Genomic DNA, 72089 nt, shown 5'->3' with positions numbered 1-72089 from the left:
ATTTATTAAGTGTGTGGGGGGATTTATTAAGTGTGGGGGGATTTATTCAGTGTGTGGGGGGATTTATTCACTATATGGGGGGGGGATTTATTCAGTGTGTGGGGGGATTTATTCAGTGTGTGGGGGGGATTTATTCAGTGTGTGGGGGGATTTATTTAGTGCGTGGGGGGGATTTATTCAGTGAGTGGGGGGATTTATTCAGTGTGTGGGGGGATTTATTCAGTGTGTGGGGGGATTTATTCAGTGTGTGGGGGGATTTATTCAGTGTGTGGGGGGATTTATTCAGTGAGTGGGGGGATTTATTCAGTGTGGGGGGGGATTTATTCAGTGTGTGTGGGGGATTTATTCAGTGTGTGGGGGGGATTTATTCAGTGTGTGGGGGGGATTTATTCAGTGTGTGGGATTTATTCAGTGTGTACGTGGGGGGGCTGGAATTTATTTAGCATGTGTGGGGCAGGGTGCATTTATTCTGTGTGGAAGGGGATGGATTTATTCTATCGGAAGGGGAGTGGATATATTCTGTGGGGGTGAGTGGGGAGATGGGGGTGGACACAGTAGCGAGGGGAAAAATGTGTGCTGACAGTACTGGGAGCAACGGTGATGGGATGTGTGAGAACAGTATGGGGAGTCGGGGGAATGTGTGAGGGGGGAATGTGTGAGGAGGAAATATGGAGAGAGCAAAGGGGTATGTTAGCAGGGGGGGGATGTACATGAGGAGGCTATTATAAATGTGTGCAGACAGTATGGGGGGATGAAAGTGTGAGTGGACACAGAATAGATACTGAGTAGTGTGAGGGTAACAGCCAGGAGGAGACAGTATGCCAAGTAGGAGGAGTGTAATGAAGGGGCACAGTAGAGAGACTGGGCTCTCTATGAGGGACACAGTATGAGAAGGCAGCGTGAAGTATGGAAAAGAGAGAGAGGGTAGTGTGGATGGCATGTACCATAAGAGGGACAGTGAGGGTCATATTATGTGCTGGGAATAAAGTGAGGTGCAATTATTTACTCAGGGGCTCAGCCTAGGGCAGATATTTTTATTCCGGAGCATTATAGTAACACTGCTGTCTTTAAGGGTGTTGTGTCGGGATGTGCTGCAGAAGACAGGAGAAGATGGAAGTCTGCAGAAACGAGCTCTGCCGGTGGATGAGAAGAGTCATCATGGCATCTGGACAAGGTGAAGATGAAAAGAAAGGGGCGACTCCACAAACAACGTCATCTATCAGGTACCTGGATGTAAATGTGTTTTTTTTGTGATACTTATTCTCATTTTTATTTGTTAGGAACATTAAAGGGGATGTCCAAGGTTGTGATGAGTCTGCAGTCATACTATGTGACTGCAGACTTCTGAATTCTCACAGTGCACACTGCTATCATAATTCTCTGATGTTGGTGATTTACATACATGCGGTCACGTGCTGACTAGACATGTGTGGCCTCATTCAATGAAAATGAATTGACTGAGGCCGGACACGTCTAGTTAGAATGTGGCCAGAAGTATCCAAATCACATACTTGTGCTGGCATGACCGTCCACTCTGGCCACCGGCAAGGGAGAATCCTAAAAGTGTGCAGTGCTTGCGCTGTGAGAATTCAGAAGCCTGCAGTCACATAGAATGACTGCAGACTTTCATCTCAAACCTGGACGCACCATTGAGTGCCATTTTGATTGGTGGTGTGCCTCGGGATGTTTTAAGTATAAAAAGTGTGCCGCGGCTCAAAAAAGGTTGAAAATCACTGGTCTAGACAGTATAGACCCCCCCACAAGTGACCCCATTTTGGAAGCTAGACCCCCCAAGGAATTTATCTAGATTTGTGGTGTGCTTCACAGAAATTTATAACATTAAGCGGTGAAAATAAAAACAATCACATTTTTTTTCAACAAAAATGATTTTTTTAGCCTCAAATTTTTTTTATTTTCACTAGGGTAACAGGAGAAAAAGGACATCATTTAGGCACATCTTTGTGGGAATGGAAGCAAAAGGCCCGGAAAAGCCATACAGCAAACAAATACTATTGAAAACTTTGCTATTAGAAGTGGAAAGGAGGAACAAAGACAAAAAAATCTGAATAATAAAATTATTGGAGAAAGAGAAACAGATTATAAACGAAGATGTTTCTGTACAAATGCACAGAATATCGGCAACAAACAAGGAGAAATGGAGCTACTAGTGCAGGGAAGGAAATATGATTTTACTGGCATCACTGAAACTTGGTGGAACGATGCACGTGATTGTTATACAAGTCTAGAAGGATACAACTTATTTGCAAGAAACAGACTTAATAAACGAGGATTAGGTGTCGCATTGAATGTTTGAAAAGAGTATATCTCCACAGAGATTGAAGCTTCAAAAACTGAGAGTTCTGTGGAAACTGGGTAAGAATGCTAGGAGAGAACAACGGAAAGGACACCATTGTAGGTGTTTACTACCTGGGCAACCTGAAGCTATGGATGAACTTTTTTTGCATCAGATGGCCTAGGTATAAAATAAAATATCACGTAGTGATGACGAGAGATTTGAACTATCCAGACATTTGTTCGGAATTTCTCAGGCAATTTCTTGCTGATAATTTTATCTTCCAAAAGGTAGAAGAGAGAACAAGGGAATCTGCTACCTTGGATCTAATCCTTATAAACAGGGATGAAATGGTTGAGAAGGTAAGAGTGGCTGGGACCCTAGGAGGTAGCGACCATGCTATTTTAGAATTTTGGATAACTAGAGGAGGAAGACCTGTGAAGAGTCAGACTTCAAGGTTAGATTTCAAAAAGGCAGCTTTTAAGATTCTCAGAAAGAGGATAGGAGGCATCCAATGGATGGATGACCTTATGGACATAAATGTCCAGGAAGGATGGGGAATTTTGAAAAATTAGATTCTCAAAGCACAGTCATTAGCAATCCCTAAAAGAGGGAAGAAGAGGAAGCATTTAAGAAAACCAGGATGGTTGAACCTAGAACTTAAACACATGTTAAAAAGGAAGAAAGAAATGTTTATTAAATGGAAAGAGGGAGTCATTTCTAAAGAAGAATATATCGCTGTCTGCAAGGCACACATCAGATTATCTAAAGTTGATAATGAATTAAGGTTTGCAAGAGACTTCCAAAGCCATAAGAGAGGATTTTTGGGGGTATGTCAAAAGTAAAAGAAAAGTCAAAAATGCTGTAGGATTTTTACAGGATGAAAATGGTGAAGTGGCAAAAAATGATGTTGAGAAAACCGAACTTTTAAATTCCTATTTTGCATCTGTTTTCTCTCAAAAAGTAAATATAACATCAACTGATCTTCACTGTACTATTGAAGGAAAAGAAGAATCCACACTATAAACAGAGATATAATGGGGAACACAACTAACATAACTGAATTCAAGTCTCCAGGTTCAGATGAATTACATCCTAGAGTACTGAAGGAGATAGCAGAGGAAATTATTGAACCACAGTTCATAATCTTTGAAACTCTTGGAGAACAGGAGAAGCCCCAGAAGACTAGAAAAGAGTGATTATTGTCCCTATCTTCAAAAGGGGAGGAAAGTGGACCAAGGGAGCTATAGGCCTGTGAGCCTAATTGCTATATCAGGAAAGATCTTTGAACAAATTATTAAACAACATGTATGCAAGTACCTGGATGAGAATGAAGGGATTAACCAGATCCAGCATGGGTTTGGAACTAATAAATCATCTCAGACTAGTTTAATTTCCTTCTATGACAGAATCACTGTCGCATCTCGGCTTCAGGAAAATGGCCGCCGCGATCTCCATCTGCGCACGTGCGGCATCCCGCGGCCATTTTCCTGAAGCCCCGGGCAGCAGAGGACTCCATATGCGCACGCGCGACCTCAGGAAGATGGCCGCCCCCACAGATCACCAGGGAAATAGCGCCGATCGCGCGTTTTTTCTTCTGCCCAGTGGATTCAGAAGATGGGCATGCACAAACCCCTACACCACCAACGGAAATATATGCAAGATCTGGGGGAAGAAACAGCGATGTCGCCACGCCCATCTGACCTGACCAGCCTGATTGACAGGCGAAAACGGCGATTTTGGTAAGTTATTTCGGCAGCATAGGTGGGGAATCAGGGTACACAAAATACACTATAGTAACGCACAGCTCAGGCCCTATTTAACAGTATTTTTATCTCGTACTGAAAAAACGGGGTGACAGGTTCCCTTTAAAGTGGTGTCAAATTTGATTCCTAGCTGTGCCCAGGAATCAGTGGCTCATAAAAGGGGCTGTGAGGTCCATACAGGATCAGTAATGGTGGGCGCTAGTTTATTTTCTGTGCTGGGGCATCTGCATGGCGGTTCAGTATCACTTGGGGAAGACGAGGAAAAATAAAGGAAGGTAGCATCCTCTTCTTCACTATCAGTGTCAGAGGCGTATGCCTCCTTCACTGAATACCGTGATTGGGACGAGTGGGGCATTTTTTCACGTTTGCGGTGTTTGTGTGTGTACCAAATTTTATTCAGGTGTGTGAGTGTTTGGTATAAACTTTTTTATTTAGAAGAGAGAAAAAAAAGAAGAAATTAATCTAGAAAGAATAAGATAAACAAAAAAATTATAAAAATTTGATAAAATAACAAACCTACTACACAAACGTCAGAAAAAAAAATTGCTGAATGCCCTCAACTATCTGACACTAAGACTGACTGTATTCAGTAAAAAAATACTATAGAAGACATTTTTACTGTCCCTAATCGAGTCCTATCAACTTATCTAAATATTTCATGTACTAGTTGGCCCGTGCCAAATTTTCACACATTGGTTGTCGGGGCGCAGGCAATTTCAGGAAAATCAAGCTGGTCAAATGTAAATGTATTTAATGAGATGATGAACACAGAGAGGAATGTGTCTCACTGATTATATCTATCAATCTATATGATCGTCTAAGGTCCACTTCCGTCTGTTTGTCTGTCTCTTTCTCTGTCACAGAAATCCTGCGTCGCTAATTGGTCGCGGCCGGCTGGGCGCGACCAATCAGCGACAGGCACAGTCCGGCCGTGAATTGGCCCCTCTCTACTCCCCTCCTGTCAGTGCCCCCTCCATACTCCTCCAGTCAGCGCCCACCGACCAACTTTTTACTTTTGATGCTGCCTATGCAGCATCAATAGTAAAAAGATATAATGTTAAAAATTATAATAAAAAACAAACATTATATTCTCACCTTCCGGTGTCCGCAGCAGCCTTTTCCGCTCCTCGTGACGCTCCGTTCCCAAGAATGCATTGCGGCAACGACCCGTGATGACGTAGTGGTCTCGCGAGATGATGACGTAGCGGTCTCGCGAGACCGCTACATCATCACGGGTTATTGCCGCAAGGCATTACTGGGAATGGAGCGTCGCGAGGAGCATCGCTAAAAGCCTGGGCTGGATTCGGGGGCCGCCGGAAGGTGAGTATATAACTATTTTTTATTTTATTTTTTTAACAGTGATATGGTGCTCACATTGCTATATACTACGTGGGCTTTGTCATATACTACGTGGGCTGTGTTACATACTGCGTGGGCTGTGCAGTATACTACGTGGCTGTGCTATATACTACGTGGCTGTGCAATATACTATGTGGCTGTGCTATATACTATGTGGCTCTGTTATATACTACGTGGGCTGTGTTATACACTGCGTGGGCTGTGCTATATACTACGTGGCTGTGCTATATACTACGTGGGCTGTGCTATATACTACGTGGGCTGTGCTATATACTACGTGGGCTGTGTTATATACTGCGTGGGCTGTGTTATATACTACGTGGGCTGTGCTACATACTGCGTGGGCTGTGCTACATACTGCGTGGGCTGTGCTACATACTGCGTGGGCTGTGCTATATACTGCGTGGGCTGTGCAATATACTACATGGCTCTGCAAATGGCCACTTATGGTATTTGTCCACATGGTACATAAATAACAGTCACAAATCAGTACCCATGATAGAGACTATAATACAACCCATCATCATATGCCAAACATATGCCCACAAGAAAAAGATGATACCGGGTGAGAGTATATGGTATAAAAATATCAATACTTTATTATTAAAACAATGACCATAGGTATATGGAGGTGAAACACAGAACGTGACTAAAACAGTGCTGAAAATACATAGCAGGAGGCAGGTCCGCAGGAGGTCAATAATTAAAGATTAATTAGAAATGCATAAGAAATTTGCAGTGATGATACTGCACTAGTTTGGGACCATAAAGAGAATACGGACAAAACAAGTCTCCAAAGGAAATTCCCAATAAGTCAGGGGTAAACCAACAGATAGTAAATTACCGCCAGCGAGGGCTATTGTTATGAATACTCCTTACTATGTGTAGTTGCTATAATGCTAAGAGGTAATCCTCCCAAAATGGAAAACACACAGAAAGCGGCAAATGTCAGCATGTACCCACCGCAGTTTAGGTGGACCTTCCCGCAAGCCGCCTCCGCGTGGGGTGCCTGGGTAGCATTATAGCAACTACACATAGTAAGGAGTATTCATAACGATAGCCCTCACTGGCGGTAATTTACTATCTGTTGGTTTACCCCTGACTTATTGGGAATTTCCTTTGGAGACTTGTTTTGTCCGTATTATCTTTATGGTCCCAAACTAGTGCAGTATCATCATTGCAAATTTCCTATGCATTTCTAATTAATCTTTAATTATTGACCTCCTGTGGACCTGCCTCCTGCTATGTATTTTCAGCACTGTTTTAGTCACGTTCTGTGTTTCACCTCCATATACCTATGGTCATTGTTTTAATAATAAAGTATTGATATTTTTATACCATATGCTCTCACCCGGTATCATCTTTTTCTTGTGGGCATACATGGCTCTGCAATATACTACATGGCTGTGTTATATACTACGTAGCTGTGCTATATACTATGTGCCTGTGCTATATATTACGTGGGCTGTGTTATATGCTACGTGAGCTGTGAGACTCTTTTGCCCGGGACCCTCAAAAACCTGCAGCTGGCCCTGGCTTCACTGATTCAGCGACAGGCGCAGTCCGACCTCGAATTGGCGCGGGATTTGAACCACGCTTCGCTAATTGGTCGCGCCCGGCCGGCTGAATCCTGTGTATTCATTGCATTATTCTGAAATCTTCATAAACTACATACATATTCTAGTATACCCGAGGCGTTAGAATCGGGCCACCATCTAGTATATATATGTATATAGACTGTATATATGTTTTCACAAATATTTGAGCCCATGGATCCATTATATGTCCATTTTGCAAGCCGGCGAGAAAATCTCGCCGTACGGGTGTCACACAGATGCTTACATGCGAGAGAATCGCATCCTCATATTGCACACAGATGACATACGGATCACTGTTCAGGGAACATTTCTGCGATTCTCGTCCGTGTAAAACTGACCGATTTTTTTAATACATTGTGTGTGACTCCAGCCTAAAGGAGATCCCAACATTAAACATAATGGTATTTTACTTACTGATCAGAAGAGGTCTGATTGTCAGGACCTTGCAAAAGAACAGGGGCAGCAGTATTTTTTCCCCTCCACAGCAGCACTGCCATCTATCTGCAGTGTAAGGAAGTGCAACACAGCCCTATGTATGTGAACAGAGCAGCTCCCTGTACAGCAGTGCCACTTTGACAGTAAAAATGATGAAGGAGAATTGACCCCATAACTGAGCGTATTTACACCATTGTATAACAATTGGTGATATCCCTTTAAAAAAAGTAATATCTGCAGATTATTTTACCTTTTTTCCCTAGGGTTGGATTTTTTTTTTTCAATTTTTGCAAGGTTGTTTCCATCAATCACTTTTAGGCTGCATTCATTTATATCATCAGTTTTAAAGCTGAATTCTTAAACAGGTAAAGTTTTACTTTTATTCTACTTCCACATATGTATCAAATATTTTATATGTACCAGCCTGAAATCGGCTGGGCAAGGAGTTCGGCAAGCTGGAAAGCCCCCAAGTCAAACGTTAGGATATGCTTCAGTCTTGTGGATTGTGCTTTGGTGTAGTGTGGTGATACCTGCAGTTCATTTTTCCTTACTGCAGTTTTATGAAAATTAATGTTTAAAATGTATTTTGTGATATCGTGGATGTGTGGTTTGTTTGGCATAGGGTGCACATGTAAATTTTTGGAAAATGTTTTATCATTGATTTTTTGGAGATGGTTTTCAAACTTTTGCATTTGAGTCTGCATGGGTAAAATATTCGCAAAGATATTCTTGTGATAAATAGGGTGGAAACCTGTACAATTATGACTGGACTGGTGTTTTTTTTTCTTCCCATTTTGCATTTTCTAACACTGTTACCGAAGAACAAAATCTCAAAAGAATTGAAAACGTAGGCCAGGGTCGCACTTTTGAGTTCAGTGCGAGAAACTTGTGCAAGTCTCTCTCATCAAGTCCCGGCACTGCCGCCGGGACTCGGGACCGGAGCGTGCGGCTGCAAGTATTTCACCCTCCGGTCCCGGCGGCAGTTTCGGGACTTGATGCGAGAGACTCGCACAAGTTTCTCGCACTGAACTCGCAAGTGTGACTTCAGCCTTAGAGGAAAATTGCATTGATTCACTTGAAATGGAGTGACCCCTCCAAGAATCGAAGCAATACAGAAGGACACCCAGTTTAAAAAAAATATTCAGTACATAACCCTTTATATTTGTCACAAAGTCTATAAATATTGGGTATTGGGTTGTTCAGAAAATATAAGTAACATGAAAACCATAAAATACAGTCAAAGGGTAAATTTATGATTAACCCAATAGAGCAGAATAAAGTATAATGGAGGTACCAACAATATAGAAGACCCATATAAAAAATAATGTAAAGTGCAAACAGTGCATACAATAATGCAGACAAAATAATGCGCACCCACCAAACACCCAACATGCGTTTCAACAATGCTTTGTCACCCACCATTTCTGGCTGTGTTTGTTATGTTGGATATTTATTCCCTCTGTGTTTAACTAATTATTTCAAAAACATTCTTTGGTTACTTCTTATTCATTTAGTCCTTGCACATTTTCTTCATTTGGTTTAGTAAACAAAAATAAATACACTAATGTATACCAGGCACTTTTTTTAGATATACCGATAGATGTGGAATAAATAGAATGGAATAGATAGATATGTACTGTATAGATAGAGAGATAGATATAATAGATAGATAGATAATATACACTGCTCAAAAAAATAAAGGGAACACTTAAACAACAAAATATAATTCCAAGTAAATCAAACTTCTGTTAAATCAAACTGTCCACTTAGGAAGCAACACTGTTTGACACTCAATTTCACATGCTGTTTTGCAAATGGAATAGACAACAGATGGAAATTATTGGCAATTATCAAGACATATTCAATAAAGGAGTGGTTCTGCAGGTGGGACCACAGACCACATCTCAGTACCAATGCTTTCTAGCTGATGTTCTGGTCACTTTTGAATGTTGGTTGTGCTTTCACACTCGTGGTAGCATGAGACGGACTCTACAACCCACACAAGTGGCTCAGGTAGTGCAGCTCAACCAGGATGGCACATGAATGCGAGCTGTGGCAAGAAGGTTTGCTGTGTCTGTCAGCGTAGTGTCCAGAGGCTGGAGGCGCTACCAGGAGACAGGCCAGTACACCAGGAGACGTGCAGAGGGCCGTAGGAGGGCAACAACCCAGCAGCAGGACCGCTACCTCAGCCTTTGTGCAAGGAGGAACAGGAGAAGCACTGCCAGAGCCCTACAAAATGACCTCCAGCAGGCCACAAATGTGCATGTGTCTGCTTAAATGGTTAGAAACTGACTCCATGAGGATGGTCTGAGTGCCCGACGTCCACAGATGGGGGTTGTCCTCACAGTCCAACACCGTGCAGGACGTTTGGCATTTGCCACAGAACACCAGGATTGGGAAATTCACCACTGGCGCCCTGTGCTCTTCACAGATGAAAGCAGGTTCACACTGAGCACATGTGACAGAGTCTAGAAACGCCACGGAGAGCGATCTGCACGGAGAGCGATCTGCCTGCAACATCCTTCAGCATGACCAGTTTGGCAGTGGGTCAGTAATGGTGTGTGGTGGCATTTCTTTGGTGGGCCACACAGCCCTCCATGTGCTCGCCAGAGGTAGCATGACTGCCATTAGGTACCAAGATGAGATCCTCAGACCCCTTATGAGACCATATGCTGGTGCCATTGGCCCTGGGTTCCTCCTAATGCAGGACAATGCCAGACCTCATGTGGCTGGAGTGTGTCAGCAGTTCCTGCAAGATGAAGGCATTGAAGCTATGGACTGGCCCGCCTGTTAGCCAGACCTGAATCTGATTGAGCACATCTGGGACATCATGTCTCGCACCATCCACCAACGTCACGTTGCACCACCGACTGTCCAGGAGTTGGTGGGTGCTTTAGTCCAGGTCTGAGAGGAGATCCCTCAAGAGTCCATCCGCCGTCACATCAGGAGCATGCTCAGGCGTTGTAGGGAGGTCATACAGGCACGTGGAGGCCACACACACTACTCAGCATCATTTCCTTGTCTTGAGACATTTCCACTGAAGTTGGATCAGCCTGTAATTTGATTTTCCACTTTGATTTTGAGTATCATTCCAAATCCAGACCTCCATGGGATATTAATTTTGATTTACATTGATCATTTTTATGTTTTATTGTTCTCAACACATTCCATTATCTACTATATAATTGTCTAAGGGTCACTTCTGTCTTTCTGTCTGTCCTTCTTTCTGTCACGGATATTCATTGGTCGCAGCCTCTGTCTGTCATGGAAATCCAAGTCGCTGATTGGTCGCGGCAAAACAGCCACGACCAATCAGCGACGGGCACAGTCCAGAAGAAAATGGCCGCTCCTTCCTCCCCGCAGTCAGTGCCCGCTCCATACTCCCCTCCAGTCAGCCCTCATACAGGGTTAATGGCAGCGCTAATGGACCGCATTATGCTTCGGTGTAACGCACTCCATTAACGCTGCTATTAACCCTGTGTGACCAACTTTTTTTTACTATTGATGCTGCCTATGCAGCCTCAATAGTAAAAAGATCTAATGTTAAAAATAATAAAAAAATAAAAAATCATCATATACTCACATTCCGGCGCCTTTCCCGCTCCTCGCGATGCTCCGGTGACCGCTCCATGCAAGCAGCAGGTTCCGGTGCGTTAGAATCGGGCCACCATCTAGTGTAATGAATAAAGATTTAAAACTGGAATATTTCAGTAATATCTAGGATGTGGGATTTTAGTGTTCCCTTTATTTTTTTGAGCAGTGTAGATAGATAGATAGATAGATAGATATTAGATAGATAATATCTGTTACATATGTAACATATGTAACATCTGTTACAGATAAGGTCTGTTACAAACCCCCAAATATAACAGAAAGCATGGAAAGTCTACTTCTAAAGCAGATAGATGAAGCTGCAACCCATAATGAGGTCCTGGTTATGGGGGACTTTAACTACCCGGATATTAACTGGGAAACAGAAACCTGTGAAACCCATAAAGGCAACAGGTTTCTGCTAATAACCAAGAAAAATTATCTTTCACAATTGGTGCAGAATCCAACCAGAGGAGCAGCACTTTTAGACCTAATACTATCTAATAGACCTGACAGAATAACAAATCTGCAGGTGGTTGGGCATTTAGGAAATAGCGACCACAATATTGTGCAGTTTCACCTGTCTTTCACTAGGGGGACTTGTCAGGGAGTCACAAAAACATTGAACTTTAGGAAGGCAAAGTTTGAACAGCTTAGAGATGCCCTTAATCTGGTAGACTGGGACAATATCCTCAGAAATGAGAATACAGATAATAAATGGGAAATGTTTAAGAACATCCTAAATAGGCAGTGTAAGCGGTTTATACCTTGTGGGAATAAAAGGACTAGAAATAGGAAAAACCCAATGTGGCTAAACAAAGAAGTAAGACAGGCAATTAACAGTAAAAAGAAAGCATTTGCACTACTAAAGCAGGATGGCACCATTGAAGCTCTAAAAAACTATAGGGAGAAAAATACTTTATCTAAAAAACTAATTAAAGCTGCCAAAAAGGAAACAGAGAAGCACATTGCTAAGGAGAGTAAAACTAATCCCAAACTGTTCTTCAACTATATCAATAGTAAAAGAATAAAAACTGAAAATGTAGGCCCCTTAAAAAATAGTGAGGAAAGAATGGTTGTAGATGACGAGGAAAAAGCTAACATATTAAACACCTTCTTCTCCACGGTATTCACGGTGGAAAATGAAATGCTAGGTGAAATCCCAAGAAACAATGAAAACCCTATATTAAGGGTCACCAATCTAACACAAGAAGAGGTGCGAAACCGGCTAAATAAGATTAAAATAGATAAATCTCCGGGTCCGGATGGCATACACCCACGAGTACTAAGAGAACTAAGTAATGTAATAGATAAACCATTATTTCTTATTTTTAGTGACTCTATAGCGACAGGGTCTGTTCCGCAGGACTGGCGCATAGCAAATGTGGTGCCAATATTCAAAAAGGGCTCTAAAAGTAAACCTGGAAATTATAGGCCAGTAAGTCTAACCTCTATTGTTGGTAAAATATTTGAAGGGTTTCTGAGGGATGTTATTCTGGATTATCTCAATGAGAATAACTGTTTAACTCCATATCAGCATGGGTTTATGAGAAATCGCTCCTGTCAAACCAATCTAATCAGTTTTTATGAAGAGGTAAGCTATAGACTGGACCACGGTGAGTCATTGGACGTGGTATATCTCGATTTTTCCAAAGCGTTTGATACCGTGCCGCACAAGAGGTTGGTACACAAAATGAGAATGCTTGGACTGGGGGAAAATGTGTGTAAATGGGTTAGTAACTGGCTTAGTGATAGAAAGCAGAGGGTGGTTATAAATGGTATAGTCTCTAACTGGGTCGCTGTGACCAGTGGGGTACCGCAGGGGTCAGTATTGGGACCTGTTCTCTTCAACATATTCATTAATGATCTGGTAGAAGGTTTACACAGTAAAATATCGATATTTGCAGATGATACAAAACTATGTAAAGCAGTTAATACAAGAGAAGATAGTATTCTGCTACAGATGGATCTGGATAAGTTGGAAACTTGGGCTGAAAGGTGGCAGATGAGGTTTAACAATGATAAATGTAAGGTTATACACATGGGAAGAGGGAATCAATATCACCATTACACACTGAACGGGAAACCACTGGGTAAATCTGACAGGGAGAAGGACTTGGGGATCCTAGTTAATGATAAACTTACCTGGAGCAGCCAGTGCCAGGCAGCAGCTGCCAAGGCAAACAGGATCATGGGGTGCATTAAAAGAGGTCTGGATACACATGATGAGAGCATTATACTGCCTCTGTACAAATCCCTAGTTAGACCGCACATGGAGTACTGTGTCCAGTTTTGGGCACCGGTGCTCAGGAAGGATATAATGGAACTAGAGAGAGTACAAAGGAGGGCAACAAAATTAATAAAGGGGATGGGAGAACTACAATACCCAGATAGATTAGCGAAATTAGGATTATTTAGTCTAGAAAAAAGACGACTGAGGGGCGATCTAATAACCATGTATAAGTATATAAGGGGACAATACAAATATCTCGCTGAGGATCTGTTTATACCAAGGAAGGTGACGGGCACAAGGGGGCATTCTTTGCGTCTGGAGGAGAGAAGGTTTTTCCACCAACATAGAAGAGGATTCTTTACTGTTAGGGCAGTGAGAATCTGGAATTGCTTGCCTGAGGAGGTGGTGATGGCGAACTCAGTCGAGGGGTTCAAGAGAGGCCTGGATGTCTTCCTGGAGCAGAACAATATTGTATCATACAATTATTAGGTTCTGTAGAAGGACGTAGATCTGGGTATTTATTATGATGGAATATAGGCTGAACTGGATGGACAAATGTCTTTTTTCGGCCTTACTAACTATGTTACTATGTTACTAATATAGTAGATAGATATGGCATAGATAGATAGATAGATAGCTCATATAGTAGATAGATATGGGATAGATAGATAATATAGTAGATAGACAGATAATATAGTAGATAGATAGATAGATAGCTCATATAGTAGATAGATATGGGATAGATATGGGATAGATAGATAATATAGTAGACAGATAATATAGTAGATAGATAGATAGATAGATAGATATGGAATAGATAATATAGTAGATAAATAGATATGGGATAGATATATTAGATAGACAGATTATGTAGGATCTCTTCACTTATTGCTTTGCCCTTTCCAGCTTTTGGTTACAGTGTTTGTGGCTCGGCGCCTTCATGTTGTTTTGCTGGGTTTTGGTAGGAACGTGCACTCGCATGGAACCTTTTAGCCGTTGCCAGTTTAGTGATCGGGACAACAATCTGTGCTGTACAGATTTGAAGGCCCCGGGCTGGCTTCCATTGTTGCCTGTTTTCAGACCTTATAGCTGCCCGTGCATTTGCCTGATTGAGCTCTTATGTTACCGTTCGGAGGCGGTTTACAGCAGCCCCTTTTCATATATATACATTTCGCCACTGACGTTCGGGAGGCGTCGGCCCCGTTTCCGGGGCGGCGGTGAAGCTTCGGAAGTTTAGGTGAAAACCGGAGCCATGAATTTAGAGTTACTGGGTAAGTGCAACAATGGGAGAGCAAAGGAGCGGGATGTATGAAAGATGAACGGGACGTGGGCGGCCGGCAGCTGACTGCCCGCGGTGTGATCATTCAGTGCCGGGTAATGTCAGGTGGTCGCACAGTTATTAGTCTCTGACATGGAGAGTAATGTCCGCAGTGATGGAGGCTTCTAGACAGCAGGTCAGTAATGACGGCACTAGCACACTATCCCATCACTCCATGGTCGGTGCGGTCTCACGGGCCGGAGCCGTGTGCTGAGCTCTCTAGATTCACTGTATCATACTTGTAATGCTAAATATATCAGTTATTGCTAATCTTGGGTATAACCAGCGCTACATATAGATGTTCCTTCACATGGGTCTCTGGGAATAGAAGAAAAAAAGTCATCATCAGTAAATTCCTGGATACTTTTAGCAAGTCCTACCTTTCTTGTTACACTGACAGAAATCTGTCTTAATATGTTAGTCGTGCAGTTGCCTGTGAGCACGTGCAGGAAGCTGTCTGCTTGTGGAGGAAGATGCATAACCTCCCTACTCTTCTGGATCCTGTGAGACAGTCTAGAATTTGAGGAACTACCCCGAAGGTCAGGGAACGTCCTGACTTAACTGTATGTGGGTGGGTGGGTAGCATCATGCTGTGTAAGGGTGGCTGTGGGGACATTATTATCTGTAGGGGGCATGCTGTGTAAAGGGTGGCTTGTGGGGGCATCATGCTGTGTAAAGGGTGGCTCCGTGGGGCCATCATGCTGTGTAAAGGGTGGCTCCGTGGGGCCATCATGCTGTGTAAAGGGTGGCTTGTGGGGGCATCATGCTGTGTAAAGGGTGGCTTGTGGGGGCATCATGCTGTGTCAAGGGTGGCTCTGTGGGGCCATCATGCTGTGTCAAGGGTGGCTCCGTGGGGCCATCATGCTGTGTCAAGGGTGGCTCTGTGGGGCCATCATGCTGTGTAAAGGGTGGCTCCGTGGGGCCATCATGCTGTGTAAAGGGTGGCTCCGTGGGGCCATCATGCTGTGTAAAGGGTGGCTTGTGGGGGCATCATGCTGTGTAAAGGGTGGCTCCGTGGGGCCATCATGCTGTGTCAAGGGTGGCTCTGTGGGGCCATCATGCTGTGTCAAGGGTGGCTCTGTGGGAGCAGTATTATCTGTATGGGGCAGTTTGGGAGCATGATGCTGTGTAAGGGTGGCTGTGGGAGTATTATCTGTAGAGGGGGCATCATTCTCTTTAGGGGCCATCTTTGTGTAAGGGTGATTGATGTCGCCTCATCCTCTGTTTGGGGCATCATACTGTGTAAAGGTGGCTGTGGGAGCATCATTCTCTTTATGGGGCACCTTGGGAGCATCATACTGTGTGTGGGGGAATATCCTGTGGAGCTGAGGTCACAATAACACTTGTGCACGTTCTCTAGATAACAGGCCTTTAAAAAAACGTCTCCTGCGTTGTTCTATACATGAGGCTTCTCCTGGTATTTCAATCAAGTTGTGATGCTCTGTAAATATTCATCCACATGAGGAAAGACATTCTTCTTCTGACTCAAACAAAAAAGGCAGCACTCTGTAGCGCCATAACATGCAAGCATGAAATATGAAAATTGAATTGCATTACTGCATTAGAAATATGAAAAATTAAGAAGGCTTAGCGCATAAATTGGCAAATTCATGTGTACCTGGAATCCACGATAAGGCGTTTCTCGTTTCCAGAACCTAGCAATGCCTTTCCTCTCTTAGAATAGTCTTCATCTGTATGGGAACATGAATCCTCTCTTAGGGCAGAGATGCACTGTCGTATTTCTCGTGCGAGATACTGGCTGTCGGCTCTCCTGACCTGAGCTTGACAGCTGCATAGTAATCCATCACACTGTCTTGGTCAGGAGAGGTGGCGGCCAGTCTGTGCAGTGCGATGCCATTATCACACGACAAATACGGCAGTCTGTCTCTGCCCTTAGACTAAAATCTCTCTCAGTCAGTTTTTTTTTTCAGTTCTTCTGACTGACCCACCTATGTAAAGCCAAAGGGCTGAAAACTACATGACCGTAATACATCATCTTCTGTGGCTTTACAGAGGACTGCAGGTAACCCTACTGCTGACCAACTGAAATGCAACATCATAGTGTGTCCGACATAGCAGAGTGGAGTTGATGCGTCCTTCCACCTACATCTGGGCACCCTGATTTTACATTCTGTTTTTTCTAGGACACACTTAACTCTGCTACATCTGTGCTCTTTGTACAGTAATGTCTGTAGTGTTACATAAGACTGAAGCCCAAACTCAACTCTGCATAAAAACACAGATCATATTGTAAAATAACTGATGCAGTAGTGTCAAATTTGTCAACTGTTTACACTGTATAAAGTTAGGATAAGGTAGTGACAATTTTCTGCAGAGATGTAACAGAACTGATTTGTTACAAAATGACTATACCATGTTTTCAGCGGTTGTCCATAATACTGCAGGTGATTATCATAAGGATGTAAGAATGCAGCCCCAGAACTACATGTTAGGCTGGCATCACACTAGCGAGTTTTACGGATGTATGAGAGGTGCAGAAAATACGCATTGCATACGGTACAATGATCCTCTATGGCCCTGCTCCTATCTACCGTATTTTACTGATCCGTATTATACGGTCTTCTACGGCCGTAGAAAATCGCAGCATGCTGCATTTGTCACCGTATTGCGCAAAAAAAAAATCGCCAATGAAAGTCTATGGGGACGAGAAAATTACGGATTACACTCGGAGCAACAGTGTGACTTGCAAGAAATACGCAGCGGTGTTCTATAGAAAAGCCGGCAATTCAGTGCGGTGTACAGTAAAATCACACTGACAGAACAGAATAGCTAAGAAATGTCTACACATAGTATAGGGGTATGTATATATGTCAGTGAGACACATATATGTATATATATTAATATTTCATACAGCGCTAGATAGGCGAAAAGCTGGTAATTCAATTGCCAGCTTCTCCGATCTCCTTCACAAACCCGACAGGATATGAGACATGGTTTACATACAGTAAATCTCATATCCCTTTTTTCTCTTCGCCACGACAGCACCCACTGAGAGAGGGGATCCGCCCCTAGGAACAGGAAACCCTACGGAGAGATAAAAGGGGCGGTCCCCCTCGCTCCCACAGTTTTGGTTTCCTGTTCCTAAGGGAACCCAATGGAGAAGAGGATACCTAGCCTGGATGCCGCCTGTGCAGTTTACCTGAGAGGACGGCAGGGGCTCCAGTGCTGGAAGCAGCGTCGGGGGTCCTGGCTTCAGTTTCCCCCCTCCGCTGGCAGGCTCCGTGAGGCCAGGGCTCCAGGTCGCATGGGTCACGGGCAGGAGGACGCATCGGGCAAGCCTGCGGCAGAAGATTATACCCGAACTGCGGCGCCGCTGCTGGCGGTAATTGCGGGGGTATTGCTGCCATTTTTTCGCTCCCCTGGACGCCGGATACATGCATCCAGTGTGGGAGCAGAGGAGAGATGACGTCGGGCAGTGCGGCACGAGATCCAAGATGGATGCGACCCGGAAGTGGTGAGTACTTCCGGGTTCAACAGGAAGAACATGGCGGCCCCCATGTAAAAAGGACGCCGGCGCTGCATTCCGGCGTCCAAGATGGATTCACCGAGAGAGCCTGCGGTACCTTCGCTAGAGGTTACCACTGTCGCCCCTCGTAGCCATGCCAGCAGCAGCAGCCGCTCTAGGCAGAGCGGATCGTCCAAAAGAAAGCCACCTGCACCTATGTCTCCTCCTCAGCCGGTACCTGATCGGTCAGCTTCTGGGTGAGTGTGCATCTACCCCACTAGCCTGATTATTGTCCCTCTCCCTTTATATAGGCAAAAAGGAAGGAAAAAGCGAAACACAAGCAGTGTGCGTTATGTATCCAGCCCCTTCCGGATAGTTACACTAAAAGGCTATGTGATTCATGTATAAAATCAACGTTACGTGAGGAAGCATCAGTTAAATCAGAGGATATAAGGGCCATGATTAGGGAAGAATTACGAGCCCTACAAAGCATTGACAGAGAGCCACGTATTAAGGAGAAAAGAGGATACGTTTCACCTGTAGCCAATCAGGCCTCTGAGTTAGAGGATACAAACTCAGATAGATCGCAGCAGGAGGTATCCTCAGATGAGGATCAGGATACGTGCTTCCCCACAGACAGCATTGACAATCTGGTGAGATCAGTTTGCAATACCATGGGCATAGAAGATCTTAAAGTCCCTAAATCACAGCAAGACATTATGTTTGCTGGCCTATCCGAAAAGAAGAGACCCTCTTTTCCGGTAATAACGGCAGTAAAAAGTTTGATCAAAAAAGAGTGGGAAAGCCAGGGGCAGAGGGGGTTACCACCATCCTCAAAGAGACGCTACCCCTTTAATGATGAAGAATTCACAACATGGTCAAAAGCCCCAAAAGTAGACGCAGCTGTGGCGTCTACATCAAAGAAATCCTTACTGCCTGTAGAGGATTCAGGCTCGTTACAAGATCCTCTAGATCGCAAAGCCGATTCGCTCCTTAAAAGAGCATGGGAGACTTCTGCAGGGGCCTTTAAACCGGCAATCTCAGCCACATGCACCGCAAGATCCATGCTTGTTTGGCTGAGTGACTTGGAAGAAGGGCTGAAAGGAGGTCTCTCTCTCTCGAGAGAAATTATTGTCCTCTATACCCCTGATTAGAGGTGCCACAGCCTTTCTAGCGGACTCATCTGCAGACTCTATACGCCTGGCAGCCAAGTCGGCAGGATTAACTAATGCAGCACGTAGGGCCCTATGGCTTAAGGGCTGGAAGGGTGACCCTCAGACCAAGTCTAAGTTATGCAGCCTCCCATGTCAGGGTGAGTACCTGTTTGGTACCAAACTGGATGAGATCTTAACTAAAGCAGGGGAAAGGAAGAAAGGCTTTCCAAATAGTAATAATTACGTTCCATTTTATAGGAGAGCGTTCCGAAAGGCCGCATTTAATAAAAGGAAGGAGTTTAAGAACCAGGATCGCTGGGCCACAAGAGACACAAAACAAAAGGGTGCGTTCTTTGGGAAGCGCCCTTTCAAGTTTGAAGAACAACCCCGTTAGGACAGATCTACCTGTGGGAGGCAGATTGTCCTCCTTTGCTAATGAATGGCGGGCCATAACAGCAAATATTTGGGCAAATAACCTTATTGCCTCTGGGTTACAATTAAAATTTTCCCGAGTCCCTCCGGACTCATTTCTATTGACTTCATTAAAATCTCAGTTACAACAAGAGGCATTGGAGCAGGAGGTAATAAATCTCCTAGCTAAGGGAGTCTTGGTGGAGGTTCCATTCCTACAGGAGGGAAAGGGATTCTATTCCCCGTTATTTTTGATTCCAAAACCAGATGGAACATTCAGAACTATTATTAATCTTAAAAAATTAAACATCTACCTAGAAAATCAAACCTTTAAGATGGAATCTATCCGGTCCACCATTAAACTCCTGTTTCCCTATTGCTTTATGACAGTTCTCGACCTTAAAGATGCGTATTACCATCTACCTATTTATGCAGAGCATCAACAATATCTACGGGTAGCGATTGTATTGAATGGGTGTGTCCGACACTTTCAGTATACTGCAATGCCTTTTGGGCTATCTATAGCCCCAAGAGTATTCACTAAACTAATGGCGGAGGTAATGTCATATCTAAGACTAAAAGACACTCTCGTAATTCCCTACTTAGATGACATCTTAGTAGTAGGAAATTCTCCTTCGCAATGTCAACAACGGTTGTGTGATATGATAGCATCTCTGCAAAGATTGGGTTGGATAATAAACTGGGAAAAATCTAGACTTATCCCAACAACTCGGCAAATTTTCCTAGGGATTATATTAGATTCTACAAGCCAGAAATGTTTCCTTCCGGAAAATAAACAGATAACTGTCAGGAATAAAGTTCAGTTGGTAATAGATAAACCCCTAATTTCTTTGAGAGAAGGCATGTCCCTTCTTGGCTCCTTCAAGTCATGTATCCCAGCGGTTCCATGGGCCCAATTTCACTCGAGGCATTTACAGTATGCAATTTTACATGAAGAAGAAAAATCTCATGGTCATTTAAATATTAAAATTTCCCTTTCTAATAATGTAATCCAATCTCTGATATGGTGGCTAGATCCAAAAAACCTGGTCAGTGGAGTTCCCTGGGTAGTTAAACCCTCAAATATAATATATACTGATGCCAGTCCTACTGGCTGGGGCGCACATTTAAAAGACCATTTAGTCCAAGGATTATGGTCAGTCACGGAGTCAGACGACTCTTCCAATATAAGAGAGCTAAAAGCTATCTATCATGCTCTATATGAATTCCTTCCGCAGCTACACGGGACACATACCAGAATTCTGTCCGACAACATGACATCAGTCGCCTATATCAATCATCAAGGAGGAACAAGATCAGGAACGCTCATGTCTATAACCGAAGACATTCTAACCATAGCCGAAGAACATCTTCTGTCCCTGTCAGCGCTACATGTCAGAGGAGTGGACAACTCAAGAGCAGACTTCCTCAGTCGTCATACCCTCCACCAAGGAGAGTGGGTCCTAAATCATCAAATTTTCAAAATGATAACCATGAAATGGGGTACACCCGAGATAGATCTCTTCGCCACAAGACAAAACCGACAACTAAAAAGATTCGCTTCAATGTTCCGGGCCGACAATCCCGACATTCTCGATGCCCTTCAGACTCCTTGGACATTTCAGAAAGCATACGCTTTTCCTCCTCTGATTCTTCTACCAACAGTAATCAGGAAGATAAGGGAGGACCGGGCAAATATAATCCTGATTGCCCCATTTTGGCCAAAAAGACCATGGTTTTCCCTGCTCAGAGCCATGTCCATCTCGGATCCGTGGATCCTCCCGGAGGATCAGGATCTTCTTTCCCAGGGGCCCTTCAACCACCCTCATGTGAAGGGACTAAGGTTGACAGCCTGGAATTTGAGAGGCAGCTGTTAAAACTAAGAGACTTCTCCGATAGTGTAATTAATACCTTGTTGACAAGTAGAAAAAGATCCACTACTGACATATATGTGAGAGTGTGGAGGAAATTTCTAGATCTCTATCCATCAGCGTTGTCTAGTGAAATTCCCGTCTCCACTATTCTAGAATTTCTTCAAAAAGGACGTGACCTAGGCCTTTCAGTTAATACTCTGAAGGTACAAGTTTCTGCTCTAGGGGCCTTGTATAGTCACAATGTTGCGGGTAATAGATGGATAGCTAGATTTATTTCAGCTTGCCAGAGATCAGAGCCAGTTCAGATTCCCCAGATGCCTCCTTGGGATATTAATTTGGTCCTGGAAGCCTTAACAGGTCATCCATTTGAGCCTCTAGACTCAGCTCACATTAAATATATTTCACTTAAGACTGTTCTTCTTGTCGCGCTAGTATCGGCAAGAAGGGTAAGTGACATACAGGCACTATCTGTAGATCCTCCCTTTATGTCAATCTTTCCAGATAGAATTGTCCTGAAGACAGACCCTTCCTACCTTCCTAAAATGTGTACAAAATTTCATAGATCTCAAGAGATCCTTCTTCCTTCTTTCTAATAATAATCCTACAAACCAGGAGGAAGAGAAATACCATACTTTAGATGTGAGAAGGGCTATAATAGCTTATCTGGATAGGACTAGCGCCTGGAGGAAGAGCAGGGCTCTCTTTGTTTCCTTCCAGGGTCAAAGGAAAGGATCGGGTATAACAAAAGGCACACTATCCCGATGGATTCGGGAGGCGATATACCTGGCCTATTCATCTAAAGGGGAGAATCCACCTGAGACTGTGAAGGCACATTCCACCCGGGCGATAGCATCATCCTGGGCTGAACGAGCAGAGGTTCCTATAGAACTCATATGTAAGGCCGCAACCTGGTCTTCTCCTTCTACCTTCTATAGTCACTATAGATTAGATTTATCTGCCTCCACTGACTTGTGTTTCGGTAGATCCGTTCTTAATACGATAATCCCCCCCAAATAACTATCTCTGAAAGTCTCTCAGTGGGTGCTGTCGTGGCGAAGAGAAAACACCGGATTACGTACCGGTAATGCTCTTTTATAGAGCCACGACAGCACCCCTTCACTTCCCTCCCATTTATATATATTAGTGTACATATGAGCACTGTTAAGGGTGGTGGATTCTTGTAGTTATACGTAATTATAATAAATGATGATAAAGAATTGTCTACTAAAACTGGTCAATCTCTGTAACCCAAACTGTGGGAACGAGGGGGACCGCCCCTTTTATCTCTCCGTAGGGTTTCCTGTTCCTAGGGGCGGATCCCCTCTCTCAGTGGGTGCTGTCGTGGCTCTATAAAAGAGCATTACCGGTACGTAATCCGGTGTTTTTTGCATATTCCACACTACTGTTAGTAGTGTGTATGTGCAAAATTTGGGCGCTCTAGCTATTAAATTAAAGGGTTAAATCGCTCCCTCGCAATTTTCTCCGCCAGAATGGTGAAGCCAGTGACAGAGGGCAGATATTAATAGCCTGGAGAGGGTCCATGGTTATTGCCCCACCCCACCCCCACCCCGGCTAAAAACATCTGCCCCCAGCCACCCCAGTAAAGGCACATCTCGAGCCTGGGAACTTTTCACAATATTTTCCCAGGCTGGGGGCAGATGTTTTTAGCCAGGGGGGAGAGGGGGTTGGGGGCAATAACCATGGACCTTCTCCAGGCTATTAATATCTGCCCTCTGTCACTGGCTTCACCATTCTGGCGGAGAAAATTGTGCAGGAGCCCACGCCAATGTTTTCCGCGATTTAACCCTTTAACTAGCTAGAGCACCCAAATTTTGCACATACACACTACTAACATTAGTAGTGTGGAATATTCCCCCCCCCCAAAAAAAGGGGATATGAGATGGTTTACTGTACGTAAACCATGTCTCATATCATGTTGGGTTTGAGAAGGAGATAGGAAAAGCCGGCAATTGAATTACCGGCTTTAAAGATAGATATATAGATAGATAGATAGATAGATAGATAGATAGATAGAGATATATATATATATATATATCACTATTTTGGGGACTTTTCTGCGTATTACGGCCGTAAATAACGGACCGTATTTTCATACGCTGAGTGTGACGCCGGCCTTAAGTTCAGCTCTGCTACATCAGTATATTCTCTCTGCAGTCTCCATGACTGGACCTTACTCTACTCGGATAGGGAGCACTTTTTGTGACTGCTGGGATCTGACCTCTGGGACGCCCAGATATACCGATATACCGAAATCAGGACGTTGGAGTCCTGAGAACAGGGCTCTGCAGCCTCGCCCTGAAAAGACTGAATGTGTGTCTTTGCGGTTCGCTGAGCCGATCTTCCCTGTGTTTGTGGAAGTTGGTAGAGAGAACCTTCAGCTGAATGATCATTCGGACTACAGCTATCTTTTGTATAGCCACTAGCCAGCTTCGTGTCTTAAAGGAACAACGCAGGAAAACTGTGTACTGAGCGTCAGAACAGCACATGCAGAGCGCGTGAAGCCAAACTCCCAAACCACCCCCCGCTTACTCCTCTGCTGTTGTATAATGTTACCATTGTACTGTGTGTGTATGGGGGGGGGGGGGGGGGAAGATCTTACTGTGTGTGGGGGGGAATGTACTGTAGGGGCATCATAGAGTGTGTGTGCATTTTCGGGTAAGAAAAGGATGTTCACACTTCTGTCTACTTAACCTGGAGATTCTAACTGCTGTGGTAAGAAGACGCTGCTCACACTGCTGTCCGCCCTGTCTTTCTGATCTAATACTGGAGCTACCAGGGGTGGGGTACTGAGGTAAGATTAGGCAGGTTACATTCATGTCGACCGTGTATTTTGAGTGTGAGGCTGGAGTCACACTTGCCGTATGAAAAATCGGTCTGAGTCTCCCTGCCGAGAGTCGCACAAATGTTCTCTGTATGGTCATCCGTGTGTAATCCGTTTGCTATGCCATGATGCGATTTTCCTCGCACCTATGTATCCATATGGCTTTACGTTTCTCACTGATTTTCACCATTGAATTTAATGGCTCAATGGGCTTAAATGAGGAAAATGTGTGCATGTTTCTCACAAGTCACATTGATGGTCTGTGTGGTGTCTGTTTTTTCTTTTTTTTCTCGCACCCATAGACTTACATTGGCGAGTCTAGGCCGATATACTGTGCAATTCACTCGCATGTATAATGCGGCCGAGGGGAAAAAAAAAATGGATGATGTGAGCTGCCTCATAGATTAACATTGGACCGAGTGTTATGCGATTATTTTTTTTCCTTTTTTTTTCTCTCGCAGAGAACTCGTCCATATTTGTCTCTAGTGTGACTTCGGCCTAACACTGGAGATATCAGGGTTGAGGAAGTAAGAAGACGCTGCTTACACTGCTGTCCTCATGATGTTTCTGAATGCTGGGTGGCTGCTGTGACCTGGAGATAAGCATTCTCCCAGTTATACCAGTGGAGCTGCCTACTGCACATACTCGCAGGCATCTGACCTGTTAACATTCTGGTTTCTATCCGTGTAACAAGACGGCAGCTGTTTCAGTGCTATACTGATTACCTCCATGGGCAAAATGATTTGCTCATTAAAAGGACTTAGGAATTTAGTTATGACCTTGTGATTCTTTTTTGTATTCCCAGAGATTCCTTTTAAAAGTTACCATGAATTTCTGTTTACTGCATATCCAGCTATTCGTACCCATGGCACTTCAGCGCTGCCTCTCTGCCGCTGCCCCTTCCAGTCTTTGTGGACAAGCTGCAAGGTTGATGCTACGACTACAGAGCGTGACCACTGAAGCCAATGCCAGTGATTGTCTGTAGCGGTGATATCTTGTCGTTGTACTGTCACCGCTGAAGCTTGTCACCAAAGACTGCAGGCCGTAGTGGGTGACTGAAGCTCATTTCTATTCTTGGCAGGTTTGTGCATAACAAAAGAAATGCTTGAAAAACTTGTTACAGTTTCCTATTGTCGCCTCTTTTCCCCAGATTTCAGTAGAACACGTGGATTCATGAATCTAATATATTTTATCAGCCTATAATCACTGTTCCCTCAAGGTTCTAGTTCTGCCTCCATTTACTCTCTAAATGTTTAGCAACTTTTTTTAGCTACAGGAAACCCCGTACTGTAACGCAGTAAATAGCGGAAGGTGGATGAAGCTGCAGATTATTTCTGTGTGAGACTGCATGCTGCTAGAAGGGAGGGCAAGCCTTAGGTCATCTTTAAGTCTATGATAATCTTAGAATTTTTTTTGTTTATCCCTCTAGAATCCTTTGGTCAAAATTACCCAGAGGTAAGTGTGTATTATGCCATGTGTGCAATTACTATGTGTAATCTACTGATTGTTTATACAGTTATTTCTATACGGGTTAAAGGGTTTTCTAGGTATGTATGTAACATTGATGACCTATGCTCTGTATAAGTCATCAATATCCAATCAGTAGAGGCTTGTAATGTTGAAACAGAACTTGTTCCAGCCTTATGTCCCTGGATGAAAAAAAAAATTCAGGGGTAGACCACCCTATTTAAACAAGTTTGGGGGGTTTATGACCAGTGCTTTTGGACATATTCTGTTACTTAGAATGACTTTGCCTTGCGTGTATACATGTAGTGATTGTGCTTTTGTGTTGTAGGAAGCAGATGGCACGTTGGATTGCATCAGTATGGCCCTCACCTGTACGTTTAACAGGTGGGGAACGCTGCTTGCTGTGGGCTGCAACGATGGACGTATTGTCATCTGGGACTTTCTAACAAGGGGCATTGCTAAGATTTTAAGTGCACATATTCATCCAGTGTGCTCTCTTTGGTGAGTGTGTGTTTTTTACAGAAAGGCAGAAGATATGATGGTGTAAATCATGGAAATTGTCTGTCATGTGATTTTCCTGTCTGTACCGACTGGGTGGGCACTAGTCTAGTATTGTCTAGTACTCTAGAAAAAGAGTCACAGAAACAAGTTGGCTCAGCTACCCTCAGCTGTTTCCGCAGCGCCTCCTCCAGCTATTGGGCTTTGGCTGGGTTTTCCCAGCTCTGTCACAGGTCGGGTATAGTAATAACTCTGAAAATGAAAATCCTAATGATAGGCCGTCAATAAGAAGTACTAGAAAACCCATTAAAATACACATCCATTGAAATGATTTTTCATATGCTGAAAGTATAGCTAGCCTTGTACGTGAAATGGGGATTTGTCAGAATGTGCAATGATGAATAACTGCCTGTAATATTGCAACCAGTAAGATTTCTTATTTTTAACTTTTTTTTTTTTTTTTTTTTTTTGACCCAAGCTGAGATTTTATCTAATCCCAGGAAACCTTTCTAATTAAAGGCCCCGTCACACATAGCGACGCTTGAGCGATTCCGACAACGATACGACCTGTCAGGGATCGCTCAAGCGTCGCTATGTGGTCGCTGGTGAGATGTCACACAGTGTGATCTCCCCAACGACGCAGCAGCGATGCGGCGAACTGTAGCGACCTGTAGAACGATGCTATTTCATGACGATTCAATGGGACGTCCTGTCAGCGAGGTCGTTGGTAAGGTGTCAAACACAGCGATGTGTGCTACCCAGCGGGACCTCAACGATCAAAAAATGGCCCAGGCCATTCCGGCACGACCAGCGATCTCACAGCAGGGGCCTGATCGCTGCTACGTGTCACACATAGCGAGATCGCTACTGAGATCGCTGTTGCGTCACAAAACTTGTGACTCAGCAGCGATCTCGCTAGCGATCTCGCTGTGTGTGACGGGGCAAAACAGGACGTTTTCTGCAAGAAATCCGCATGTGTTTTTACCGTGTTTGCGGTGCGTTTTTTTTTTTTTTTGCGGATTTTTCCGGAGTTTCACAATGCAATAATATAGAGGGAAGTATGCAAAATTAATGTAGATGCTGCGTTTTTTACCGCGATGCGTTTTTTTCACGGGAAAAAAAAACGCATCATGTGCACAAAAAATGCGGAATGCATTCTAAATGATGTCCACAGTCCAGAAATATTGCAATCGCACAACCGTTATACGTTAGACCCTTTCTGCTTCAGGGGTATTAAATGCCACACCGTATAAGCCTTTAGTCACAATAGAAAAAAAGTAATCGCTATACAAGCTCCACCTGGGTGCTGCTTCATGAAAAAAACAATTTGTATAAGGATATCCAGAGCAAGAAAAGTAACAGCGCACTCACCGGTGTTGAGCAAAAAGCGTTTTATTCACATGCAATCATGCGGTGCAGGGAGGGTGGTGAACACATGCGGATGTGTTCACCATCCTCCCTGCACCGCATGATTGCATGTGAATAAATCGCTTTTTGCTCAACACCGGTGAGTGCGCTGTTACTTTTCTTGCTCTGGATATCCATTCTAAATGATGGGATGCATAATGTATGAGTTTTTTTCCGCGTTTTTCTAGCACAAAAAAAAAAAAAAAAAAACAGCGAAAAATCTGCAATGTGTGAACACAGCCTAAGCGTCCATGTCTGCTTTCTCCCTTTAAGCTGGAGTAGAGATGGGCATAAGCTTGTGAGCGCTTCGACTGACAACATCGTATCCTTGTGGGACGTCCTCTCTGGAGACTGCGACCAACGGTTTAGATTCCCTTCCCCTATTCTCAAGGTTCAGTTTCACCCGCGGGATCAGTAAGTAACATGCTTTTCTTACAGGGAATCTCACCAGGTTTTTGCTATGTGATCCAGGGGCAGAGATGATCATTTCCAGCAATGTCACTTACTCTGCTGCTTGTTGTAATTTCAATAAAATCAACATTTTATCAGTAGGAGACATCACCAGGGGACTAGTTGTCATCATGTAGTTATCTTGCTCTGGGTAACCTCTTCCCCATCACTGATTAGCAGCTTTCTGTCAATGCACAGTGTAAACAGAAAGTTGCCAATCAGTGGTGTGAGGGGGGCAGGGTTATACAGAGCTCAGCATTTGATCACTGCTAGATCTGCAGCAATTATTCTATCAAAATGACAGCACATAGATAACTGATACACTGCTGGAATCAGGGTCTCAGCCCCTACATCGTGCTGTCCAGCCTCTGTTTGAAGACTTCCATTGATGGAGAACTCACCATCTCTCATGGCACCCTGTTCCACTCATTGATCACCATCACTGTCAAAATGTTTTTTTTTTCCAATAACTAATCTGTATCTTCTCCCTTTCAGTTTATTTCCATCGCTTCTAGTCTTTCCTTGTGCAAATGAGAATAAGGATGATCCTTCTACAATGTGACATCCCGTCAGATATTTGTAGACAGCTATTAAGTCTCCTCTTAACCTTCTTTTTTGCAAGCTAAATATTTCCAGAACCTTTGCCTGTTTCTTGGAGGACATACTCTGGAGTTCTGTCACCATCCTGGTCGCTCTTCTCTGAACTTGCTCCAGTTTTTCAATGTCTTTTAAAAATGTGGTGTCCAAAACTGGAAACAGTGTTCCAGGTGAGGCCTGACCAAGTAGAAGGGGATAATTATCTCACGTGATCTAGACTCTGCTTCTCCTAATACATATATATCCGATAGTTTTGGGCACAAAATACTAATTCTCCTAAATCGGTGATTAAATTATTCTATCAAAAAAGCTTGGAGAACTTCTTAATAAAATCAACAATTCTTTATTAAACACAATAATTAATAAAACACATAGATTGTAAGTAGTGCATGATTAGACAATACATGATACCTTCAAGTAAGAAGTGGTACAAATATTAGTTAGTTCTTTAAAAATACACGATTATTCTCACAAAAACACCATCCTCATTATATTAGACTGTGGCACTATATTCACCAAAACCTTCTCAAGAATTGCAGTCACAAATCTCCAATACAAAATCAATACAGAAATGTTATATACACTGCTCAAAATAAATAAAGGGAACATTAAAATCCCACATCCTAGATATCACTGAATGAAATATTCCAGTTGTAAATCTTTATTCATTATATAGTGGAATGTGTTGAGAACAGTAAAACCTAAAAATTATCAACGTAAATCACAACCAATATCCCACGGGGATCTGGAGTTGGAATGATGCTCAAAATCAAAGTGGAAAATGAAGTTACAGGCTGATCCAACTTCAGTGGAAATGCCTCAAGACAAGGAAATGATGCTCAGAGTGTGTGGCCTCCACGTGCCTGTATGACCTCCCTACAATGCCTGGGCATGCTCCTGATGAGGTGGCGGATTGTCTCCTGAGGGATCTCCTCCCAGACCTGGACTTAAACATCCGCCAACTCCTGGACAGCCTGTGGTGCAACGTGACGTTGGTGAATGGTGCGAGACATGATGTCCCAGATGTGTTCAATCGGATTCAGGTCTGGGGAACGGGCGGGCCAGTCCATAGCTTCAATGCCTTCATCTTGCAGGAACTGCTGACACACTCCAGCCACATGAGGTCTGGCATTGTCCTGCATTAGGAGGAACCCAGGGCCAACCGCACCAACATATGGTCTCATAAGGGTCTGAGGATCTCATCTCGGTACCTAATGGCAGTCAGGCTACCTCTGGCGAGCACATGGAGGGTTGTACGGCCCTCCAAAGAAATGCCACACCACACCATTACTGACCCACTGCCAAAAACCGGTCATGCTGAAGGATGTTGCAGGCAGATCGCTCTCCATGGCGTTTCCAGACTCTGTCATGTCTGCCACATGTGCTCAGTGTGAACCTGCTTTCATCTGTGAAGAACACAGGGTGCAAGTGGTGAATTTGCCAATCCTGATGTTCTGTGGCAAATGCCAAGTGTCCTGCACGGTGTTGGGCTGTGAGGACAACCCCCATCTGTGGACGTCGGGCACTCAGACCATCCTTATGGAGACGGTTTCTAACCGTTTGTGCAGACACATGAACATTTGTGGCCTGCTGGAGGTCATTTTGCAGGGCTCTGGCAGTGATCCTCCTGTTCCTCCTTGCACAAAGGTTGAGGTAGCCGTCCTGCTGCTGGGTTGTTGCCCTCCTACAGCCCCCTCCACATCTCCTGGTGTACTGGCCTGTCTCCTGGTAGCGCCTCCAGCCTCTGGACACTACGCTGACACTCAGCAAACCTTCTTGCCACAGTTCACATTGATGTGCCATCCTGGATGAGCTGCACTACCTGAGCCACTTGTGTGGGTTGTAGAGTCTGTCTCATGCTACCACGAGTGTGAAAGCACAACCAACATTCAAAAGTGACCAGAACATCAGCCAGAAAGCATTGGTACTGAGATGTGGTCTGTGGTCGCCACCTGCAGAACCACTCCTTTATTGAGTGTGTCTTGATAATTGCCAATAATTTCCATCTGTTGTCTATTCCATTTGCACAACCGCATGTGAAATTGATTGTCAAACAGTGTTGCTCCCTAAGTGGACAGTTTGATTTCACAGAAGTTTCATTTACTAGGAGTTATATTCTGCTGTTTAAGTGTTCCCTTTATTTATTTTGAGCAGTGTGTATATAGGATGATTTTTCATATTATTTTATTACACTGTCCTCTAGTGGGATAGAAAGAATTACATCCTATTGGTGATTTAAACCAAATATCCTGCTGCAATCATTTCTATAGTTCCTTACATGCCTTTTTGCAAATTATGCCAAGCATCTTCCAATACCCATATATATCTCCTTTAAATCTATATCATAATCACTGCGAAAGTGCATAAACAAAGAGGAAAGTTATTTAAAGTGCAATATAGTAGCATTATATTGGTGCAAGCAATCCACATAGCAAAAAGATGCATATAACCCTTAGGGTGACATACTGTACCACTGAGTCAAACTGAAGGACCACGTGTGCGAACCCCTTAACGCACATTTTGCATTCTTGCTTCTTCCGAAGGAAGAAATAGGATCATTTTCTCTTAATACATCCATCACACTGTTGACTCATATGTAGAATCTCTGTTAACCCCTTCATGACCCAGCCTATTTTGACCTTAAAGACCTTGCCGTTTTTTGCAATTCTGACCAGTGTCCCTTTATGAGGTAATAACTCAGGAACGCTTCAATGGATCCTAGCGGTTCTGAGATTGTATTTTCGTGACTTATTGGGCTTCGTGTTAGTGGTAAATTTAGGTCAATATATTCTGTGTTTATTTGTGATAAAAACGGAAATTTGGCGAAAATTTTGAAAATTTCGCAATTTTCACATTTTGAATTTTTATTCTGTTTAAACCAGAGAGTTATGTGACACAAAATAGTTCATAAATAACAACATTTCCCACACGTCTACTTTACATCAGCACAATTTTGGAAACAAATTTTTTTTTTGCTCGGAAGTTATATGGGTTAAAATTTGACCAGCGATTTCTCATTTTTACAACGAAATTTACAAAACCATTTTTTTTAGGGACCACCTCACATTTGAAGTCAGTTTGAGGGGTCTATATGGCTGAAAATACCCAAAAGTGACATCATTCTAAAAACTGCACCCCTCAAGGTGCACAAAACCACATTCCAGAAGTTTATTAACCCTTCAGGTGCTTCACAGCAGCAGAAGCAACATGGAAGGAAAAAATGAACATTTAACTTTTTAGTCACAAAAATGATTTTTCAGTAACAATTTTTTTAGTTTCCCAATGGTAAAAGGAGAAACTGAACAACGAAAGTTGTTGTCCAATTTGTCCTGAGTACGCTGATACGTCATATGTGGGGGTAAACCACTGTTTGAGCGCACGGCAGGGCTTGGAAGGGAAGGAGCACCATTTGACTTTTTGAATGAAAAATTGGCTGCACTCTTTAGCGGACACCATGTCACGTTTGGAGAGCACCCGTGTGCCTAAAAATTGGAGCTCCCCCACAAGTGACCCCATTTTGGAAACTAGACGCCCCAAGGAACTTATCTAGATGCATAGTGAGCCCTTTAAACCCCCAGGTGCTTCACAAATTGATCCGTAAAAATTAAAAAGTACTTTTTTTTCACACAAAAATTCTTTTAGCCTCAATTTTTTCATTTTCACATGGACAACAGGATAAAATGGATCCTAAAATTTGTTGGGCAATTCCTCCTGAGTACACCGATACCTCACATGTGGGGGTAAACCACTGTTTGGGCACATGGTAAGGCTCGGAAGGGAAGGAGCGCCATTTGACTTTTTGAATGAAAAATTATTTCCATCGTTAGCGGACACCATGTCGCGTTTGGAGAGACCCTGTGTGCCTAAACATTGGAGCTCCCCCACAAGTGACCCCATTTTGGAAACTAGACCCCCAAGGAACTTATCTAGATCCATTCTGAGCACTTTAAACCCCCAGGTGCTTCACAGAAGTTTATAATGCAAAGCCATGAAAATAAAAAATAATTTTTCTTTTCTCAAAAATGATTTTTTAGCCTGGAATCTCCTATTTTGCCAATGGTAAAATGAGAAATTGGACCACAAATGTTGTTGTCCAGTTTGTCCTGAGTACGCAGATACCCCATATGTGGGGGTAAACCACTGTTTGGGCGCACGGCAGGGCTCAGAAGGGAAGGCACGCCATTTGGCTTTTTAAATGGAAAATTAGCTCCAATCATTAGCGGACACCATGTCGCGTTTGGAGAGCCCCTGTGTGCCTAAACATTGGAGATCCCCCACAAATGACCCCATTTTGGAAACTAGACCCCCAAAGGAACTAATCTAGATGTGTGGTGAGCACTTTGAACCCTCAAGTGCTTCACAGAAGTTTATAACGCAGAGCCATGAAAATAAAAATAAAAAATTCTTTTCTCAAAAATGATTTTTTAGCCCGCAATTTTTTATTTTCCCAAGGGTAACAGGAGAAATTTGACCCCAATATTTGTTGTCCAGTTTCTCCTGAGTACGCTGATACCCCATATGTGGGGGTAAACCACTGTTTAGGCACATGCTGGGGCTCGGAAGTGAAGTAGTGACGTTTTGAAATGCAGACTTTGATGGAATGCTCTGCGGGCGTCACGTTGCGTTTGCAGAGCCCCTGATGTGGCTAAACAGTAGAAACCCCCCACAAGTGACCCCATTTTGGAAACTAGACCCCCAAAGGAACTTATCTAGATATGTGGTGAGCACTTTCAACCCCCAAGTGCTTCATAGAAGTTTATAATGCAGAGCCGTGAAAATAATAAATACGTTTTCTTTCCTCAAAAATAATTTTTTAGCCCAGAATTTTTTATTTTCCCAAGGGTTACAGGAGAAATTGGACCCCAAAAGTTGTTGTCCAGTTTCTCCTGAGTAAGCTGATACCCCATGTGTGGGGGTAAACCACTGTTTGGGCACACGTCGGGGCTCAGAAGGGAAGTAGTGACTTTTGAAATGCAGACTTTGATGGAATGGTCTGCGGGCGTCACGTTGCGTTTGCAGAGCCCCTGGTGTGCCTAAACAGTAGAAACCCCCCACAAGTGACCCCATTTTAGAAACTAGACCCCCCCAAGGAACTTATCTAGATATGTGGTGAGCACTTTGAACCCCCAAGTGCTTCACAAACGTTTACAACGCAGAGCCGTGAAAATAAAAAATCATTTTTCTTTCCTCAAAAATGATGTTTTAGCAAGCAATTTTTTATTTTCTCAAGGGTAACAGGAGAAATTGGACCCCAATAATTGTTGCGCAGTTTGTCCTGAGTATGCTGGTACCCCATATGTGGGGGTAAACCACTGTTTGGGCACACGTCAGGGCTCGGAAGTGAGGGAGCACCATTTGACTTTTTGAATACAAGATTGGCTGGAATCAATGGTGACGCCATGTTGCATTTGGAGACCCCTGATGTGCCTAAACAGTGGAAACCCCTCAATTCTAACTCCAACACACCCCTAACCCTTATCCCAACTGTAGCCGTAACCCTAACCACAACCCTAATTCCAACCTAACCCTAAGGCTATGTGCCAACGTTGCGGATTCGTATGAGATTTTTCAGCACCATTTTTGAAAAATCCGCGGGTAAACGGCACTGCGTTTTACCTGCGGATTTACCGCGGATTGCCAGTGTTTTTTGTGCGGATTTCACCTGTGGATTCCTATTGAGGAACAGGTGTAAAACGCTGCGGAATCCGCACAAAGAATTGACATGCTGCGGAAAATACAACGCAGCGTTTCCGCGCGGTATTTTCCGCACCATGGGCACAGCGGATTTGGTTTTCCATATGTTTACATGGTACTGTAAACCTGATGGAACACTGCTGCGGATCTGCAGCCAAGTCCGCACCGTGTGCACATAGCCTAATTCTAAAGGTATGTGCACATGCTGCGGAAAACGCTGCGGATCCGCAGCAGTTTCCCATGAGTTTACAGTTCAATGTAAACCTATGGGAAACAAAAATCGCTGTACACATGCTGCAGAAAAACTGTATGGAAACGCAGCGGTTTACATTCCGCAGCATGTCACTTCTTTCTGTGGATTCTGCAGCGGTTTTACAACTGCTCCAATAGAAAATCGCAGTTGTAAAACCGCAGTGAAATGCGCAGAAAAACCGCGGTAAATCCGCGATAAATCCACAGCGGTTTAGCCCTGCGGATTTATCAAATCCTCTGCGGAAAAATCCGCAGAGGACCAGAATACGTGTGCACATCCCTAACCCTACCCCTAACCCTAGTTCTTACCCCAACATTAGTGGAAAAAAAAAAATTCTTTTTTTTTTATTTTTTTTTTATTGTCCCTACCTATGGGGGTGACAAGGGGGGGGGGGGGGGAGTCATTTACTATTTTTTTTATTTTGAATACTGAGAGGTTATATCTCAGTGATCAAAACTCACTTTGGAACGAATCTGCCGGCCGGCAGATTCGGCGGGCGCACTGCACATGCGCCCGCCATTTTGGAAGATGGCGGCGCCCGGGAAAGAAGACGGACGGACCCCAGGAGGCTAGGTAAGTATAAGGGGGGGGGTGTCGGAGCATGGGGGGGTGGATCGGAACACGGGGGGTTGGATTGGAGCACGGGGTGGGGGATCGCTGTGCAGGGGGGTGGATCGGAGCACGGGGGGGGGGTGGATCGGAGTGCGGGGGGGGTTTGATTGGAGCACGGGGGGAGTGATTGGAGCACGGGGGAGCGAAGCACAGGACGGAGGGGAGCGGACCACGGCTGCGGGGGCGATGGGTGGGGTGGGTGCACATAAGTGTTTCCAGCCATGGCCGATGATATTGCAGCATCGGCCATGGCTGGATTGTAATATTTCACCAGTTTTTTAGGTGAAATATTACAAATCGCTCTGATTGGCAGTTTCACTTTCAACAGCCAATCAGAGCGATCGTAGCCACGGGGGGGGTGAAGCCACCCCCCCTGGGCTAAACTACCACTCCCCCTGTCCCTGCAGATCGGGTGAAATGGGAGTTAACCCTTTCACCCGATCTGCAAGGACGTGATCTTTCTGTGACACAGCATATGCGTCACAGGTCGGATTGGCACCGACTTTCATGACGCATACGCTGTGTCACAGGTCGGGAAGGGGTTAAATACCATTAGTCACTACCTATTGTTCAAGCTTATCTAGATCCTTCTGAATCCTTTGCCTTCTCTAGTGTAAAGGTACCGTTACACTAAACGACTTAACAACGATCACGACAAGCGATACGACCTGGCCGTGATCGTTGGTAAGTCGTTGCGTGGTCGCTGGGGAGCTGTCACACAGACAGCTCTCTCCAGCGACCAACGATCGGGGGAAAGACTTCGGCATCGTTGAAACTATCTTCAACGATGCCGAAGTCCCCGGGTAACCAGGGTAAACATCGGGTTACTAAGTGCAGGGCCGCGCTTAGTAACCCGATATTTACCCTGGTTACAAGTGAACACATCGCTGGATCGGTGTCACACACGCCGATCCAGCGATGACAGCGGGTGATCAGCGACCAAAAAAAGGTCCTGATCATTCCCCAGCGACCAACGATCTCCCAGCAGGGGCCTGATCATTGGTCGCTGTCACACATAACGAGATCGTTAGTGGGATCGTTGCTACGTCACAAAAAGCGTGACGTTGCAACGATATCGTTAACGAAATCGTTATGTGTGAAGGTACCTTTAGCTGTCCCTCAGTTCCCTCAGCAAGATCACTTATTAAAATGTTGAACAACACTGGGGCCAGGACAGAGCACTTGAAACACTATTCCAATTGGATGTGCAAGCATTTATTACCACTCTTTGACTACGATTACTGAGCCAGTTATGAATCCAGCTAACCGTAGCCTTGTCAATCCCACACGTGTTCATTTTTCCAATAAGGATAGTATGAGATACTGTATCGAATGCTTTGCTTAAGTCGAAATATTCTATATATACCGCACATCTCTGATCCATCCCAGTCCGTGATTACCACTAGAGAGGACTTGTGCTGCTATGTACAACTAGGACTTTATCCTGTGGAGTATGTACTATCTAACACACAGTTTGTTCTGTAGTATCCAAGCAAAAAGTTAAAATCTGATGTGAAGATGGATTTCTGGAACCTCGCCATCATACTAGACTTGTAATTGCAAGGGATTAAACAATGCATGCTAATTAGTGATAAGCGAATATACTCATTACTCGAGTTTTTCCGAGCATGCTCTGGTGTCCTCGAGTATTTTTTTTTTTTTTTTTAGTGCTCGGAGATTTAGTTTTTCTTGCCGCAGCTGAATGATTTACATCTGTTAGCCAGCATAAGTACATGTGGGGGTTGCCAGGTTGCTAGGGAATCCCCACATGTACTTACGTTGGCTAACACATGCAAATCATTCAGCTGCGGCGAAGAAAACTAAATCTCCAAGCACTAAAAAAATACTCAGAGGTCACCCGAGCATGCTTAGGAAATCTCGAGTAACGAGTATATTCGCTCATCACTAATGCTAATCCTATTAAAAGCACTACATGAATAGTTCTCTGCGGCTTTGGTATAGTCACAATCCTTCAACCTATGAAAGAAAAATATTAGTCTGTCACAGGAGGACTGAGATAGCAGTGAGAGGGGGGCCTTCTTCAGGCTCTGGCTGCAATGGTAAGTCATCAGAGCCTTGCGATTGCATAGTGGAGGAGGGTGGTGACTATCGGAGCCAGAGTATTGGCATCTGCGCCATTTAAACTCTGTCAGAGAATGATGGCTGCATACAAATGCCTGACAGCAGCGATTAGTGCTAGAGACATATGTCGGCTTTGTAACCTAGCCGGCATCTACCACATGTGGAGAGAGAGCAGCTCCTGAGCCGCCTCCGTCCACAGTCACTTCCGCAATGATGCATGTTGCTTTTAGGAGTTAAAGAGCACGCTCTTTGGATATGTTCTGCTACATCATAAATGATACGTGTAAATGGTAGATGAGTGCACAATGGATTTTAGATGTCTAATCCCACCTTGGACAACATCTGTAAGGAAGAAAAAAAGAGAAACTTCTTGAAAAAATTTCCCACTCAATTAAATATTAAAATCCAATAATTTTTTTTATTTAAACACCAATCAAGAACAATACACAAAAAAAGAAATTTAAAAACAAGAGGGGCAGGTCAATATATGATTTTTTTTTTTTTTTTTTGTACAACAAGTCTCAATATTAAAGTTTATAATTTCACAACACTGGTCACTTAGAAAATATAGGATTCAATAAATCAATAAATTCAATAAATAACTGAAAGGGGAGGAGATAAACCCATAGCACCTTACTAGTAATTGCATAAATAGCATATATCTTTAGAAAACTCCTCCACAATTATTTTTTAGGGAACCACATATTGCTATGTTACCAATAACTGCTAATAAATAGCGTATTTCCTCAAAGAAACTTCTCCACAATCATATTTCAAAAGAAGCACAATACATTCTAACCAGTGCTCATGTTAGGTGTAGTAGTCCCGCCGCCTCACACTCCTCAACGCGCGTTTCACACGTTGCTTCGTCCCTGTGGTTCCCTAAAAAATAATTGTGGAGGAGTTTTCTAAAGATATATGCTATTTATGCAATTACTAGTAAGGTGCTATGGGTTTATCTCCTCCCCTTTCAGTTATTTATTGAATTTATTGATTTATTGAATCCTATATTTTCTAAGTGACCAGTGTTGTGAAATGATAAACTTTAATATTGAGACTTGTTGTACAAAAAAATTATACATATTGACCTGCCCCTCTTGTTTTTACATTTCTTTTTTTGTGTATTGTTCTTGATTGGTGTTTAAATAAAAAACATTATTGGATTTTAATATATAATTGAGTGGGAAATTTTTTTCAAGTAGTTTCTCTTTTTTTCTTTTGGATATGTATATGTGTCTACTTGAAATATATTTATATTTACTTAGGGTAAAGATATTCTCCTAATTTATTGGATTAAAACATCTGTAAGGAGTTTGTCTGTTCTCCCCGTGTTTGCGTGGGTTTCCTCCGGGTTCTCAAGTTTCCTTCCACTTTCAAAAGCCCTACTGAGGAAATTTAGATTATGAGCCTCATCGGGGACAGTGATGATAATGTGTGCAAACTGTAAAGCGCTGCGGAATATGTTAGCGCTATATAAAAATAAGGATTATTATGTATTATTATTACAGAGACAAAGTCCTGGTGTGCCCCATGAAGTCTGCACCGGTCATGTTAACACTGTCAGACTCCAGTCACGTAGTGTTACCAGTGGATGATGACTCCGACCTTAATGTAGTTGCATCATATGATCGGCGAGGGGACTATATCTATACAGGGAATGCCAAGGGAAAAGTAAGAACTCATATATGTTTTTATAATAGGAGAAAACCAGAATCCGCACAGCTCCACAGTCCTGGTTTGCTTTATTCTTTCCAGATCTTAGTGTTGAAAACAAACACTCAGGCGCTGGTAGCATCTTTCCGGGTCACAACTGGAACCAGTAATACAACTGCAATCAAATCCATAGAATTTGCTCGCAAGGGCAGGTGAGTGGAACTGTCTGAGTCCTTTATGTCCTCGTGTGTCATTTTGGATGACATTACATTAGTCATTTATTTTTATTTTTTTCTTTCTTTAGCTGTTTTTTGATAAACACAGCCGACAGAATCATTAGAGTATATGATGGACGGGAAATATTGACATGTGGCAGGGATGGGGAGCCTGAACCCATGCAGAAGCTGCAAGATTTAGTGAACAGGTATTTATCTGAAACATGCAAGGGCTGAAAACCCCAACACTCTGTTTCACAGAAACTGCCCCTTCAACGTTGGGGGTCATTGGATGACCCACGTAAGGCTTTATCCACATCTGCTTACCATATAATTCTGTAGTTCTGCTCCGAACAAAGCCTGCAAACACAGATGTAGGATTCTGAAGAGGCTTGTAGTCCTAATTACTTAGTGACTTAGTATTATCGCAGGTAAGTGATGGTTTTTTTTTTTTTGTTCTCTCTCAGGACTCCGTGGAAGAAGTGTTGCTTTTCTGGGGATGGCGAGTACATTGTGGCAGGTTCTGCAAGGCAACATGCGCTCTATATTTGGGAGAAGAGCATTGGGAACCTGGTGAAAATTCTGCATGGAACGCGTGGTGAACTCTTACTAGATGTTGCTGTAAGTTTCTATTTGCAGAATTGACCGTGAATAAGTGTCGTCACCTCAGATAATTTGTTTAGAAGAAGTGACAATTTTTGATTTTTCTTTTTCTCTACCTCCCAGTGGCATCCGGTCCGACCAATCATTGCATCAATTTCAAGCGGTGTCGTTTCCATATGGGCACAAAACCAAGTGGTATGTGTTGTAATGCCAGATCAGAATCAATAAAAGCAATTTTTTTAAGGTCTCTCCATTTTGCAGTCTATTAAAATAATGACAATGTAATTGTTTGATGGGGTTGTCCACCTTTGGGGATACTTTTTTTTTTTTTTTTTAAAGCATGCAGTTGAGACTGAAAATAATTTTTTAATTTGTCTTTCACTAAAAACTATGCACCGTTTGGATCCTATAATCTCTGTATTACACGGTCTCTCTGACTACAAAATGAGTTATGGACCATAAAATAAAGATAATGTGGCTGACTCCATTACCTCATTCTGCTGCCAGCAATACGGTTCAAAATTTTAATGAAACCCAATAGCAAAAATGATTTTGAGCCCCAATTTCATGCATTTAAGGAATTAAAAAAAAAAACACTGTTCCCAGAGGCTCAAAAGGTTGACAACTGTTTAAAGGGGTTTTCCAGGTTGGTCACAAACTTATGGTCGATCTGACTGCAGACTTGTAAATCCTCACACTGCGCGCAGCACGCACTGTGAAGGTTCTCCAGTGCAGACCGAGCAACATGTGACTACAAGTACTAGTGAACGGAGGCGCATGTAGTCATAATGTGGCCGGGAGTATGCATATCACATGCTCGTGGTCACATGACTGCTCAGTCTCCCCAATAGTGTTCACCAATCTGCAGTCACATAGAATAGCTGCCGACTTTCATGATCAACCTGGAAAACCCCATTAAATATATTATTTAAATTAACCCTTCTGCCCAAAGTATTTTCTGTAAGATCTCACTGTTGTATTGTGCTCTGAAGCTAATGTATATCAGAGATATAACCGTGTGGTGTGCAGGACAGAGGAGACTTCTTAGGCCTCTTTCACACTTCCGTCTTTCATTTTCCATCATAATACTTCGTTTTGTGGAAGAAAAAAAAAAAGTATCGTGCGAATTTGCCTGCAGGGTGCGTTTTTTTTTTCTTCTCATGGACTTGTATTGGCGACGCATTGCCACACGTTTCGTCCGTCGTGCACTGGATCCGTTGGACTTTGGAGACACGTCGTCTGGAAAAAATGTACAATGAAACTTTTTTTTGTCTGCGTCGTAAAAATGTGCCATGACGGATCCTACGGCATATGTCATTGGCTATAATGGAAGCCTATGGATGCATGATCCGTCGTAGCACGTCGTATGGCGAAATCCAGTGCTGGATTCCGTGTTTTTTTTTTTTTTTTTTTTTTTTTTTTTTTTACACTGAGCTTGCTCCAAAATCAGTATTTAGTAGCCAATTGGCCAGACAGCCCCAAATTTATATAAACCTGCCATGTGGCTTCATTCCTCAATGTGCCAGCAAGAAGTATACAAGCAAGAAGCCTGCCAGCAGCCTGCCTGATGGCTAGATGCATAGATGGTGACAATATTTGCTAGAACTCCTTCCATTTCTGCCACTTGCTCTAAACCCTCTCAAAGATGGGGTGCTAAAACACTCAATATATAGGTTTCCATTATTTTCCAGTAGCCAATCACATTTGGGAGCCTCCCACTTGGAGGTATGGAAAACGGATCCGTCAAAAAAAGGATGAAAAAAACCCAGATAAGATGGATGTAACGGATCCAGTTTTTCGATGGAACCGTCTAGCGGATCTGTCGAAAAACTGGATCCGTTACATCAGTTTTACACTATTTTTGACGCATCCATCGATACGTCGCACCGACGGATTGTGGCGGCCGCCAGATGACGGAAGTGTGAAAGAGGCCTTAGCTGTTGTGGTTATCTCACCTATAGTCATACAGTGTAACAAACCTTCTGAGCATATATCATTGTAGCCTTTCCGGTCCCTGGCTGTTTATGGGGCTTGTGGCTGAACAAGGGTATAGGCCCTATTATCCCAATGACCTCTGTTGTTGTAATATTTTTACTTTTTCTTCCCCCTCAGTTTTGGTGCAGTAGATATATACAATGTTCATAGTATTCATCAAGGAATACTTTAATTGTGTACCTCCAACATGACAAAATGTGAACAAAGCCTTAGAAAATTGCCCAGCATTTTATAACACAATGTTTCAGTTTAACTCATGGCTGAACTGTCACATGAAGAAAACCGTGGTGTGACTGTAACCCCTTAGTGACCACCAATACATCTTTTTATTGACCTCACGTATCGGATACTAGCATTGTCCTGACTGGTGAAAATCCAGCTGTCCACTGTCCACTATAGCTGACACCTTGCTGTTTATCAGCCTTGATTGGTGTTGGCACCAACCATGGCTTTTTAACCCTTAGATTCTGCTGTCAATAGTGACTACGGCATGTAAATGGTTAACAGTGTGGTGTCTCCCTCTTTAACCCGATCGTCACCCCGAGATCATGATTATGTGGTCCTGATGTTTGCCATGGCAGTTCACAAACAGATAACAGCCTTAGAGTCTGCAGTGGCCTGTTCAGAAGTTGGCAACATGTAGGTGGGAAAAATAACATTTATCCTTCCTTTTATGCCACTCTGTATTAATTTCTGAAAAGCACCCGAATGGTTAATAATCTATGTGATAACACTTTTGAATACGTTGAGGGGTGCTGTTTGTAAAATGGCATTGGTTCTCTGCATTTTCGGCTAGGTGATGATTGTGCAGGCAGATGTGCTCAGCACACATATACTTCAGCAGTTTCTTGATCTTTATTTTCCTGCTGTTTTTTTTTCTATAGGAGAACTGGAGCGCTTTTGCTCCAGACTTCAAGGAGTTAGATGAGAATGTGGAGTATGAGGAACGGGAATCCGAGTTTGATATTGAAGATGAAGATAAGAGTGAACCTGAACAAACTGGTAATGGGTGACACTGACTGTACATTAATTTAAAGGGGTTGTCTAGGTTTGGGACAAACGCCAGCAGCCACTCCATGTGACAGCGTGCTCATCACATGCTATCCTGATTTCCCGATGCAAGCAGTTGGTCACGTGATTGCATGTAGGCCAACTAGACTCTTCTGGCTTTTGTCAAATCTCTTCTATTTGAGAGAAGCCAAGCGCGTCTTGTCATCATGTGACCTCAAGTATGCAAATCGCCTACCTGTGATCACATGACCACACTTACTGGAGAGTCACGTGCATGCTGTCACGATTCAGCGGTCTTATGAGCTAGGTGGTGCACGAAATGGAGGAGGCCGCTGATCCCAGAGAAAGTAGAAAAGATGTATCCAGTGCTCATCCCAAGGTTCCTTTATTTAGGAATGTAAATGAATACATGTGTGTAGTCTGTTATGTTTAAGAACTCATGGTCTAGTGTTTGAAAATGATATCTGAAAAAGCATCTCCACTGTCTGGCTAAAAAGGATTTGCTCCTGCCGTCAGGGCATGTTAATCGTGGGCTAGACCCTCTCCTCAGACAGTAGGCAGCTCCTTTTTTATCCCACTGTTTGTAGGAGGCATACGCAGCCTGTATCCTGTCTGCTGCACTTTTTTTTTTTTTTTTTTTTTTCTTCTTCATTTCCTTATTTTTTGGGGGGTTATTTTCACCGTGGTGTGAGTTTCGCCCCCACCTTAGCATAACCCTCCCAGGGAGGATGCACTGTGTACTTCCCAGTAGTGCAATTCTCTGGATGCCATTTTGCTGCAACTACTGATGCCACAGTGATGTACTGGTGTCCCCACAGTCCGAGGCAACAGAGGGGGTGAGACTGCGGGTGTTTGACTTTGACATGTGAGCATAATTCCGTAATTACACCATCCATGTTCTCCCTCTTACCCATTCCTTCAAGCTTGAGTTAGGATTGTCTCCAAGGAATTTCCCTCTGCTGTATTCCCCCTGGGCCATCCTTCTCCACCATACTAGTGGTTCGTAAGATGCACTCTTCCATAGCCATTTACCACAGTTGCCAAAGGCTCTACTTTTGCTGCTGTGAACAAAGGGACTTCCATCCCATTGCTTTCTCCATTTCTAGGGTTCGTTCTTTCCTTTAGTCTGATCTGGACGTAGACTTTAGCCTCACGTCTCTGAAGGTACAGATTTCTGCTCCTTCCATACTCAGTCAGCATATGCCGGCTTTACATTCCTTCAGGGCGTGGCTCATTGAGCTCCTCCTTACAGTCATTTCTTGGGACCTCACTATTGTTTTGTCTGCTCTTCAGGGACCTTTTCGAGTCTCTCCGCAGCATTTACACATTGTTCCTTTCATGGAAGGTGGCATTTCTGGTGGCTATCCCTTCCATTCGCAGGGTGTCTGAGCTCATTGCCCTTTCTCGAAGGGCTCCCTTCTTTAATTTCTATCAGGACAATGTTTTGCGTCCCATGCCATCCTTCATTTCAAAGGTGGTCTGTGCTTTCTACTCCGTCTTTCTATCTTTTTGTGATCCCCCACAGGCCACGTATTGTATATTAGGTTAGCTATTGTGGTAGCTTGCAAGGCCAAGGACAGATCTCTGCCCTTTCAGTTAACCTCTCATTTTCAAAGTGCCTAAGGGGGGCTACTGGAAGCCCAGGCAATCAGGGTTTTGTTTCTCAGGTCTCCAAGGCTGCTACACCTTAGTCAGATTCTATGTAATTCGCTTTTTGGCTTCTGCCAGCTTGGGATGTAAAGTGGTTCAGGTCACTGTCAGCCAGGTGGTCCACATGTTTGCTATTATATTTTCCTACCCATTGGGAATGCCTTGGAATGTCTTGTGGCCCTATTTAACAAGTAAAATAAGTACTCTCCCACCCTATTCCTGTTTCTTCTGTCCCATGGTCAGTTCTAGTTGTCGGTACTCAGTTTTTTGTTTTTGTTTGTTTTTTTTGTTTTTTTGTTGTTGTTTTTTTCATCCTCCCGTCCCTGGGTTTAGGTCATTGATTTCTGGCTATTTTTGTAATAAAATGTTTGCTGTTTTTTGGATTGCACTCCTAAATGTTCTTGGCACTAAACTGAGTTGCCTTTAGTTTGGGAAGAGCGTATTACCCACGAGGTGGAGGAAGCTCATCTATTCACCTAGTATAGAGCCACTGAGTGGAAATCCAGGTATTTTAGCATATTCAGCGAGTAAGAGATTTTACATTATTTAGGGCCTTTTTTTTTTTTTTTATGTTAAAGGAAGCTGGTAAAATGGAGCTGATCTCAGTATCATGTGTATACTGCATGCAGGGTGCTGACAGAGCTGAAGAGCAGCATACTGAGCATAGTCTGAGCCCAAAATCCTGCCTCCTTTTTGTTTTTGGTCTTGATCACTTGAAGTCTTCATAGTTCCCTGAAAATGTTTGAAGGGCATGAGTTAACCACTTAGATTTAATGGAGGTACCATTTACGTCCCAGAAAGGATGTCATAGTATGTCTAAAAGATGGCACAGGGTCCATGGCAGGGTGCTTGCAGTAATCAACAGCATAGCTCTTGCTACAACGCCCAGGATCAAAGATTACAGTACTTTGACCCCAGTTATTTAGTTACTTATTTTTTAAATATAACTATTCCCAATGAAAACAACCCCTCATATGGCTACAAACTGGCATGAGGGTGCAATTCATAGAAAACTAATGCAACACCGTGTATCCGAAGATGGCTTAGATTCTAGACCTTTTTCTAATCTCACATTCATTCATAACTGCGGCATCCAAATGGATGGCAATGGAAGGGTTATCCTCTCTATTAAGCCCCTGAAATGTCATCACAAGTTGGGACAAGGCACCCGTGGTTGGGGCTATGAATGCCTCCCATGTCTACCATCAACCTCAACCTGATTTTTGCCTTTATGAAATTTTGTGAAAAAAAAATTAAAAATGATACAATATAAGAAAAGTATGCATAATCGGTATTGCCACTTTTTTTTTTTAAGAGAATATTTTCAGTACATTACATTTACCCCAAAATGATGGCAGTGGGCAGTGAAGAATAAACTATTCCCAAATAAATAAATAAAAAAAAAGTTTTCATTCACCTACAGGAGGTATGACACAAAGTGATAAAAAATATAAATAATTGCTGTGTTCTCAAGATCCAAAAAAATAGCTTCATCTTAAAAGGTTACAGAAATAGCTATACTCGTATGTATGGTAAATGTCATAGTAAAAATGTGTGAAAAGTCGCATGATTCCAAATTGTGTTAATATCCACTTCCTAATATCCAGGTGGAGATGCAGCTGAAGATGAAGAAGTGGATGTGACTAGCGTAGACCGCATTGCAGCTTTCTGCAGCAGGTACATCACTGTTTGTAGAGATGCATGTGAATAAGCATACGTATGAGTATGCGTGTGTGTATATATGTATATACGGTGGCTTGCAAAAGTATTCACCCCTTGACTTTTTTCATGCTGTGCTACCTCACAACCTGCAGTTTCATTTTTATTATATTTTTTTTTGGGGGGGGGAGGGGGGAGAAAATGCATCAGTTCAGGTACAGAACTTGCCTACATCTGAACATTTGGTTTTCTTTTTATTGTGAAGCAAACAACAAATGGGACAAAATAACTGAATAATTCACTGTGCATAAGAATTCATCTCCCTTCGTCCATATGCGGTCTGCACACACATTGTATTCAATGATGGTGTGCACATGTCAGTTTTTTCACACACACACGTGTGCTTCCATGTGCTGCTTACAAGCATAAATCAGCTGCTGGCAACGGAGCAGAACGCTGCGAGGGTAAGTGTAAATTTTTTTTTTTTTTTTTTTTTAATGTTTTCTGGTGGGGGACAATCATACCAGGATGCTAAAGAGAAATCAATATTCATTGCCCTCCACCACCCCATGGGCATGGAATGCAGTGAATATTCATTTCTCTTTAGTAGCGTGCACAGGCTTTAGTAGCAGCAGCTGGCTGTTGCCTCTGACCCACAGCTCCGCCGATTGCTGCTCCCCCACCTCACCACCGCAGCCAGGGCCAGTACATTCGGGCTATAAGATGCACCTCCCATTTTCCTCTAGATTTTTGGAGGAAAAAGTGCATCTTACAGTCTGATAAATACGGTAACACTAAAAGAAACAGGGATTTTATTTTGTGAAAGAGATGACCATGTCCAGGGGAGAGTGGAAACCGAGGCCGAACAGATGTCTTGGCAATACGAACCCAAATTTTTGAGTCAGAGTAGTATAGGAGATCTGATATCCTAGCATTCACAATCTGGTAATCCCACCTCACCAGCTTCCTTTCAACGAGACAATACACTTCCCTTAATCCTGAGACGGTTGGTGGCCAATACAAGGTTGTTAAAATTATTTCTGATTTTGATAAAAAACGAAGAAGGTAATTGTAATGGGATAGTTTGTAGTAAATATAGTAATTTTGGCATTATAGTAATTTTAAGGAGATTAATCCTTCCAAACTAGGAAAATCGGGCTCTGTTCTTGGAACTGAGGTTCTCCTCTAGCTTGGATAAAAACGGGAAGAAAATAAGTGCAAACAGCTTTTCGAGGTCTGAGAGAATATGAGTGCCCAGATAGCTAATAGAGCAGTTTGAAAGCCGTTTTAAGGAGTAGTTAGCTCATAAAGTATCTACCAACTGCTGGGGTAAGGAGACGCCAAGGGCTTCCGATTTGTCAACATTTATTTTAAAATTTGACCAGTTCCCAAAACTCTCCAACTCTGGCATCAGGGAAGGTAACAAAATGTGTGGATTTGTGATGTAAATCATATACAGTAAAAAAAAAAAGTGTCTGACAGCACTCACTTACCGTATTTTTCGGACTAAAAGACGCACTTTTTCCCCCCCAAAAAAGGGGGGAAAATGGGGGGTGCGTCTAATAGTCGCAATGCAGGCTTACCTAGGTGGCAGAGGTCCGGTGGCAGAGGTCCGGTGGCAGAGGTCCGGTGGCAGAGGTGCGGTTGCGGGGGTGTGGCGGCAGAGGAGGCGCAGTAAGCGGGGTCCCTTTCCCCGGTATGGTGATGCAGCAGGCCCGGTGCAGAGCCGGGTGAATCCTCTTGTTATCGGTGGTGGCGGCCATTTTCCGGAGGCCGCGCGTGCGCAGATGGAGCGCTCTGCTTCCCGGGGCTTCAGGAAAATGGCCGCCGCGATCTCCATCTGCGCACGCGCGGCCTCCCGCGCCCATTTTCCTGAAGCCCCGGGAGCAGAGCGCTTCATCTGCACACGCGCGGCCTCAGGAAGATGGCCGCGCCCACCGATAACAAGAGGATTCACCCGGCTCTGCTGCATACCGGGCCTGCTGCATCACCATACCGGGGAAAGGGACCCCGCTTACTGCGCCTCCTCTGCCACCGCACCTCTGCCACCTAGGTAAGCCTGCATGGCACGCCAGGGACCCCTCTCACGCCATACCTCTCACTGCACCTCCTGATCCCAGCACCTCCTGATCCCAGCACCGTCTCATCCCAGCACCTTCTCATCCCAGCATCACCCCACCTCTGCCGACACCTTGCCTCCTGTGACCCTGCTCTGTCACCGCCATAAGATACTGTAAATTCGGACAATAAGACGGACCCCCATGTTATAAAAAATCTTTTTTTCTGCAATTTTCACCCCAAATTTGGGGTACGTCTTATGGTCCGGTGCGTCTTATAGTCCGAAAAATACGGTATTAGGGCGCCCGTTCCATGTCCAGGGAACCCTCCTGGGTAATGTGTATATACTCCAAGTCAGAAGAACAGCGCTCCAGCCGGGTGTAATAATCCAGTGCATGCTTGAAAAAGACAGATTTGTGGTCGAAACGTCGCTTTACCATGGCTGAATAAAGATTTTTTTCTACTGGATTATTACACCCGGCTGGAGAGTTGTGATGTAAATCGACACAACATCAGCTAATGCTGAACATTTATATTCCTGTCACCCAATTCTAATTCCCGTATGTCTGGGTTAGAGCGTATCGCCTGCATAAGATGTTCCATTATTATGTACAAGAGAAGGGATGAAGGGCACCCCTCTCTAGTCCCATTCTTTATAGTAAAGAGTTCTGGGAGTGAGTCATTAATTTTTAGTCTAGCAGAAGGGGAATTGCATAGGGCAAGAATTTATGAAAGGCGGCTCAATCCAATGTGTTTTTAGAGATTTGAGAAAGGGAAGACCCGGAAATAGTGTTAAAGGCCTTCTCGGCATCAAGTGATAAGATTATAAGGGGGATTTTTTTGAATATTAGCATAATCAATAATATCCATGTTTTTTAAGTATTGTCCTGTGTCTCTCTTCCAGAGACCAAAGCAACCTGATCTGGGTGGATCAAAGTGGCTAAATGAGGGTTAGTCTGTTAGAGAGTATTTTGGCATAAAGTTTTAGCGAAAACTCTTACAAGAGTGTTGGTCTTAACGAGGTTTGGGTATAACTGCTATATGAGCAATAGTGGACTGTCTGGGGAAAGGGGAAGAGTCAGAAATCGAATTGAAAGTATTTAGTATTATGGGAGATAATTCTTCATCAAAGGTTTTATACAATTGTAAGGCCATCAGGGCTCAGGCTTTTTTTTATTTGGGAGACTACCTATTATTTCTAGAATGTCTATCTGAGAGAACGGGGCTTCCAGGTCAGTTATGTTAGGGCTCAACTTTTTAAAAGGGGAGGGTATTGAAGGGAATTTTCCTACCGGAGTCAGGAGGTTATATAGTTTAGAGTAATAGGATCTGAAAATGTCAGCAATATCTGGGGTGGTGTCTACTAAAGTATCACGAGGGCCCTTTTTACAAGGGATGTGATTTTGAATCCGTTTGGATTTTAAAGCCTTAGCAAGCATCTTCCCAGGTTTATTCCTAAATTTGTATAATTTGCTAAGACCAATTGGTGTGTCCTCTTATGGGAGGCGTCCAAACGTTACTCACCTCCATTCTAGTATAAATCATATTTTAAATGCCCTAACATTAAAAAATACTTTATTGTTTAAAACCAAGGCAAACTGCTGTAACCCAACAAAAACAAACGCAACAAAAAGTGCTCAGACGAAAACAACCAAAATCTAAAGGGAAAAAAAACTAGACAGCCCTAGCTCAAGCATCTATATTCGCCCCTGCCTGACTGCGGAGGTTGGCACCCTAGGGGGGAACGTTGTGGCGCCCCCGCTCCACGATGGCTGACCCTAGTGGCCCTGATAAACCCTACCGACGCTAGTGAGAGCCTCTACCCACAAGCTAGAGGATCCTCTAACACTAAACAGAGGACTGCCTGTGCTAGGGAAAAGCTAGGTCCCCAATATTAAAAACAATGTATGAACACATGGCAGGTATTAATTGGGACACCAGATGATACCGCACTCTAGGAGATCACTTATGTACCAGCCTGAATGATCTATATATCACTCTTATAGATATCTCCTATGGTAAAGCAAGGGTCACAAGATCACCTATACGTTACACACAGATAAATGCAGTATATGATAATATTTATATTTGACTAGATAGATGTCATTATATGCAGTACAGGATAAATTTGACTAGTTAGATGCGTCATTAGTTTATATCCCCTGCAAAAACCGATCCGGTACTAATACCATAAACACCTTGCATAGACACCATAATATATGGGATACATAGATACTCCTCTCCCGATGTGTCAGCGGTGGCTCCCCATACGCCCTTATTATTTAGCGCCTCTACGCGTTTTGCCCATCCGGGCTCATCAGGAGGCCTGATGCAGAGATGATATGTGTCATATCTGATGGTAAGCAATCTGCCCAAAGACAAATACCTGCTTTTGTAATCCCCGCCAACTCCATCATACAGGAGTCCCCTCCTTTCCATTTCCTGTAGCGTCCAGGGCCATCAGCTGCGCATGTCCGCTCTGAAGCGCAAACAAAGCCGAAGGCTCCTCCACCTGATCCCCAACAGCGTCCCAACTCGTCACTGCGCATGCCTGACCTGGACAGCACGCCACCAGCAGCAGCCAGCCCTCCGGTGACGCCGATCCATGACCACTTCCGGTCCCAGGGCTCTGCTGCATGCAGAGCGCGCCTGATGAATCAAACTGCTCATGTCGCCTCTACAATAGGTTACCCTGGCAACAATGCACAGCAAGGAGCTAGCCCCAAGAAGGTTCCTGAGAGTCTCTGTGTTTGAGCTAGTTCAAGCTTAGACATTGCATTAACCCCTTAATCACTGTCAATACGCCTACTAACGGCGGCAGTTAAGGGTATTTATGCCTCAGTGCTACTTTTTAACACCTCTGTGTCAGAAATTCTCTCGTGTCTCGGCTACTGGGATTAGCTGAGACCCCGGAGAACATAATTCGGGTCAATTTTTACCGACCCCAGTGTTGCGATCACAAAAAAAGTCAGATTTCCAATTTAATTTCTCTCACCTCTGATGTGCTAGATCACATTAGAGGAGAGAGAAATGGGGTCCCCTGAGCCCTCCCAGTACTTATGGTGTCCCTGGACCCTCCTGGATTTCCCAGGTCTGTCCCTTGGCCGCTGGCGTGTTCTTCTCGGAAGAAAATGGCTGGTGCATGCTCAGTGCACCTGCCGAGATCTGCCAGCCTGCACTCGGCAACAGCAATAGGAAATTTTTCCTATTGGTTCATTTTGATCACTGTGATAAACTCATGCATTTTGGAAACAAATCATGAAGATCAATGTGATTAAAATGGAACTCTTTGGCCACAATGATCAAAGGTATGTGTGGAGAGAAAAAAGTGCACAGAATTTCAGGAAAAGAACATCCCGCCAACTATTAAGCATGGGGGTGGATCAATTATGCATTGGGGCTGTGTTGAAGCCAATGGCACAGGCAATATGTCATGGGTAGAGGGAAGAATAAATTCAATAAAATTTCAACAAATTCTTGATGTAAACATAGCACCATCTGTAAAAAAAAAGCTGAAGTTGAAAAGGCTGGATGGCTTCTACAAATGGATAATGATCCTAAACCCAAGTCAAAATCCACAAAAGACTACCTCAAAAGGCACAAGCTGAAGGTTTTACAATGGCCCTCGCAGTCCTCTGATCTGAACCTCATCAATCTGTGGCTTGCCCTCAAAATATCAATGCATGCAAGACGACCCAGGAATTTCACAGAACGGGGAACATTTTCCAAGGAAGAATAGATGAAAATCCCTCATACAATAATTGAAAGACTCTTGGCTGGCGGCAAAAAGCATTTACGAGCTATGATACTTTTCAAAATGTGGTGCTACTGGGTACAAACCATGCAGGGTGCCCAAACTTTTTCATCTGCCCATTTTCCTATTTGTAATTTTTAAAACTTGTTAATGATCTCAAGGCAGCTGCGACCACATTCACCAAGAAAACCATTGCCGTAAAGGTTTAAATTCCTGCAGTGCCCGCAAGGTCCCCCTGCTCAAGAAGGCACATGTGCAGGCCCCTCTGAAGTTTGCCAGTGAACACTTGGATGATTCTGTGAGTGATTGGGAGAAAGTGCTGTGGTCAAGATGAGACAATAATTGAGATCTTTGGCATTAACTCAACTTGCCATGTTTGGAGGAAGAAAAATGCTGCCTATGACCCAAAGAACACCATCCCCACTGTCAAGCATGGAGGTTGAAACCTTATGTTTTGGGGGTGTTTCTCTGCTAAAGGCACAGGACTACTTCACCGCATCAATGGGAGAATGGATGGAGCCATGTACCATAAAATCCTGAGTGACAACCTCCTTTCCTCCGCCAGGACATTAAAAATGGGTCGTGGCTGGGTCGTACAGCAAGACAGTGACCCAAAACATACAGCCAAGGCAACAAAAGAGTGGCTCAAAAAGAAGCACATTAAGGTCATGGAGTGGCCTAGCTAGTCTCCAGACCGTAATCCCATAGAAAACTTATGGAGGCAGTTAAAGCTCCAAGTTGCCAAGCGACAGCCTCAAATCTTAATGATTTAGAGATGATATGCAAAGATGAGTGGACCAAAATTCCTCCTGACATGTGCGCAAACCTCATCAACTGCAAAAAACATCTGACTGCTGTGCTTACCAACAAGGGTTTGGCCACAGGGATCAAATAATATTTCTCAGTGCAAAATGCAAATGTATAAAATTTATACAATGTGATTTTTCTGGATTTTATTTTTTATTTTTCTATCTCTGAATGTTAAAATTAACCTACCCTTAAAATTTTAGACTGTTCATGTCTTTGTCAGTTGGCAAACATACAAAATCGGGTAGGGATCAAATAATTATTTCCTTCACTGTATATATAATAATATATATATAATATATATATATATTTTTATTTTTTTTTACCGAAGCTTATTCCCAAAAGTTTTCTGAAAGAGGTTCACTCCTTTTAAGTTTATCTTGTCTTGGACATATTGTTCAATGCAATTATGCTGGGTAGCTGGTAAAATTGCTGTGATAAATATGCCCAATTATTTTATACCTTCAGACGCAATAAAGTAATGTTAAAAATATTTTCTCTATCGCCTTTCATTGGGGGACACAGGAACCATGGGTGTATGCTGCTGCCACTAGGAGGCTGACACTATGCAAATAAAAAAGTTAGCTCCTCCTCTGCAGTGTACACCCTACCGACAGGAAGTAGGATATTCAGTTTAGCTTCGTGTCAGTAGGAGGTGGACACGGGTCTTTCATTAGACCCTTATCTACCTCAATGTGCGTCGTTTCCTTTCAGGTTTTTCCGGAGGGATACAGGGTGAACAGTCACACCTGTAGTCCCACTATGCGGACTATGAGTACGGTGTGTACTGCCACCCCGTATCCTCATAGATCCCTCACCAGGACCAAGATCCTAGCACACAAGCGTGCTTAGAAGTCCGGTCCTGGCTCCGTCCCCCACCCACTCGCCCACCAGAGCCTGTCGGTCGGAGGAGACGAGGACGTCCATCAGCTCCGTGGACGTCTCATTCCTTCCAGGTTAGTACCGGCGGGGGATGTTTAGGTGAGTATTTTCCCTCCCCACCCTGTGGCTTCCCTGGATCCTAAAAAGGGGGTTCCTATTTAAGGGGTTTTCTGATGCGAATCGCATCTCTTTTCAGCCGCGCCACTTCCGTGGATGCGGCCTCCCTGTTCTGGCGCGGCTGCCTTTACGGAACACCGCGCCGCTTCTTGTCCGGGCACGCTATCTGCATGGCCGTGCTCAGGGGGGGACATTTCCGCCTCGGGTCCTGCAGGCTTCCCAGCCCCAGCTTCAGCGCGGCCCTCAGTGGCTCCCCTGCTCCGGCCGCTGTATGCGGCCGTTCATTTCTTTTCAGCGCGGCCGCCGCATCGCTAATCGGGCCCCCTGCAGCTGTGTCCCTCTGGCCGCTTACAGCGCCGCGCATCCTCCCTCAGCGTGGCGGCTTACCAGCCGCCGCATCGCTTCGGCCCTCTGCGGCTTCCCTGCTCCGGCCGCTGTATGCGGCCGTTCATTTCTTTTCAGCGCGGCCGCCGCATCGCTAATCGGGCCCCCTGCAGCTGTGTCCCTCTAGCCGCTTACAGCGCCGCGCATCCTCCCTCAGCGTGGCGGCTTGCCAGACCGCCTCACCGCTTTGGACCGGCGGCTGCGCTTCTCCCGCCGCTGTAGGTGGCCGCTCACCTATCGCTTTCTGCGGCGCACTGTTCACCGCTGCGGCCCTTCCATGCCGGTCACCGATCGCTAATTTAGGCCCCGGCTTCTGCCTGGGCCTACTTCCGGTGCCTGACTCCGCCCCCTTTCTTCTCTCATCGGGCGGGAGAGACATTTTCACTGCGACCCGCCTTCTCTCCGCCCACTGGCGCCATCTTGGGACTCCTTTACATGCACCTCTCCTCCATGACAGACATCCGTCGCCACATCTCAGGAGCTCATACCGCGGTCACATCCGCAGATCGGTCCAATTTGCGGCAGGAGCCCATATCACCCTCCTGCCTAAAAGACGACGTCTTACCGGAGGCCCATCCTATCAAGCCGAACAGCGTCCTCCGGATCCCGCTTTTCGTCTACCGTGAGTAGCTCTGCTCTGCAGACTGACACTCCCCTCTGCCCTCCAAGGCTAGCTGCAAAAGGTCCAGACAGGAATGCCAGTCTGAGTCCTCTTCTCGCTCCATCTCGACACTCGGTCCTCCTCTGCAGTCGGCGTCCTCCCGATCCTCCTCCCCTGAGTCAGGCGACGCTTTCTCTGATACGCCTTCGGAGGATAATTTGGGGCCGGATTCGAACCAAATCGCTAACATGAGGGATATGGTTCAAAGCCTCATTGGAGCGACCAATCAGACCTGTGGCATCAAAGATTCCTCTACGAAACCCGCAGATCAGGCGGTTTCGTTTAGACGGTCTAAGCTACCTCCCAAGGTATTTGCTCCTCATCCTGAATTCAAGGAGCTTCTGTCCAGAGAAAGAGCGAATTCGACCAGACGTTCTCAAAGATTCTCATATCTCTTTCCTCCGGATCTCATTGCCAACCGGAATGAGAGGCGTTAGAGAACGACCTCTCCCCCTGTGGATCCGTCGGCTGCTAAACTTGCCACCAACTTAGTCCTTACGCTGTCCGGTGGGCGGCTCTGAAAGATTCCATCGATAGGATCATGGAATCCTTCGTGAAGTCGGCTTTCAAAACTGCCGCATCATCCCAATGCCCAGCTTTGGCTTCCACTTGGGTTTCGAAGTCTGTATCCGAGGGGCTAAACAACTCCGTTGGGGCATTGAAGCTGGAGCTCCATCAGGTCGGCTGGCGGAACTTGCCTCCCAGATTTCTCACGCCGGGGAATAATTTGTTCCCTGGACGTCGCGTCTTCTGCAGCACAGGCGCCCAGTAATGTTGTTGCCAGCTGTCGCACTGTTTGGCTCAAGAGTCATCAAAGAAGTCCCTTACGAGCCTGCCTTTTCAGGGTTCACGTCCTTTCGGTTCCAAGCTGGACCAAATTTATTAAGGACGACACTGGCGGCACCAGTCCCCTTCTCCAGACCTCGCCTACTTCCCCTTAGGCGGCTACTTCGGTCTTTTTTACCTTTTTCGTAGTTTTGCGGCATCAGATTCCTCTTCGCAACAGCAGAGGCCACTGGCACGTTAAATAGAAGAAGGTATTCTTAGACTCACTCTTTCCTGGCGTGCCTGCTACTCCTAAGGTGGATTCTCCAGGTCCAGGACTGGAAGTTCCACCTAGGCATGACCCACGACTAGACCCCAGCCCGTTTCTCAGACTGGGCAACCGTCTCCTGTTCCTCAGGGACGTCTGGGTCTCCTCAGTAGAGGGCGCATGGGCCAGGGCACTTGTATCCTCTAGATCAGAGGTCCCCAACTCCAGTCCTCAAGGCCCACCAACAGGTCATGTTTTCAGGATTTCCTTTGCATTGCACAGGTGGTGCAATTATTACCTTGGCAAAACTAAGGAAATCCTGAAAACATGACATGTTGGTGGGCCTTGAGGACTGGAGTTGGGGACCCCTGCTCTAGATACAAAATCTTCATTTCACGGTCCTGGGATCGTTTTCTTCAAATCCCAACCTCCAAGAGACCCCGCTCTAGTCCCGGGTTTCATTACAGCCATTGTTTCCCTCCTTAAATCTGGGGTAAACGTTCCCGTCCCAGAACAGGAACGGTTCATCGGTTCACAGGCTTCTCTTCGAATCTTTCTGTACTGACTGAGGACAGCAAGGTTCGTCCCAGTCCGGATCTCCATTTGCTGTACAGGAAGTTTAGTCGGAGACACTTCAGGATGATATTCCCTCGTTCAGTAATCACTTTCATGGAGGCTCAGGAATTTCGGTTTCAGGCTCCCGAAAGTCTATCCATCTTTCCCGACATTCTAACCGTTGCGGGTGGCTCGTCAACAGGAAGAAGTTCCGTCTTGGCTCCCCTCCTTTCCGATGGGCCTTAAAGGCCCTAAGGAGGTTTGGTTGCAACATCGGAAGCAATTTTTCCTTCGCCCGTTTCTTTCAAGACTTCTTCAGCAGGCTATTTTATCGCAGGGGACAGGTCTGTCTTCTCCCTGCATCGTCCGATCCGGCTTTCTCCCAGGTCAAATGGTTCCTCGACTGGTGGCCGAGGTCACTTCTCTTATCCCAGAGTAGATCCTTCACAGCATATCCTTCCTTCCAGTTCCCTGGCAGGTGGTGACGACGGACGCCAGTCCGCTCGCGGAGGCGCGGGGCTTTGTCTCCTGTTCTTTCAGGGTTGTTGGTCGGTGCAGGAGCCACCTTTGCCGATCAATGTCCTCGAGTCCCGGATCATCTTTCTGTCTTTCCTTCACTGGGTAAGGATTCTCAGCAGCCTGCCAATTCGAATCCAGACAGACAATGACACAGCAGTGGCATATGTCTACCACCAGGGGTGGACTCGGCGTTCTCTGGCCTCGGCCGAGATTCCAGGATCCTCCTTTGGACAGAGGCAACGGTCCTGGTGAGCTCCGCAGTGCATGTCCCCGGCGTGGACATTTAGGCCGCCGACTTCCTCGGCCGCGAGGGCCTCGCGGCAGGGGAATGGTACTTCAGGAGGTTTCCTATCGGATTGCTCTTCGAGGGGGGACTCCAGAGGTGGACCTCATGGCGTCCCCATTGAACAGGAGGTCCCTCGGGTCGGCCCAGGGTCCCGTGATCCTCTCACAGTGGTGTTGTCACTCTGGCCATTCCTCGGTCGCAGTTCGGGCTCCCCTATCTGTTGCCACGCCTTCCCTTGCTTTCCAAGCTGTCGAAAAAGATCAAGGCTGGATGGGTGCCGGTCATTCTGATCGTCCCGGATTGGCCCAGGAGGTCTTAGTTTGCAGACATCGCCAATCTTCTCGCGGACACCCCTGGTGTCTTCCAGGCGGACCCGATCTGCTGTCTCAGGGTCCGATCTGCCACCCGAATTATCGGTCGCTCAGTTTAACGGCGTGGCTGTGGACTCCACAGTTCTAAGAGCGTCCGGCCTTTCGGCCCAGATGAGTCACTCTATAATCCAGGCTGGGAAGCCTTTGTCTTCTTCCAGGATCTACTATCGTACCTGGAAGGCTTACTTTCGTTGATGCGAGTCCAACCGCTTTTCACCTATGTCCTTTTTCCCTGCCTTCCATTTGGTTTTCCTTCAGGCAGGGCTGGATTCGGGCTTCGCTCTTAGTTCCCTAAAGGACCAGGTTCCTGCGCTCTTCTTCCATTTCAGAAGACGTTATCTTCTCAGCCACAGGTTAAGACCTCCCTTCAAGGAGTAGCCCACGCTGTCCCTCCGTACAGGGCCTCTGTGGATTCATGAGATTTAAAGGTTGGGTTGGTTGTGCTTAGGGGTTCCCCCCTTTGAGCCTCTCAGGGAGTTTTTCCCTGTCAGTTCTATCTCGGAAGGTGGCCTTTCTCAGGTCCATCTTTTTGATCCGCCGCGTTTTTGAGTTGGCGGCCATTTCTTGCCGACCTCCTTTCTTGATTTTAAACCAGGACAAGGTGGTCCCAGGCCTCTGCCTTCCTTCCTTTCTCGAGGTGGTTTTCATCTTTCCACCTCAACGAGGACATCGTTATACCTTTCCTTTTGTCCAGCTCCGATTCATCCTCTGGAGTGATTGTTGAACAGGCTGGGCCTCGTCAGGGCAGTGAGGATCTCCCTGGCTAGCACAGCCGCTTTCCGAAAGATGGATTCTCTTTTCGCCATCCCTGATGGCGGGCGTAGATGCCTGCCGACTTCCAAGGCGACTATTGCTCGCTCTATCAGAACGGCAATTTTGGAAGCTTTACCGGGTCAAGAACAAGAGTGCCCCCTCCTGAGATAAAGGCTCACTCTACCCGGGCAGTCGGCGCTTCCAGTGCGGTACGTCACAGGGTTATCGCTGACGGCTTTGCAAGCGGCACCTGGTCTTCCATCCACACGTTTCGCCGAACTACGGCGGACTCCAGCCTGGGCAGAAGGATCCTGCAGGCGGCAGTGGTGAGTCCTCGGACCTGATGGAAGTCTGTTTTTCCCACCCCAGGGACTGCTTTGGGACGTCCCATGGTTCCTGTGTCCCCCAATGAAAGGCGATAGAGAAAACAGGATTTTTGGTTGCTTACCGTAAAATCTGTTTCTCGGAGCCTTCATTGGGGGACACAACACCCTTCCAAGTTGAACAGCTCTGTTTACTGTATACGTTTGAGTTCTTTGAACACTCTTCGAGTGTTTGAAACTGTTAATCCATGGAGCGCCGTAGAATTTGTTGGCGCTATATAAATAAAGTTTATTATTATTATTCTTCCTCTTTTACACGTTGCTTCTCCTGCTTTCTCACTAACTGAATATCCTACTTCCTGTCGGTAGGGTGTACACTGCAGAGGAGGAGCTAACTTTTTTATTTGCATAGTGTCAGCCTCCTAGTGGCAGCAGCATACACCCATGGTTCCTGTGTCCCCCAATGAAGGCTCCGAGAAACAGATTTTACGGTAAGCAACCAAAAATCCTGTTTTTTTAAAAAAAAATTTTTTTTTTTTTTCTTGCAGTGATGAAGAATTAGAAGATACAAAAGCACTTTTATATCTTCCCATTGCTCCAGAAGTAGAAGATCCTGAGGAAAATCCCTATGGACCCCCTCCAGATGCAGGTCAAATGCCACTGACTGAGGATGGGACGGGAACAGAGAAGAAGCGTCAGGCCTCCTCAGATGCTGCACCGCCCCCAAAGAAGAAACCAAAGACCACAATGGTTGAGTTACAAGGAGTGCCCACTGATGGTAAGTGCGAGGTCCATACATCAGTGTGGATTCCCAGCCTCCTTTCTAATATTGGATGGTCATAGACGAGGGATGCCATACAATACATGGAATATGGTTTATTTTCACTGCAACTTGTTACAGATTGATTAAACATCGTTCCCATTATGACTTTAGTCTCTACCTTCCTTGATTTTGGTAAAAGTTTGTTTATTGGTTTTAAGCAGTGGTGGGAAAGTGGGGACTTTACTGCTATTTTTCATGCAGCAAAGCTAAATAGATCCTTTTTTTCCCCCCTAATGCCATGTATTACAATTATAGTTCATGTATATTGTGTGTGTGTGTATGTATAATCCTTGCTGACCTTGCAGTTGCAAGCATCTAAGCTTTAATGTTAGTGATGCACATCTTAACTGTGTAAATTTATGCATTTCAATCCTTTGCTACGTATTGCCTAGAAGTGGCAGCACCCTTATAAGCCTTTGTTCTCGGTGAGCTGAACATGCCTGCTGATGGAGGGGCACGTGACAAGACACCTTCACCAGGAACCTCCGTTGATGAGAACGTATTTGCGGGTTGCTGATGGCTGTGTCTAGTTGTCTGTTTCACTTGCAAATCTCTAATTTCTTCACATTTATCTGATGGCAGAAGTTCACCCGCTGTTGGGAGTTAAAGGGGACAGTAAATCCAAGAAGAAGCAATCTGGACGACCAAAAGGAGCTAAAGGTAAAGAGAGAGATTCACCATTTAAATCGAAAACCTTCATGGGTGACAGGGGCATGCCTCTGGATTCAGCAATGAAAGGCAAAGCTCCGAGTGAGCTGCCACAAATGCTGACAGGTAAGCACTTTACAAATAGGTGCAGAACCCCAATACTGCTCCCTGTGGCTCTGGCTTCATGCAGCCGACATCCTCTTGCAAACACTCGTCTTAAACCTTTCACACCAGGTGGGAACCATTTCTAACTTCAGATAGAGTACTCTAACTACAGGAGGGATGCTTGTAAGGGAAAGCAAGAGGCATGGGTTTTATGTGCCAAATATTTTTTTTTATATATTTCCATATATCCTCATCTGGTAACATTTCTCATTTTATTAAGCGGCACACTTCTATAGCCAGTACGTTTCAGCAATTTTCATCAAACACATGGTCATACAGTTCCCCTGCTAATGATTGGTTTAAGACTAAAGTACCCTTGTTGTCTCCCACTTTGTAGAAAGTAACTGAAATTACCCCTCTGTGTTCTGATAATTGTGTAGTAATATGTAATGGTTTAGCTAAATTTTATAAAAGGAGCTTCTGTGATGGGCAGGCTTTATATTGAAAGGGAGCAGGAATTCTGCAAAATATTACAAGACATCCTACAATGGCACAAAAGGGAGAGTGGCCTTGTCTTAAGAGTTTACAACCTTGGCTGTATTAACACTAGCATATGCAAAACTGACTTTATATATAAAGACATCTGCTCTGTGAAGTGCCCTCCAATTAACCTTGCTGTATTCGGCTGAATCTGAGCAGAACGTATAGCCCTGTACACTTCTGAATTGATCCCCCTGCTTTTTTGAAATGTATTCTTTAGCCTTCTGACCGAGCACTCCGCCTCCTAGCCACAGGTGTTTTAATCGCAGCAGGTCCATTACCCCTCCAAAGTAAGAGAGAAATTTAGTCTAAGAAGAAGTTTCGCAGGTACCCATTCAGATGGAGACATTTATTCTCAGCGAGGAAAGGAAAGTGTAGGACCTGGTATAAGAGAGATGCCCTAAAGTGGCTACCAGGTACACATAAAAATGGCCATTTTTATGCGCTAAACGCTATCATTGTTTTCATATTTCTAGTGCAGTAATGCAATTCAATTTTTGTGCTTCATGTTTGCATGTTTCAGCGCTGCAGTGTGCTGCCTTATTTGCTTGCTTCAGTCTTCAGTCACATCATCAATAAACACTATTGACCCAGTGCGATTGGAAGCCATGCATGTCCATTTCACCTTGCTGCCTCCACCATGTTTTACAGAGGATGTGGTGTGCTTTGGATCATGGGCCATTCCAAGCCTTCTCATTATTCTTCTTCCATCATTCTGGTACAGGTTGATCTTTGTTTCATCTGTCCAAAGAATGCTTTTCCAAAACTGGGCTGGCTACTTTTAGATGTTTTTTGGTAATGTCTTATTTGGTCTTTCTATTTTTAAGGCTGATTAATGATTTTGCCCCCTGTATTTGCTCTCATGAAGTCTTTTCTTTATGGTAGTCGGAGATATTGAAACACATACCTCATTGAGAGCATTCATCACTTGAATGGATGTTGTAAAAAGATTTTTCTTCACTATATGGACAGGATTCTACAATTATAACTGTTGTCTTCCTTGGATGTCAAGTCCTTTTTGAGTTGCCAATGTCACGACACAACTGTCGGGTGACCCGAGACCAGGAGCTCCTTCCCTGTCCCTAACACTAGGGGAAGCCCTAGCTTGCCCTATTGCCCGGCATACTTCTGAAGGTGAAGATGCCGGGGCCTCCACCCTTGCCCTATCTTGTCAGCCCTCTGTCTGCTCTTCCCCCACCCACCGTAATACACCAAAGAGAACAGGATAAAAAGCAATCAAAATAGTCCAATATCATATAAAAAATGAAAACTTTATTGAAAACAGTGCATAAAAGAACAGATAAATGGGGGCAAAAAGTGTATAAGTGCTTAGAGTTGCTCAGACGCAAGAGTATATGCAGGTGGTCTCATAGAATCACTTAAATAGTCATCAGAAAATAGTCATAGGCACAAATGATAGCGCCAAGAGACCATTAACCCCTAATATATAAAGTGTTACCCAGTACCATGTAAGAAGACACAGAACATGGCTGAAGAAAGTATTTCACTAGAAAGACTGATTTAGAAGAACACAGCACTCTTAGTCTGTGGTGCTGTTGGTGCCCAAGTCAGGTGTTCAACCCGTCAATATAAAATGTAACAAACTTGGCACTCGGTAAGTGAAAAATACAAACCAAGCAACAGTCACACATTACTCCTCCAACTCTCCTTCTCATATGAACTCCTCTCCTTCCGTTAGCCATGCAGCAAATGCTAGCTCTGATGAGGATTAGTAACAGAGCCCAAATTATATGGTGGAAAGGAGTAGCTAACCGAGCTCAGCTGTGAGCACAGGGATTACCGACATGGCTGATTACCCCGTTGTGCCAGAAGAAATAAACACATTTAAAATGAAAGAGAAGTGCTTCTTCTCAGCGCCAGAGTAGGAGCAATTAGACACTGCGGTCTTCTGGCTCCATACTGTTGCGGCAAACCCGTGACGCCTAAACTCACTAGGGTGCTCTTGCTTGTTTTTTGTGCTGCACAAAAGATCATTTCACCTGATGAACAAGCCTTTTTGTCCATCGGGGGGTGGGGGGGTTGGGTGGATTGGCATCCTGTTTTCACAGCAAGATCATTTTAACATCTCTCCTTAAAGTTTATCTTGCAGTGTAAATGCCTCTTTAAAATTTCATCAGTTCTTGAACACTGTGTTTGGTTTTTATCTGCAGTTTTCTTGTATGCAAAAATCTGATGAAGGGTTCGCAAGCTAGTACCATAGGATGGCATTAATGTACTGTCTGTTTCATAAACGTGAATGGGCAAGTTTGATCTGCAAATCAGATCTAACTTGTCTCCGTTTTTTGGGCTATCCACTTACATGAAACCTGGACATGTGAATGGGGCCTAATTTTAACATTAGCTCTATGATGTCCCTCAAGCTCTTGGCCTTAGCATAGTTTTTTCATTTATAACAATATGTAATAGCGCAATGGATGGCTACTTAGCTTGTGCTATCTCCATTATAGATCTACTCATTATCTGCATTACCCGCAACAGATTGTCTTGTGACTGAAAACATTCATACAACATCTGATGTTATTATATAAATAAAGCATGTTCACTAACCACGGAGCCACCATGTAGTCTCTACTTTCAGTAGGATATGTGACTTGCTCCCTGCGGAATTAATAATAAGGGAAGGTCCGCATGTAAATGGTCCACAGGCTGAGGCCCTTACCGCAATACAAGTTTTAGAACTGTGAATGTCATCTACATGTAAAAACAAATCCTGAAAACCCTTTTTTTTTTCCCACCCTGGCCTCTATGCCTCATAATAAGCAGACTCCTCCTGATTATAGAGGTTAACTGGTGAAAAACCTTTATCAGTAGAACCATTTAGTTTGTAGCCGTGTTACTGGACTGTATAAATGTGTCTGAACTTAGCATTAGTGAGATCCAGAGGCTCCTGTGCTTTGCCGCTTCATCCCTCCCGCTCATGCCTTTGCTAGTTTTAAGCGATGTCCCACTTTTCATTTGTATTGGTTACATAGTCGTCAAGTGTAAAATCTAGCATTTCTGGAGAAACTAACTCAAAATACAGTGTATTTAGTCAGTCAGCAATAGTGCAAGTTCCACCACTTAAAAAGATGAGAAGCATCTGTAATTTACATCATAGGTAGACCTCAACCATGGGAGACAAACTGAGAAAAAAAAATCCAGAAAATCACATTGTCTGTTTTTTTATCATTTTTTTTGCATTTTATGGTGGAAAATTAAGTATTTGGTCAGAAACAAACAATCAAGATTTCTGGCTCTCACAGACCTGTAACTTCTTCTTTAAGAGTCTCCTCTTTCCTCCACTCATTACCTGTAGTAATGGCACCTGTTTAAACTTGTTATCAGTATAAAAAGACACCTGTGCACACCCTCAAACAGTCTGACTCCAAACTCCACTATGGTGAAGACCAAAGAGCTGTCAAAGGACACCAGAAACAAAATTGTAGCCCTGCACCAGGCTGGGAAGACTGAATCTGCAATAGCCAACCAGCTTGGAGTGAAGAAATAAACAGTGGGAGCAATAATTAGAAAATGGAAGACATACAAGACCACTGATAATCTCCTTCGATCTGGGGCTCCACACAAAATCCCACCCCGTGGGGTCAGAATGATCACAAGAACGGTGAGCAAAAATCCCAGAACCACGCGGGGGGACCTAGTGAATGAACTGCAGAGAGCTGGGACTAATGTAACAAGGCCTACCATAAGTAACACACTACGCCACCATGGACTCAGATCCTGCAGTGCCAGACGTGTCCCACTGCTTAAGCCAGTACATGTCCGGGCCCGTCTGAAGTTTGCTAGAGAGCATTTGGATGATCCAGAGGAGTTTTGGGAGAATGGCCTATGGTCTGATGAAACCAAACTGGAACTGTTTGGTAGAAACACAACTTGTTGTGTTTGGAGGAAAAAGAATACTGAGTTGCATCAATCAAACACCATACCTACTGTAAAGCATGGTGGTGGAAACATCATGCTTTGGGGCTGTTTCTCTGCAAAGGGGCCAGGACGACTTATCCGGGTACATGAAAGAATGAATGGGGCCATGTATCGTGAGATTTTGAGTGCAAACCTCCTTCCATCAGCAAGGGCATTGAAGATGAAACGTGGCTGGGTCTTTCAACATGACAGTGATCCAAAGCACACCGCCAGGGCAACGAAGGAGGGGCTTCGTAAGAAGCATTTCAAGGTCCTGGAATGGCCTAGCCAGTCTCCAGATCTCAACCCTATAGAAAACCTTTGGAGGGAGTTGAAAGTCCGTGTTGCCAAGCGAAAAGCCAAAAACATCACTGCTCTAGAGGAGATCTGCATGGAGGAATGGGCCAACATACCAACAACAGTGTGTGGCAACCTTGTGAAGACTTACAGAAAACGTTTGACCTCTGTCATTGCCAACAAAGGATATATTACAAAGTATTGAGATGAAATTTTGTTTCTGACCAAATACTTATTTTCCACCATAATATGCAAATAAAATGTTAAAAAAACAGACAATGTGATTTTCTGGATTTTTTTTTTCTCAGTTTGTGTCCCATAGTTGAGGTCTACCTATGATGTAAATTACAGACGCCTCTCATCTTTTTAAGTGGTGGAACTTGCACTATTGCTGACTGACTAAATACTTTTTTGCCCCACTGTATATCAAAACAAGATGCAAATGAAAATAGAAGCAATCTAGATTTTAGCATTTGATGACTTCATAGCCATTAATGTTCAAAAATGGAACATCTCCTTCAAGTGTCACTTTTTACTTCTTTGTGGTTTATCTTTTAGGTGGAGGTGCCATCTCTGAGCTGTTGTGAGAAGACACTTTGGATCTGGACCCTTTTCCAACTTACCATAATGGAGAATTCTACAGACTTTTCATTCATATGGTCCTATCCAGTGAAATCACAGGATATTTTTATCTGGACTTATTGCGTCTATTTTTTTTTTTCTTTTTGTTCCTCCAATTATCATACATTATTTTAAATAGACGTATTTCTGTGAATCTTGCAGTAGTTTTGTGGACTTGTACAAAACTTTTAAAAGGTTTTGACGTGAAAAGCTGCTTCCTTTTAACTCTTTAGGAACAGACTACAAACTATTAAAGTGTTCGATTGTAGTCTGTTGTTATGGAGATGGAAGGGAGCCAATCTCCTAAGCAAGAACTTGCACTTCAGAATCCTATTTTCTGCAATGTGTTACTGGGAAGAACTTTCTCTTCTCTTTTTTTTTTTTTTACATGGCAGAGGATTTCCTATTGTACTGAAGATAACTTGGGGCAGTTTACACAATTTGAGACATTCCTGCCCTTCCAACAATTGTATCACTTTTCATATTGGCCATCACTTTGTGTGAGGAATGAGAATACATGCCATCGTATCTGTTTTTAGAAAAGCCAGGATTATTGGTACTGCACTGGAAAGGAAGATGTTGTAATTTACCTTGTGCTTCTTCTAGTAACGTTTTTTTTCTATACTTTTCATCTTTATTTTCCTATGTAGATACATTTTGATCCCATGGATTTCAGTTTTACCATAGCTGCTGGGGAAATAAACTTTTTTTCTTTTTGTCTACATTTAGCTCTGTTCATTAAGTTGATCTTCAGTTTTTGTGATTGCAGAGTTTATAACTGATTTTTAGTATCAAACATATGAACGTTTTTTTATTTTAAAAGGAATCGACGAGTTTCTCGCGTGTGGATCTAAATCTGTCTTTGACTACAAAGAGGTATAATGACACAGGTCTGGCTACCTTGCGTATATAAGGATGCAATCAAAAGAACAAGACTGGAACATTTCACATATAAAACATATATCATAGAGATTAATAATACTGTATATCCAGGTAGCCTCGAGCTGATATCCGAGACTGACAATTTTTTTCCCCACATGTGTCTTAAGACCTGACAGGCATTTGAGTCAGCACCAGGTAGGTAATTTGCAATTAGTGATCACAGACTGCTCCTGTTGGCAATTTTGCGGCTTCACACTAACGGATGTGACGAATATTGCACGAAGTAAGGTCGGGACATATGTCCTATTCAGAATCTCAAGAGGTGTACTTATTAAAGAAGTCTGCCAACTACTGTTGCTCAATTGTTTGCAACTGATTTGTCATTTCTGTAGTGAGAATGTACCGAACTATAAAAATAATCTAATTTGGACCATGTAAGACATTTTAGAATGTGGGGATGATTAATGACCCAGTACAAAAAAAAAAATAAAAACCCTTAAAAGAGAGTAAATTGTTGAGTATAATCAGTCTCCTCTCTTGCTGACTGAAAGGAAAAAAAAAACCTGCATTAGCCTGGATTCTTCTGCCGGTGGAGGATTAAACTGTAATTTGAAAAAATTTACAGTAACCGACATTTTATATCTTAGATAATCCTGCAATCTGAATAATTTCTGAGCTTTTTACCAGTCACAACCTCTACTGCTAACATCAGAGAGTGTGATTAGCAAGCAAAAGGGGTTCCTGGAGAAAAAGAAGCCTGCAGCTGATATTAAAATGGCTTAAACACCATAGGGCTAGCAAGTGTAGAGTGACTGGAGCCAATGGTTGTACCACATTAGATTACATGAAAAGTTTAAATCGCCCCCCTTTTGCCCCATTCAAAATAAAACAATAAAAAAATTAAACCTTCACTTATGTGGTATCGACGCGTTTAGAATCGCCCAGTCTCACTATAAAAAAAAAAAAAAAAACGATTGCTAAATGACGTATTGAGAAAAAATTTTTTCTAAATGCTAGAATTATTTTTTTTTTGGTCGCTGCAACATTGTATTAAAATGCAGTAATGAGCAATCAAAAGATCGTATCTCCACCAAACTGGTATCATTAAAAACGTCAGCTGATGGTTACCATGGAACCTTGAGGTGATGTGATGATCCCAGGGTAAGGTGGCCTGTGAAATCCAGCTATAAGCTGGTTTCATGCACTCAAATACACAAGTACTGCAGGTTATGAGACCAATGATAAAAATTATACATGTCCCACAGGGGAACTAATTAAAAAGGTGAAATAAAATAAGTAAAAAAAAACAAAAGGCACGCACATCACAAAAAGCTGATTCGCCACTAAAAATGCAGCGTTTGTGATCAAATAAAGTGCAGCATTGGTATCGACGCATCCAGAACGACCCGCTCAATAAAACTGGCACATTGTTTATTTAAAAAAAATAAAAAACGCCAAAAATGTAGCTTGTTCATCATGCTGACTCATAGAAAAGTGAACAAAAAGCAATCAAATAGTCATACGTAAAAAAAAAAGGTATAAATGAATTCTCCAAACCGTCCTGCAAAAACAAGCCCTGTTATAGCATATTTGGCAAAAATAGAAAAGATCCAGCTCTCAGAATATGGCAATGCAAAAAACAATAATTTTTTTGTACAGTATTGTTTTTAGTCTGTAAAAGTAGCAAAACATAAACAAAGCCTATATAAATCTGGTAACGCTGTAATCGGAGCGACCCGACAAACAAATCTCATCACTTTTACTGCACGGTGAATGGCGCAAAACAATAACTGCACTTACCCGTGTATGTAAAAAGTCACAACTTTATTCGGACAACATTACAGTAAATTTCAGGGAGAGTGTAGAAAAAATGCATTTTTTCTACACTCTCCCTGAAATTTACTGTAACGTTGTCCGAATAAAGTTGTGACTTTTTACATACACGGGTAAGTGCACTTTTTTTTCTTCGTTTCATGGACTGTTATGTATTACTTTGCAAGTCGCACCCCGTTGTATAAAAAAGGATATTATATCGGCTTACTCCAAAAAAAAGGGTGATAAAAATAACAGAGTCTAGCCTAATAACAGCAGTGGGGAGGTTCATTGTTTCCTTTGGTCGTTTGAACAAAACAATAACTGAATTGCTTTTTTTTTTGTTCATTCTGCATCTGAAAAATTTGAATTGAAAAGCGGTTAAAGTTATATACCCCAAAATACCATATATGCAACTCGTGCCGCAAAAAATAAGCTCTTACAGCTCTGTTCGGCAAAAAATAAAAAAGTTACAGCTCTCAAAATATGGCAACAAAAAAATCTACTTTTAGAAAAAGCATTTTTACTGTGTGATGCCAGCAAAATATTAAAAACCTGATGTAAATCTAGTATCACCGTAATTGCACCAAATTGCTAGATTTTCACCACATTTCTGATATTTTTACAATTGAGTGCAAGTCCTATCGAACAAATTTTACCACTATCATGAAATGCAAAATGTCTCAAAAAAAGTTTCCTAATCACTGGGATCCATTGGTGTGTTGCAGTTATTACCACATAAAGTGACACTGCTCAGATTAAAAATTTGGCCGGTCATTAAGGTTAAAATTGGCTCAGTTACTAAGGGTATGTGCACACGATGTGGATTTGCTGCGGATACACAGCGGATTTTACCGCGCAGAAACGCTGCAGATCCGCACTGTGATGTACAGTACAATGTTGGTTAATGGGGAAAAAAAATGTGCAGACGGTGCGGAAAAATCAGTGCGGAATTGCTGCGGATTTCAAAGAAGTGCATGTCACTTCTTTTGTGCGGATCTGCAGTGTTTCTGCACCCCTCCATGTTAAAAATCCGCAGTGGCAAAATCCGCACAAAATCCACAGCAATTCCTCATAAAAAACGCACAAAAAACGCTGCAAATCTGCAGCTGCGGATTGTAACGCCTACCGGGTGGGACAAGGTATAGTGGACTCACTAGACCACTGATGGTGCAGTGGCGGCTGTATACCCGATGCTCAAAAGACAGGAGAGTGGATCTCATAAACCAAAAGCTATTTATTAACAAAGTAAAAACAAAAAAGAATACTGAGTCAGAGGGAAAGAGCCTCTGGATCATAACACTGTACCACGTAGTGGAGCACCGGACTAGGTGTACCCCTATACAGGGATTCCCCCGTCACAATACCAGGTGGCCTGAATGCCACAAAACCAGGACCAGAGGACGACCAGTACTGACAATCTGGCAACACAATAGAATACTTGGGCCTGCTGGTGGAGATAATCCCAGGAGCTCCATGAAGTCCAGAAAGGTTGATCGCACCGGTAGCTGGGTCAGGAGGATTCCTTGAGAAGAGGCAAAACAACTTGGAGTGGGAACCGGAGAGACCAGAGGAGTCCAGGATGGGAATCGCCAGAAGAGGACTCTGTGAAAATAGAGGTGTCATTAAAGGGGTTGTCCACTACTTTAAATTAACCCCCCAATGTATCCCCCCGGGGCCCCTAATGATTTGTGTAATTACCTTCTGTTGGCGTTTTTGCCTGTGAGCTGCGCTATTCTGGTTGCTGAGTCCGGGTCACGTGACCCCCAGGCTGCAGCCGCCGCTCATTTCCGCCGACGTCACGTCAATTTCCAGGCTCTGAAAATTGACGTGACGTTAGCAGCAGGTGTGACCCAGCCTCACAGTCAGCAGTCACTCATCAAGAGTGACTGGGCTGTGGGCGGTACTGGGGGCTGCCTGCAGGGCTGTGCTGGGGGCGGGCGGGGCTGACTTTGTGTGCTCAGCTCACTGCTGGGATCTGCGGGCGGGGCTGTGCTGCGGTGAGTAGTTGCCGGGGCTCTGGCGGCCGGCGCCGTTGTATTTATTGCGGTGAGCGGTTGCTGGGGCTCTGGCGGCCGGCGCCGTTGTATTTATTGCGGTGAGCGGTTGCCGGGGCTCTGGCGGCCGGCGCCGTTGTATTGACTGCGGTGATAGTGATGTGTCGTTCGTGAACGATCCGACACAAAGAGCCAGCTCCCTGTTGTGAACGAAAGGAGTCAGCTCTGCAGTGTGAGTGAGCCGAGTCTTTTTTTTTTTTTTTTTTCTTCCCTGCTGGTGCCTGCAGCCTATCAGATTCAGGGTAGTGAAGTGACTGTGACTCATGTGGGAGGAGCAGTGAGGAGAGAGGGAGCTGTGGACTGTTAACCCTTAAGTGCCCCCAGACTGCAAGGATTAGTGTTCCACCATCCTTCAGTCAGTGCTGGAGTCAGGATTTGAGCTACCTTAGGCTGGTTTCACATTTGCGTTTTTTTGGGTGCGTTTTTGCAGTAAAAAACGCATGGTGAAAAAACGCATGCAAACGCTGCGTTTTTTTGACGCATGCGTTTTTGCATGTGGTGTAAAAAACGCGGCGTTTTACCGCGTTTACATGCGTTTTTTCATGCGTTTGCGTTTTTTAAACGCATGCTGAGAAATGTGTGACAGCTGCCAATCATTAAAAAAAAGTAAAAAACCCACTATAAACAGAAATAGTTAGGGGTAGGGTTAGGGGTAGGGATCATAACCCTAACCCTAAAGGGATCCTAACCCTACCCCTAACCCTAAGGGATCCTAACCCTAACCCTACCCCTAACCATAAAGGGGTAGGGTTAGGATCCCTTAGGGGTAGGGTTAGGATCCCTTAGGGGTAGGGTTAGGATCCCTTAGGGGTAGGGTTAGGATCCCTTAGGGGTAGGGTTAGGATCCCTTAGGGTTAGGGGTAGGGTTAGGATCCCTTTATCACCTTTACGTTGGGTGGTGGCATATTAGTGTGTTTTCAGTGTTTTTAATAAAAAAACGCATGCGTTTTTTAACGCAAAAAACGCATGCACCAAAAAACGCATGCGTCCCCATTGACTCCAATGCATTTTTTGACACAAAAAAAAGCGTGAAAACGCATGCGTTTTTTTTTTTGTCCAAAAAACGCTGATAAAAATACTACAAGTAGCATTTTAGAAAAAAAACGCATGCAGTAAAAAAACGCATGCGTTGCAAAACGCGACCAAACGCATACACAAAAAAACGCATGCGTTTTCAATGTTAAATATAGGGAAAAAAAATGCATGCGTTTTTTTGGAAAAAAAACGCAGCAGACAAAAACGCAAGTGTGAAACCAGCCTTAGTCCCACATAAAGATATACTTTACTGGCCTCATCCATGGCATTATATACTGATATATACTTTATAATTGTCTAAGGGTCACTTCCGTCTGTCCTTCTTTCTTTCTGTCACGGTTATTCATTCGCTGATTGGTCTCGCCAGCTGACTGTCATGGCTGCCGCGACCAATCAGCGACGGGCACAGTCCGGAAAAAAATGGCCGCTCCTTACTCCCCGCAGTCAGTGCCTGTCGCCCACATACTCCCTGCTAACACAGGGTTAATGCCGGTGGTAACGGACCACGTTATGCCACGGGTAACGCACTCCGTTACCGCCGCTATTAACCCTGTGTGACCAACTTTTTACTATTGACGCTGCCTATGCGGCATCAATAGTAAAAAATGTAATGTTAAAAATAATTTTAAAAAAACCTGCTATACTCACCCTCCGTAGTCGCT

The 72089-nt window shown here is 44.0% G+C and overlaps 1 protein-coding gene across 2 annotated transcripts; it reads left to right on the top strand.

Moving 5' to 3' along the window:
• The first annotated feature begins 14372 nt into the window (after window positions 1-14372).
• RBBP5 (RB binding protein 5, histone lysine methyltransferase complex subunit) lies at window positions 14373-66363 on the top strand. 2 transcript variants are annotated; one of them, XM_069756208.1, is made up of 14 exons: window positions 14373-14546; window positions 25770-25795; window positions 26136-26308; window positions 27986-28126; window positions 38909-39071; window positions 39156-39265; window positions 39358-39477; window positions 39736-39889; window positions 39995-40066; window positions 42751-42868; window positions 46135-46204; window positions 59238-59467; window positions 60095-60172; window positions 65579-66363. In XM_069756208.1, exons 1-14 carry the CDS (start codon window positions 14528-14530, stop codon window positions 65605-65607), a joined length of 1503 nt encoding a protein of 500 aa, XP_069612309.1. In that variant the 5' UTR covers window positions 14373-14527; the 3' UTR covers window positions 65608-66363. The 2 variants fall into 2 exon arrangements, with proteins under 2 accessions (XP_069612309.1, XP_069612308.1); XM_069756207.1 differs by having other exon boundaries at window positions 60095-60286.
• Window positions 66364-72089: the final 5726 nt, after the last annotated feature.

This window comes from Ranitomeya imitator, chromosome 3, assembly GCF_032444005.1.
Source record: "Ranitomeya imitator isolate aRanImi1 chromosome 3, aRanImi1.pri, whole genome shotgun sequence".
In the NCBI taxonomy this organism is placed as follows: domain Eukaryota; kingdom Metazoa; phylum Chordata; class Amphibia; order Anura; family Dendrobatidae; genus Ranitomeya; species Ranitomeya imitator.
This window is presented reverse-complemented; position numbering and strand designations above follow the sequence as displayed.

What these genes read in the sequence shown, in the direction of transcription:
- RBBP5 (XM_069756207.1), top strand. An exon ending in CTGCAAGATTTAGTGAACAG is followed by an intron (nt 39,478 to 39,735) that starts GTATTTATCTGA and finishes GTTCTCTCTCAG; the next exon opens with GACTCCGTGGAAGAAGTGTT. An exon ending in GAGTGAACCTGAACAAACTG is followed by an intron (nt 42,869 to 46,134) that starts GTAATGGGTGAC and finishes CCTAATATCCAG; the next exon opens with GTGGAGATGCAGCTGAAGAT.